At 40.6% G+C, this 72,089-nt stretch overlaps 4 protein-coding genes and 1 pseudogene across 4 annotated transcripts; all 5 read left to right on the top strand.

Annotated features, from left to right (window-relative positions):
* Nucleotides 1-27,650: 27,650 nt before the first annotated feature.
* LOC138935272 (uncharacterized) lies at nt 27,651-29,105 on the top strand. Its single transcript, XM_070299721.1, has 3 exons — nt 27,651-28,025; nt 28,263-28,620; nt 28,663-29,105. The coding sequence occupies exons 1-3, from the start codon at nt 27,651-27,653 to the stop codon at nt 29,103-29,105; spliced, it is 1,176 nt and encodes a 391-aa protein (XP_070155822.1).
* A 285-nt stretch (nt 29,106-29,390) lies between these two features.
* On the top strand, nt 29,391-31,255 carry LOC138935271 (uncharacterized). Its single transcript, XM_070299720.1, has 3 exons — nt 29,391-29,648; nt 29,789-30,553; nt 30,638-31,255. Exons 1-3 carry the CDS (start codon nt 29,391-29,393, stop codon nt 31,253-31,255), a joined length of 1,641 nt encoding a protein of 546 aa, XP_070155821.1.
* Nucleotides 31,256-31,483: 228 nt separating this feature from the next.
* Nucleotides 31,484-31,918, top strand: LOC138935270 (uncharacterized). Its single transcript, XM_070299719.1, has one exon. It carries the CDS (start codon nt 31,484-31,486, stop codon nt 31,916-31,918), a length of 435 nt encoding a protein of 144 aa, XP_070155820.1.
* Nucleotides 31,919-41,655: 9,737 nt separating this feature from the next.
* On the top strand, nt 41,656-42,384 carry LOC138935269 (uncharacterized protein PF3D7_1120000-like). Its single transcript, XM_070299718.1, has one exon. The coding sequence runs from the start codon at nt 41,656-41,658 to the stop codon at nt 42,382-42,384; it is 729 nt and encodes a 242-aa protein (XP_070155819.1).
* Nucleotides 42,385-62,587: 20,203 nt separating this feature from the next.
* On the top strand, nt 62,588-63,922 carry LOC138935355 (uncharacterized; annotated as a pseudogene).
* The last annotated feature ends 8,167 nt before the right edge of the window (nt 63,923-72,089 follow it).

Raw genomic sequence — 72,089 nt, 5'->3', positions numbered from 1 at the left:
AACGTAATAACTTCCGACACGTATATATTGTATATCAGAGATTATAATCAAAAATTAACGAAAACTAAATATATATATATATATATATAAAATAAATATATAATCTAATATATAATAAAATATATATACAGGGTGGTCCATTTTAAAAGAGTCAGTCAAATATCTCGAAAAATATGGAAGATACGGAAAAACGTTCAGACAAAAGTTGTTTGGTTCGAAGGGGGACATAAGATGGTGCCATTGATGTGACCTTGGATAGTCATTTGAAGGTCACACGAAGGTCACTTTCAATTTCTTAAATGGAATCCCCTATTTTTTATTGCATATTCTTATAGCTTATGTCGAGAGCTTTCCAAAACACTATAATAAAGTATTTTTTCATTAAGTACTTTTTGAGTTATTTTATATTTGAATCTGATATATTTTGATATAAAAAATAAAATATATCGTAAAATATTTAGTTTTCGATAATCTTACCGTAATACTTTTATATACAGAATAATGAGACAAATCAATTAGTAAAAAAATAATTGTTTTTAAGAAAAAGTATGTAATTATTTACAATGTACAATATTTTTTTAAACAATTATTTGTTCTTTTTCTTTACGCTAATTGATTTGTCTCATTATTCTGTACATAGAAGTATTACGGTAAGATTATCAAAAACTGAATATTTTACGAAATATTTTATTTTTTATATCAAAATATGTCAGATTCAAATATAAAATAACTCAAAAAGTACTTAATGAAAAATACTTTATTATAGTATTTTGAAAAGTTCTCGACATAAGCTATAAGAATATGCAATAAAAAATAGGGAATTCCATTTAAGAAATTGAAAGTGACCTTCATGTGACCTTCAAATGACTATCCAAGGTCACATCAATGGCAGCATCTTATGTTCCCCTCTGAACCAAACAACTTTTGTCTGAAACGTTTTTCCGTATCTTCCATATTCTTGGAGATATTTGACTGGCTCTTTTAAAATGGACCACCTTGTATATATAATAAAAACATATATTTAGTAATATATATAATTAATGGTTTTTTTATAATTAGATTAGGATTAGATAGTCCTGATAAAAATCATAGTCAGTGATTTCAGTCAAAAGACAGTATACTATACTGTAAGATATGTATATAAATATTATATGTATATTTTATGACCTATATTCCAAGTAAATCCCTGTCACACAGAACAGTTATGATATAAAGAAATTTTAAGTACGAAATTCTAAAAAACGAAGGAAGAAAAAGGGAGATAAAAAATCGCTGAGTCATGCGGAGACAGAAAACCGAAGGTTACTTAAATATTATGTTTTCGTTAATTTTTTATTATAATCTCTGATATATATACATACGTGTCGGAAGTTATTATCAGAGTTATTATCATATTAAATATAAATGTACTACGTTAGGCCGCCAAACCGGCGCGGCGTAGACGATACTGCTTCTCGCGGCGCTCGACCGCTAGCACGCGCTTGGAGTGAGGAAAACGGCACCGCGATCCGGTCTCTGGTTATTATATTCGTGTATCAGCCGAACATACGCATTTTTTAAATTTTAATCTTTAATAATAAATCTATTATCGTTGATACGAGTCGTTGAGATTCGAACATTATATATATTCCTGACAATCTGGAAATAATATTAAATAAAACTTTATAATACAGTGAAAGACACGTGAGAAACTTTAACTTTAGATTTAGTTTTCTGTTTACATGTTGTCAAATTCATATAAACGCGTAAAAAAATAGCGATATATGCAGAAAAAAAAATCAAAGTCGATGCTAAGTGAGTGTAATGATGAGGAGAATAATGATGAGATAAACAGAACATCAAGTGTCGAAAATGAAGATAGGATTAACTTTGAGCAACATGAGTCAAATATCAGTGACCAGTTCTCATGATTTAGAAACTCCATCGAAAATAAATTTAGATGCAAATTCAATAATCAGTGATTGTGACATAAGCAGCGATGATGATATCATCCCTACTGATTCGCCAATTGTTAATCAATCATCTGTCCTACTTGGAATGGAACAGAAGATCTGCGACTGGGCAGTACGTAATCGAACCAATATAACACTCACTGCAGTGACTGATTTATTGAATGTATTAAGAAATGAAGGCTACACGTCATTACCGAAGACTGCTGAAACCTTATTGGGGACAATGCATTGCAGGCCACTTCAAAAAATGGCAGGCATCAACAATATTGTTGGAGAAAATATACATATTTAGGCATCAAAAAAGGCCTTAAAAATATTATCTTCCCGGATGTATATACTGAAGAAACTATTTCTCTCTTAATACATGTTGACGGAATGCAAGTTTATCACAGCTCTTCAAAACAAGTTTGGCCTATTGCTATGAAAGTTTATCATCCAAATTATATTGCCAAACCTTTTGTAGCAGCAATTTATTGTGGAGATTCTAAACCTCTTTCTGTTGAAAATTATTTTTCTGATTTTGTAGTAGAAGTAAATTACTTAATTGAAAATGGAATAGAATTATATGGTAAAAAATACTCTATTGAAATCATGGCCATAGTGGCTGATTCTCCTGCCAGAGCATTTCTGAAGTGTTGTAAAGCACCTGGAACATTTTATGCTTGTGAAAGATGTACAACAAAAGGTATATCAGTAGGAATTGGAAGATCCAAGAAACGAGTATATCCTTCAATTGATGCTGAATTGCGTACGCGACAATCGTTTAAAGAAAAACTTCAACGTGAGCATCACTATGAAAATTGTTATTCGCCGATATTTTTAATGAAGAACGTTGATCCAATCAAGCAAGTTGTTTTGGAAGTTATGCATTTATTTTATTTGAATAACATGAAATGGCTGTTGAATAAGTAAACATTGAGAAATGAAGCAACACGCATGAAATTGGCTGATCTTAAACATCTTCAAACTGTAATGACATAATTGACCAGTGATTTTTCAGAGAAAGAAATTTGATATGTATCATATCTCTCGATGGAAGGCATCACAGTTGAAGTTTATGCTCAATTATTATGGAGCTGTAGTATTAAAAAACATCCTATCGAGCCATCACTATCGTCATTTTTTGCTGTTTGTGTGTGCAAGTCGCATTTTGAATAATAAAGAACTTATTGCGAATTCAACTGACTATGCCAATGACTTATTGAGAACATTTTTTGATTTGTTACCTTCTTTGTATGGAAGAAGTAGTCAAGTTTTGAGTTGGCATAATATTATTCACGTTGCTGATGATGCCAAGCATTTTAAAATACCACTAAATGATCTCTCGGGTTTTTGGGGCGAAAGTTACATAGGTTTATTCAAAAAATTCATTAAATCATCTAATAAACCACTTACACAAATTGTGAACCGACTTGATGAGATTGAGTCCGGTGAACGAATGATAATTAAGAAAAAATACTTATTAAATGATTGGACCATCTCCAAAAATCCTGAAGTGATCGTTTACCATAAAAAAAATTATATAACAGCACGCCAAATCAACATATGTAACATTATTCTAAAAACTAAGCATCCTGATGATATAGTTCAATTACACAATGGTAAAATTTTTATTATCTCAAAAATATTAATCAAAGAAGAAACGTCGAAATATACCAATAATTTTGATATCTATATTATGGGACAGGAAGAGCGTAGCAGAGGCGAAGTTTTTGATTTTCCAAATTCTTCAATAAATTTCGGAATAATTTTAGTTAAAGAATTTTCAACTACAACAAAATATGAGATTGCAACGAACATTAAATACAAATGTGCTTTGTTACACGTGAATGAAAAAAAATATTCAGTTACTCTTCTTCATGAATAAAAATCGTCAATGAAATGCAATAATAATGAAAAAAATGTAGAATTTTGTTTTTAGTTTTTAATGTAGTGATATTTTATTTTATTAATTTATTTTTTACTTTATTAATTTACATGTTCATTTTCTGTTGACTCACAATCAGACAGTCTTTTCGTAATATCCCAGTAAGCAATTTGATAACAAATTGTTGCCAAATTGGCATCAAATTCGCTCAAAACTTGGTAACAAATCCAGTGCCATCTGTGTCCGCATTAAGCTTGTGTTTTGGTGACAAAGCTTGTTGACATAACCTGACAGCAAATTGACGGCAAAAACCGAGCAAAGCTTGACATGATTTGACGTCAAATTGATGGCAAAAATCGAGCAAGATCTGCGCAAGACAATCTGATAGCAGATTGTCAGCAAAAACCGAACAAATACTACAGCTTTTGGCCATTCATATAAAAGTATATATTTAAATAGATTTAAAGCCTTAACCCTAAGTAACAAAATGATGATAAGTTTTGGTCATAAAACGACCATTAGATAATTAGACATTATATAAAATCATATATTAATATGTTAAAACATATAGGTAAATTCAAATAACTTAATTTATAAAATTAAAGATCTTTTTGGACAGAAATTGTTTGAATAAGTGGAAATCGAACAATTATCTGTCCGATTTGCAAAAAATCAATTCAATATCTGAATTTCCTGTATAAGAATTGTGTCAAAAATTGAACTGATAGAAATATATATATTATAATATTATTAGCATTTTGTAGGCTTTATATACACTCATGACAAGGATTTGAATACGGGTATAGATAATGAATAATGCGCCGCATAGCGATAAGCGATTGAACTATTTTATAATACTTTGTAATAAGCTGCAGATTTTGTTCGGTTTTTGCTGCCAATTTGCCATCAGATTGCGCACTCTAGATCCTGCTCAGTTTTTGCCGACAATCTGATGTCAGTCATGTCAGCAAGCTTTGCTCGGTTTCTGCTGCCAATTTGCTGTGTAGTTATGTTAGCAAACTTTGCTTGATTCTTGCCGGCAATCTGCCAGCTTAATCGGTAATAACAACTCTTGTACCAAATTTGTAGCCTTTTTGCTGACAATAATTTGTAGCAAGCACTTGGCAATATCTGTTAGAACAGACCTGGCTGACTGGGATATCAACAGAGTATATACTAACATTGCATAAATTCAAATATATATTTATGATATAAATAGTGAAGAGATGCAAGTATATAAAGTTAAACTATATTATGTGTATAACCATGATGCCTTGTGTGGCGCTGCTGAAGATCTTCCTCTTTTTCTCCTCGAGTTCTGATAATCACATGGAAAGATTAGCGTGCAACGTCTCTAGAGAAATGACAATATCATTCATTAATTAAAAAGTTGATAGCAAAAATTACAGTGAATGCTAATGGTTGTCGATGTTATTAGTGTATAGTTATTGGTGTATGGAATAAATAGCTTTTTCAGTGCATTCAATGCAAATGTTAACGTAACCTAACCTCAATCATAAAGTTATCAAAAATGGCAAATAATTCATCTATGGATCCACAAAGTTCCAAAGAACCGTATGCAGTAGTTCAATTCGAGGAAACAGACGAGAAAGGAAAAATGTGCATCGATTTGGTATTGAAAAAATGGTTCATAACACGTGGCAAAAAAGATATGTGCAAATATCCATCTGAAGCTCATTATCATTTGCGAGATCAGTTTCTTGAAGAGTTCAAAACGCCAGAAAAATCATGGTCATGCGTTTCCTACAAATTCATTGTCGGAGCAGGTAAATATATATATATGCTATATAACTATGCTTTTTTATTTCTTTGTCCAATAAACAGATATAAAAATCCAGTTTATTTTTTTGTTGCTAGAAAATTTAGAACAAGGTCGTAGACGATTACACAGAGCATATTTTACCAAATATTGCCAAATTACTGATAATGAAGGCAAAAAATCTGAAAAAGTACCATCACTATTATCCAAGTCTCAGATCAATGACATTCTTCAAGACAGAGTTCCAATGCGTTCTAATTCTGCACTTCTAATAACAGATACACCCACAAGTAATTTCTTCTCATGATATCCATAAACTTTTTTCATTTTGCTTGTTTTAATTACTATATAATGGTAGTCTCCAAAACTTTTCATAAAAAAAGTCATGATTCAAATATTTATTAAATTAAATTTTTTCTAGGCACACGATTAAAATCCAAGTCACGATTTAGCAGGATTGCAGCAATTTCAAGTGATAGTGACAGTGAAAATGAAGAACACGGATTCTCTTATTCCACAGATTTATCACCACCGAAAAAGTCACAGAAAACGTCAAGTTTTCATACTAAATCTTTATCAAATCATGAAAAATTTTGTGGTAAAATTCTTTTGCAGTTTCTTACTACTTCGCAAATAAATTGGAAATTTAATTAATTAATTTATGCCACAATAATGGAAAATAACAGATACATGTTATTTTTTTATTTATAGCAAGCAATCCAAAAAAACAATTATTTGAAAACGTGGAATCAATGCATAGTAAAGATGACACTGAGTTAAATTCACTAACTTCTAACGAAAAACTAAGATCAGAATATCAACAGTTATCAATAAAAGAAAAAACCAAAAAATCCGGCGATGAAAAAGTATCCAATGGTGTGAAACAAAATTAAAAATCTACTTTTGAACAATTCTCAAAACATAAAATAAAAAACTAATTTTCAAAAATTCTCGATACATAATATAAACAAAATAATTTAAACAAAAATCTAAAGCCGTCGACTGCTGATAATATTCAATTATTCCAAGATTTAAAATACTATATTGATAAAAAATTGGATAATCTACGAGACAGAATCGGATATGATTTGAGGACGAAAATAATGGAATTAAAAAATACGATCGTTAGTGCAAATTTAATTTCTGCAGTTGGACCTAACTTAACTTCAACAAAAACACGTTTGTCTGTCAAAGTTCCAATTGAAACGTTGGATGAATTTTTGAACTATGAGAATGTGTTAAAGAATGATGAAGATGAGATTGAGACACTGGTAGTATATTTAACATTTTCAATAAATATTTTCTAATAATAAAATCTTTTCTATTTTCTTATCTATCATCTTTTTAATATTTCTTTTCTTAATTTTGCTTTTTTTATACAGCGAACTTTCTTCAGAGTATTAATTAATTCACAAACTAAGGCAAATTCATACATTGCAATAATAATGACAGCTACTTTAGACAAAACAGTGGAATTGGAATATTCTAGCTTTGGTCGAAGCGTTGGTGGATATTCAAAAAGAAATTTTAGTACTACTCTAACGTGTATTACTATGAAAGAGGCTATTATGGATAAATTGGGAGAAGGATCAGAGACAGAAAATTTACAATCAAAGATTAGTAAATGGTTGTCAGGTGTTAAAGATCGTAAAGGCGGCAGAAAAGAACGTCAATCTGGAGTCAGAAGAAGATCGAGATCATCATAAGTACAAACTTTACTTTGAAGTTTACAGATATTGCTACAGATAATTTAATTGGACTTTATTAAGACTAATAGGATTACTATTTTTGTTTATGTTTAATATTTATTTTATTATTGCATTTATTAGAAAATCTATTTTTTACAAAAAGTGAACATACTTATTAAAATGTATTGTTTTTATGTTATGTTTATTAATTTTTCAATATTAGTTGTTTGATCCAGACTCATAAAAAAATGAATTGTAGTTGAGTTTAAGCATAACTATATACGATAACTATTACGAAATAATATGAATAAATTAAATTTCGCATTCAAAAATATAAAAAAAGACGAAATCAATATTAAATTTTTATTTTTTGTGTAAAATTTTAAGTTTTTGAATTTATCATTTTATGTGTTAAACATAAAATTTATTAGAAAATTGTCATGAATCTGTTCTTTAAAGACAGTAAACACACTTAGAGTGTACTCTCCATTTTTTTGTTCGTTAAAATGTTAATTGTGTGATTTAAAATAAGACATAAAAAAATAAACTGTAATTTAGTTTTATCACATAATTAATATATCATTAATTATATTCTTTGTTTTTATGAAAAATTATAGATAAGTTTTACATTAAAAAATACCCAAAGGAAGACAAAGCAAAATTTATTTTTATTTGATTTCTCGTATATTATATTATCATCAAATACTTTTATGGAAAGTGTAATGATTTTAATATTTACTGAGATTAAAAGTAACAAAACACAACACGTTTATTCGAACAAAAAATGTTTAAGTTAGTTAAGTGCTTAAGCAATGACCGTACACGATAAAATTTGTTTTTATAAATAATATGCTAATTTGTACCTATTTTCTAGTTAGATATATCTAGTATTTCTCTTATAGTTTATTACAGAAAAAACTTATTGAATGTATTATAAAAGTGCAAAAAGACTTACGCAATACATATAAAAATAATTATCTTATTAAGAAAAATAAATTTTTTTTAAATGTATTTTTTGTAATTAAGTTCTTGTATAATAAATATTTAATAATTCCAGATATTTTGTACTAATTATGATCATTATTCAAATTAATAAATTTGATGTACAAGTATAAAAAAAATAAACTCAATCAGCTCTGGCTTAATAATGGTGCGTGTAAACGCCGTTGAATGACCCGAAACTGGCAGCCATACTCGGCAGTTAGCTATGGGCCAATCATGGGACGCGTAAACGCCGTTATTAGCCCAAGATAGGTAATCAAATTTGGCCCGAGACTTGCAACCAGCGTCGGGCCGGTGTTATCATCCCGTCATACAACCAAAACTGGGCCAGTTATGGCTGGGAAACGGCGCCCAAGGCTGGCAACCGGGGTGCCAAGATTGGGCCAAACCTGTCCCGTTTTAGAATTCCTACCTGGGGTATTTGCTCAATCTTATCAAGTGATGAATGAGGAATTAGAAAATCAATGGCGTTTAGAAATGGAATCTGGAGAATTATTACCGGAATTACAATTATTATTTACTTTAAGATCAGGTATGGATCGATATAATGTTCAGAGAACTAAGTTGCTGCTGTTTTTTATACAATTGGTGATGAAAAATTCCAAGATCATACATAAGAATAAGAATGTAAGGCTCATATGACTAAAATCAAGAATGTCGATATAAAATGGCAATAACGAACCAAGCGCAGTGATATTTATTATAAAAATTACATTAATAAAATAAATTAAAATCACGGACATTTCAGCCCTTTTTGGGGGACATCTTCAGCGCACAGAATTAAAATTAAAAATTAAATACAAAATAAAAAAATAAAATAAAAATCTTAACTGGTTAAACGCATAATTACGACGATAAACTGATAATAGATCGCGTAGCTACGCGATTGTTTTTTCGAATGCATGTTGCTTTTTTTTTAAATTTGTATTTACTAAGATTTATATGGCTATGAATATAAAGTGTTAGTTATCTATTTAACATTTAGCAATATTAGCAATGCAAGCATGCAGATAATAAGGACTTAGACAATTATTTTTTGTCGTGTTGATTATTATACGAATTTATAATTTTAATGAGACTTGAATAAAATTATTTTATGGTAATTATTGTATAATATAAACTGGACTTGTTATTTATTCTATCTATTATTCTGCTTTTGTAAAGTTCAAGAACATGTCCGGACTGCAGAAGGCCGACGGTAGAAGGAGATTTGAAAAAAAATATATCTCAATTTTTATAATGATCTAATGGAAAAAATAAACAATTTTATTTTGGAATTGAATCGAAAAACCAAGATTTAGATCGTTTTGCGAGTAACAACGAACAGTTACAAAATAAAATTTGTTTTCAAGAGCATCAATTATAATGTATTATGTATGAGGAAGATACTTTGACATATGGTGCAATAGAAGCACAAAAATTTATAATGGCCAAATACAAAACGCACAGATCAAATACGACAAACTAATTATAGAAATAGAAAAATTGAAACAGAAAAACGAACAATTTGAATGGTATGTTCTCTTTCTCTTTTTTAACCTCTTTTGTTATAAATTTTACAAATAGATAATAATAATTTAATATAAGCTGTAGCTGGATCTGTTCTTTATTCTGTCTATTATTCTGTTGTCTTTTATCCTGTTTGTTATTCTGTTTATAAAATTCGCAAACATGTCCAGATTGCCAAACACCAGCAATGGAAATGGAAATGAGGAAAATATACATGAATTTTTTTGATGATTTTGAGCAGAAAGATAAGCTAAATAATCTTATTTCAAAATTGAAGCAAAGTGTTTGAGATTGAGCGTCTTCAACGGGAGCGCTCGAAAATTGGCGCGTTAGCGGCCATCTCGCGCGGCGCACGGCTCGCCGCGAATCAAGTCACGCGTTAACAGCGGCGCTCAGCAAATCGCGCCAGGCACGTGGCATTGCTCGTGCCGTGCAAAGCGGGACACGCGGCGGTCACCCGAGAGAGCCAAAATCACAAACAAGTGCGAATAACAAGTTCTAATTTTCCGAGTCATCGAAAACAATCACCGGCTCGATCTTGCGCGAAAAACACATAGAACATTCTAGAAGCAGCAAAAGAACGGTTGTATATAAGCTCTCTCGGGGAACTGCCGCGCGCACTCGATCGTGAACTCCATCCGTGACAGTGTGTTATTATATCGTCTAAACTCTCGTGAGATAAAAGTCGCTCGCTTTTCCTGTTCGTACCCGCGCTTACGAAACGCGAAGTTTTTGACAGTAATAAAAGAGGTTTTTCGTCGCTCGCGATTAATCTCGCGTAATCAAAACGCGCTGCTTATTCCGTCGCTCGCGGAATCGCGCCGCTTACACCGTCGCTCGCGGCATTCAAGATATATCCGCCGCTCGCGGAAAGCACCCTTGCGCGCTCAGTGCAAACGCGATCTCGCAGGGCTTCGCTCGCCCACGTCCATTTCTTTCTCGCACACAAAGAAATCAAAATTTGCTACAATTGAAAAATAAAATTGGCTTTCTTCAACGAACAATACAATATGTTATCTATGATAAAAATGTTTTAGAATATAGAACAACAAAAATACAGTACTTTTAGGAAGGTCAATTGCGAAAGGCTCAATTAGAACATGACGCGTGTGTGTACACACATACGCACAACACACAAACACACATACATATAAATGGTAAATTTTTATTACATATATATAAATATTTATCTATACAATAACAAAAAAATATATAAATAATATAATATATTTATATAAATAATACATTGTTCTTATAGAACCATCGATTATACTGATTGGAAAAAAGAGCTGTACTATACAGATTGTAAGTTATAGACAGTTACATGATAATATCTAAAATATATATACGTATCATACATACAGGGTGTAACAGAACGCCCATATCAGCAGTGTTTTGAGGAAACAACGCATTTTTGTGAAAAATGTTTCATGCAAAAGTTATAGGGCTCTAATTGGCGCATTATATAATAATATTATTAGTATGACCTTGAATAGCACCGTCAAGGTCATATAAAAATCACTTTGAATTTTTTAAATAGAATCTATTATTTTTCATTATATATTCTTGTAGCTTTCTCGAGAGCTTTCCAAAACACTATAATAAAGTATTTTTAGTAATTATTTACTATAACGGACCCAGCTCCAATCACCTTGACCTTGATATATGTTGTCAAGGACTTAATCCTGAATAACTTTTTCTTATAACTTAATCGGCGGTCTCTTATAATTTTTGAGATATTTAAAGTTTAAGTTAAATTCGAAAAGAAAATTTGGTTTAAGTTATACGACGTAATCCACACCAAATTTTTGTTTTAAATAAGAAATAGGTTTGGGTTAGGTTATATCTTCCGGAAGTGGAGTCTCCCCGCAGGAGGGGGCGGAACCCACTGTATCCATGCATATACTTTACAATGCAAAACGAGGTTCAACCCAGAATTGTTGTTTGAATGGGAAAGTGTATGCGTGGATTCCGTCCCCCTTGCGGGGGGACTCCACTTCCGGAAGATATAATCCAACCCAAACCTATTTCTTATTTAAAACTAAAATTTGATTTGGGTTAAGGGGGGAGGGGGAGGCGGAACGCACTGTATTCATGTATATACTTTACAATGCGAAACAAGGTTTAGTCCAGAATTGTTGTGAGAATGAGAAAGTTTATGCATGAACGTAGTGAGTCCCCCCTACCCCCTCTATTGTTGTGTTTCGTCCTGTAAACAGAGAATGTGTTGAAATCAACCTTGTTTCATGTGGAAAGTCATCTAGTTTCACGAAACTATGTTGACAATAATAAAAATATAGTTTATATTTAAACATAAATAACAATATTGTGAACGAATATGTAAATTTTTTGAAATAATGGCAACATTGTATCCCTTAGATGAAAACAGTACATTTGCAACTGTAGAATAAATAAAATTTTTGATTCCTATGTGCACTGATTTTTTCTAATATTATATTAATTATGTAAAGACCTTGTTTCATATTTAAATCAGGGTTCTGATGCAGATGGACCTCGTTTCTTGCGTGGAAATTACAAACTTTGTAAAAATTAATATTTTATTTTTCAAACTTTATTTGTTAATAACTTTTTAATAAACAATGACCGCCGATTAAGTTATAAGGAAAAGTTACTCAGGATTATGTCCTTGACAACATATATCAAGGTCAACGTGATTGGAGCTGGGTCCGTTATAGTAAATAATTACCGTATTTTTTCATTAAGTACTTTTTGAACTATTTTATATTTTAATCTTACATATTTTGATATAAAAAATTAAATATCTTGTAAAATATTTAGTTTTCGATAATCTTACCGTAATACTTTTATGTACAGAATAATGAGACAAATCAATTAGTATAAAAAGTGATTTTTATATGACCTTGATGGTACTATTCAAGGTCACACTAATATTATTATATAATACGCCACTTAGAGCTCTACAACTTTCGCATGAAACATTTTTCACGAAAATGCGTTTCCTCAAAAAACTGCTGATACCGACGCTCTGTTACACCCTGTACATAATATTATATATATATCTTTTTGATCGTATGCGTAAATGTTTATATATTTGTAATAGATTTACAATTCATTGTTTATATCGATCGCAATAGAATAATGTAGTTTTACAAAATTCTGAATATTGAAAATATAAAATAGGCTCTTCCATCACCCATTTTCGTGAGGACGCAATTAAAATATTTTATTTATTTTCATATCTGCGTTTATAATTTGCAAGCAAGATTGAGGCATTTTTTTCTGATCAATATTGTTACGAGTAACAGGATAGATTTTTTAAAATCATAATTTCTTATCATTTTAAAAAAGACAGCAGTTGCTTGCTATAATATTACAAAAACCGTTTTCTCATACTCTTTACATCCTTGGAGTACTTTTCTTCATAAGGATTGCTTCCTAATAACGAAGATGTATATATTTTTTCTCTTTTCCTACCACATTGTATATACACAGCCTGATAGACTATTATATACGCGAAATTTGGTGCCATCAAAAAAAGAAAAAATACATCGTCAGTAATCACAATAATAATTCCTCCCAATAATTTATAAGTTTTTATTACTATATATGATTGGTACGGATCATATGAAGGATAATTATTTTGTCTTTCAAAAAGTTTCTTTAAATTTCTTCTGGAATAACTGTTTTTTAATTAACCAGAATATTCATGCATAAACTGCGTATGATACGAAATAGTTTTTAAAGCAATCAGCACACAAATAAAAAGCGCCTTTGAGATCAAATATTTTTTTAATAACCAGAGCGTATATGCAAACCGCTTCCGGAATAAAATATTTTTTAAACCAACCAGTACACGAATAAAAATCGCCTCTGGAATAAAATATTTTTTCAATAACCAGAGCGCATATGCAAACCGCTTCTGGAATAAAATATTTTTTAAACCAACTAGCACACAAATAAAAATCGTCTCTGAAACAAAATGTTACTTTTTTAATAACCAGAGTACACATTAAAATCGGATCTGGTGTGAAATATTTCTTTCAACAACTAGCTCACGAATTGAACGTTTCTGAATTACATTTTTCAACCAAAGCGTACATGCAAAACGTTTTTGGTGGAAAATATTTCTTTCGACAACCAGCTCACGAATTGATCGCTTTTGGGATACATTTTTCAACCAAAGCGTACATGCAAAACGCATTTGGTAGAAAATATTTCTTTTAACAACCAGTTTATGAATTGATCGCCTCTGGCTAACTAACTACTGTGACACAACTACTATTGCAAAATAAATATAATCAATTTTCAGTGAAATAAACAAATAAGCAAAAGATTAATATTTTAATAAATTTGAAGTTACTATTACATATATACAAACATATACACACATGTAGATAATATATAACACATGTATAGTATGCTCGGATAAGAAAGAGATGGACAGAGAAGAATGGGCAAAGAGAGAAAGAAGATATAAGTGTAACTGAGCAAGTGTCTGTACAAGTGCCAAAAGTAAGAAAAAAAAGGAAATGGTTATATCTTTCTCCGTAGCAATACTTTATGCTCACTAATGTTTAGTGACTGATATGAATTATCAATCGATATATCGTTTTACAGCCATTCCCTCGCTTACTCATTTCTATTCTCTCTCTCTCTTTCTCTCTTTCTTTCTCTCTCTTCCTCTTTCTTTTCTTGTCCATATCTGTCTATTCATTTATAACAAAAATATGAGTATTAAATACTATGTGTATCATATATAATGTATATGTTTATGTGTATACAGTCATTCTAAATTCCATTTGAAGATCAATTTTATATTACAATTTTTTATACAAAAGACTTTATGTTGTTTTCTATTAAGGAATTACTTTAAAGATATAATTAAAAAAAAAGAAATTTGGAATATATTTTTATATAATATTGCATTATTTATATTTATATTTTTGTGTAGACTGTACGGAAATAAAATTAAATAATATCTAGTATCATATTAGTATATATGTTCAAAATTGAAACATTCAATGCCTAAATTTCAATCGGCGAACGTCGCCGTTAAATTAACACGATTGCCTCGAGAAATAAAAACACGAGCGAGAGTAAGCATCGTCGCGATCAGCCGATCGACGCGTGATCGCTTAATCATAACAAAGAAAAAGGTGCGTGATCGCATTCCCTTTAGAATGAAAAACTGTGACAAACAGCTAGTTCTCGAAGGTTCGAAATCGGAAAAACTTGTTATTCACATCGGCAGAGCGCGAGTTTCAGCGGTCGGTCGATTTAGTCTTACGCTGACACCGATACGAGCTGGTCGATAGCAATCGATCATAGTTTCGAATATCATCATTTCTCGTATAATATTCTTTCGCATATTCGAGCTCGTGTCGCTTACTCAGTGGGAGTACTCGTCTCAAAATCGGTCCGAAGAGTTTGCCGCTTACGACGATTCGAGCTGGTCGATAGCAATCGATCATAATTTCTCGTTTCATACTCTCTCGTATGATATTCTCTCGTGTCATATTCTCGCTCGTGTCGCTTCGCGCTACTTATTGTGAACTTCGCGCTGTTTTGTTTAATCTCGCTCGTGTCATATGCGATTTAGTCATTCTCGCTGGAAATTCTCAACCGACATTCTAGCAGATTATCGAGAATCGAACTCAGTGCGAAAGACGCCTCAGTGTCTGTATTCCTACCTGTTATGTACTTATCGAGTTTGTGAGTGTTAAGCGTGTGGAGTCCGAGAGTCGACGCGCGTTCACCGTTCCGCGAATGTCCTCTGCCTCGCGCCAAGCAACATCCAGCGGCCGCGTGCAAGATATCCGTTCTCGCGAGAGCTTCTAGCAAGAAGCTCTACAAGATTTCCGATACGCGTTGAAGGCAGTCATGAACAGGACATTTTGAAGATATCCGTCGGAGTTGCGGAATACGTGCCGTCGCTTGCTCCTATTATTCAAAATAAACGAATAATCAAAATAATCCGCTTTCAAATCGTTTCTCATTCTCCTTATCCTCCAGCGGATCTACGGATTCGCGTAACACACTGCTTCTCGCTCATCTCTGAGCGTTTCTAAAAATTCGGGCGACTTCGTCGAGGTCGACTCCCGAACAATATAGTATACATTAAAATAATTCCTTCTAAAATTATGGTATATATATATACTAACTTTTTGACCCTTATTCTTTTTAAAGAAAGTCTACGGGCAAGCGTCTCTCGAAAATTATATTTTCATCCCATTAGTAGACACACCATTAAAACCATACTACAAAAACATAACACTCGTTTTTTAAATTTAACACGTTATAACAATTGAGCGTACTTTTGCGGTAATCTCTTGTTACGCGTACGTACACGACACACGCGACTGATTATCTACCGCGCACTGATATGATCGCATGTGCCTGCCTACATGTGTGTGTGCATGGTACAGTCGACTTATTTTTCGATCCATACATATAAAAACAAATGCGCATCTTTATAAACGAATATTCTCTAACCAAATAAAAAAATTATTTTCATATTGATTAAAATTAATTCGATACATAAAACTATTATTCATAAATATTTTACGACAAAAATTAAATTTCTAAATTTTGGCTTTAGAAAAAGTTTATTTTCTATAAATATAGGCAAGCTTGTATAAATATGTAAATGTTTGGTAACATAAGAGGATAAAATATATCAAATTTTTTTTTCTCATTTATAAATTACTGAATATAACTATAAATAATAATAGATTGTCATAAAGATTATATGTATATATATATCATGCTCCTCGCACATCCGTTTACACGTTTATTCACGCTGCTCTCTCTCTCTCTCTCTCTCTCTCTCTCTCTCTCTCTCTCTCTCTCTCTCTCTCTCTCTCTCTCTTTCTCTACTCGTTCTTTATTGTATTCTTTTTTTCCCATTATTATTATATTCTCTTATTTATTCGATTTTTATTCTTTTTATTCTTGTCTTCCTACATAATAATAATTATTAATTTAATCATTAATTTATTCATCTTTATTTTATAGAATATAAATGAGATATTGTGTATCTTATAAATAGAAACAGTATTTAATTATGTGTATTTTTATATGTACATATGTTGTATTTAATTATAGTTAAATAGAAAAAGAAAATAACTTATTGTTGTGTATCATTTATGCTTTATAAAATAAAAATAAATAAATAAATTTATTTGTTTTCATGTAGGGAGACAAGAATAGAAAGAATAAAAGTTGAGCAAATAAAAGAATATAATAATGGGAATAAAAGAATACAATAATGAACAAGCTCTGAGAGAGAGAGAGAGAGAGAGAGAGAGAGAGAAGCGCGAATGAACGCGTAAGTGAATATGCGAGGAGCATGAAGCTAAGCGATACGTAGTACATAGCGAGCAAGAGATTAGAAAGAGACAGAGCGTATGATCAAGAGAGAAAAGATACTGCAGTAATGTTAGTGCGTACATGTATGTACTTTACACGCACGAAAGAGACAAAGATAGTACAATTATATCTGTCCTTGTCTTGTAAGATTGCAGCTCTGCCTATCACGACATCACGCAATTAATCTACTGCTCTGTTTTACTCTTGAGCCTCGATCTTGCACACACACATATGCACAAAAATTTTATTTTGCAAAATCTTTTTTATAAAGCTTCTAAACTCACTTCTCTAACAAGGGGACGGCACGGGTTGGGAAATTCAGTTTGGGATCAGCCTTCGTGTGGTGGTAATGTACCCTTAGGGTGTAAATATATTAAAGTCATAGGGCGCACTATCCAGCCAATTCCGAGAAAAAACGTCTTAAAGTTTTCCAAGTTGCTTATATATAAGAAAGTTTTCTCACTTGTCAAGCGGCCGTCTGGCTGAGGCGGTAGCGTGTCCGACTCGAGTTCTCGTCGAGCTCTCGACCTGAGCGGTATAAAGCGCAGAGTGATCTACCATAGATTACGATTAACTAATTGATTAAATAAATTCAATCAAACACAAATATATCAAATAGTAAACTCAAGTTAGTGAACATCGAAGAAACAAAGAAAATTACCGTACTTGGCCTAAAAGGAAATAAAATACAAGAAAAAGAACCTAACCTCAAATTGCCACTCAATGTGGCAATTAATGAAATTATTCCACAAAACCATGAGGACAAGGCACATTGCACATCGATCAAATTCAGTGAACTGTTTGAGACCGAAAATATAATAAGAAACAAAAGAAAAGCAATAGAAAATAATAAAGAAGTTAAATCAAAAATGGCAAAGCAAAATAAACCCTACTCAATAGAAACAAATAATCGTTTTAACCTATTGACAGATATTGATGATACAGAAATGGAATATGAAGACTCTAATAACGAACAAGATTGCTGCACGACAAATAACAATCCTGGGAAATCAAGGATTCCCAAAAATTCAAGTGGCAAGCAGAAGCTTCCGCCAATAATCATACATGGAGAGGTAAAATCACACAAGGACTTTATAACTAAAATAAAAGATATAACTTGCAATAAATTTCACATTAAGTATCAAGCTAATCGCACGGCTGTACATACAGACACTCAAGAAGACTATCAAAAATTAATCAGGATTTTGGATACAGATAGAGCCCAATATCACACATTCACACTAAAAGAACAGAAAACAAAGGCATTCGTCATAAAAGGCTTGCCTAAAAACTTAGATATTGAAGACATCAAGAGGGAACTGGAAGAATACGAAATCCAAGTCAACAATTGTAATGAAATGAGAGGTACGCACAACCCACTATACATGATAACAATTTATGGTAATATGAATATAAAGATATTAGCACATCAAGTTAGATATCTAAGCCACACCAAAATCAAATGGAAGAAGTACTACAATAAGAAAAGAATTACGCAATGTCACAGATGTCAGGAATGGGGACACGCAACAACAAACTGCCATGTCACACCTAAGTGTCTCAAATGTGCAGAAGAACATCTAACAAGAGAGTGCAAAAAACCTGCAACTACACCAGCTAAATGTGCAAATTGTGGCAGCGATCATCCAGCAAATGCAACAATCTGTGTAAAATACATCGAAAAACTTAACTGGATTACAAAGGCAACAGGGACAAACAAACAACTAACAAAAGGAAATAAGAACGTAGACATCATGGACGAAAATATCTTCCCCAGGCTCAGAAGAGAAACATTACCTAAGACGGAAACAATCAACTACTGGACACAGCCAAGCAGGATAAAACAAAAACAAGCAGCAACATCACAGGAAGCAGCTGATACCAACAACCAAATTCACTCGGACTTTAATTCTTTAGTAAATGAATTCAAAGACTTAAACAATCTCATTAACGTAAAAGAAATGCTAAGCGATATTAGAAGACTAAATATTAAACTATCAAAATGTACATCACATGTAGAGAAGTTTGAAGTGTTTTATAACTTTACAGTAGAACTACAACAAAAACATGGCTAAAATAGTTATATGTAGTTGGAACGCTAATGGTATTCGAGATAGAATAGCAGGTTTAATAGAATTTTTAAACAGGCGCAAAATCGGTATTATGATGATCAACGAAACTAAACTAAATGAAAAAGACAAACTAAAAATTAGAGGTTACAACTGTATTAGAAAGGATAGACAAAACAGAGCAGGAGGAGTAGCCATATTAATTAGAAAAGACATATCATTTCAAGAAATTAAATTGAACTCAAAAGTCACAATAGAATATGTATGTATCAGATTAGAAAGCAATATACATCTTATAGCTGCGTATAATAGACCGTTGAACAGAATTACAATTAGGGATTTAAATATGCTTGGTGTGGTTAATAGGGTCTTGTTGGTCGGTGACTTGAATGCTAGGAATAAAAAATGGAGATGTCACATAAATAACAGGAATGGAATAATTCTAAATAATTACATACAACACAATAATGTCACAATCATGTTCCCAAATGAACCAACGCACTTACCAAATAACGGGGGCACACCCACAACAATAGATATAGCAATAAATAAACAAATTAATAATTACACCGATATTCATGCATTGCACGAATTAGATTCAGATCACAATCCTATATGTTTTACTCTCCAAAATCAAAATCTAACAGACACAAAACATAAAACACTAGATTTTAAAAATACCGACTGGACTAAATTTAGAACAATATTAGATACTCACATAAAAATTAATAACAAAATAAGCAATCAGGTTGAACTAGACTCTGAAGTAACAAATTTAACAGCGGTGATTCAAAAAGCACAACAACAAACAGTAAAAATGATCACAAGGAAGAATCACATAACAAAATTACCGGATGAAATCATCGATCAAATAAAATGCAAAAATAAAACTAGGAAAAAATGGCAGCACACACGATTAAATATTTACAAAAAACTTCTTAATGAACAAACGCGTAAAATCAGAGTAAACATAATTAAACATAGTAACGAAATCTGGAGTAATAAACTCCAAAAACTAAATACTAAGGACAATTCTATTTGGAAGATGACCAAAGCTCTTAAGAAAACTTATGAACCTATACCTACTTTAATCAATAATAATCTTACGGCTATAACCGACAGACAAAAAGCAAATATGTTAGCAAAACACTATGAACAGGTACACACGATTAAAACAGATAACACTAAGGAACAAAATTCAATTGTTGAAAAAATAAATGCCTATTTAAATGAGAATATAGATCACCAAAATAATGAGTGGATTAAATGTATAACATCTCCAAGGGAAATTTGGGAACAGATCAAATATCTAAATTCATATAAAGCTCCTGGACCGGACAAAATTCAAAATATAATATTAAAAAACCTATCAAGAAAAGCGATAGTCCAATTAACATATATCATAAATGCAATATTTAAATTAGCTTATTTCCCACAAAAATGGAAAACCGCGTACATAATTCCAATACACAAAACAGGCAAAAATAAAACACTGCCAATTAGTTATAGACCAATAAGTCTCTTGGCCACACTAAGTAAAGTAACAGAAAAAATTATACTCATTAGGCTACAGAATCATGCAGAAACTAACAAACTCACTAAGGAACTCCAGTTTGGTTTTAGGAAAAAACGTAATACAGTCCAACAAATTGTAAGAATAGTTAACGACATACGCGCAAATTTTAACAAAGATAATGTAACAGTAATGCTGCTTTTAGACATTGAAAAAGCTTTCGATAAAGTTTGGATAGATGGTCTCTTATACAAAATGATGGAACAAAAATACCCACTTCACATGATTAAATTATTACAATCCTATATTAATAATAGAAGATTTAGGGTAACAATCAATAATAGTAAATCCAATACAAGGATAATTAGGGCAGGCGTACCGCAAGGCTCGGTCCTTGGACCAATACTATTCAACTTATATTTAAATGACATACCAGAGTTTCCTAAAACTAAATTGGCAATGTTCGCAGATGACACAGCACTATATGCGCATTCATTTAGCGCTATTGTGGCGACAAAACAAATCCAAATACACATAAATATACTTGAGCATTACTACAAACATTGGAAAATAACCCTAAATACAGATAAAACAGAAGCCATAATCTTTACCAGAAAATATAAAGAAAGTAAAATATTAACATCGATAACACTATACAAACAGCCAATTCAATTAAAAAATACTGTGAAATATCTCGGCATGTACTTGGATAGCAGACTAACTTATAAAGCACACATAAACACAACCATCAGAAAAGCATATGGAGTTATGAGACAAATATACTCATTAATGACTAAAAACTCCAAATTAAGTATAACCAATAAAAGACTTATATATATCATGATACTAAGACCAATACTATTATATGCAGCACCAGTGTGGTGCTCTGCAGCGCCTACTAACATCAAAATTCTGCAAACATATCAAAATAAATGCTTGAGATTAATTTTAAATACAGATAGATATGAAAAAATTAAAAAATTACATGAAGAAACAAGCATAAGTATGATACAAAAATATATTAATGAAATTGGACAAAGATTTTATGTTGCGCAACTGAACTATGGTATAGATTTAGTTAAAGAAACAATGTCAACTTAGACAAGTCAAGAAGACCAAAGAAATGGAAGTACAAACTAGCTTACGAAAACCTAAATGTACCTGAATTAGACTAAACTAAGTATGTTAAGAATTAAATTAAATTAAATTAAATTAAACTAAATTAAGATATATAGGTCTGACAAATAAAGTCAACAAAACATTTTTCTACAAACAGGTTTTTTACACTCAGTTTTCCTGTGAAATATGAAACGGAAAACACGCATTTTGTAATTATATAAAGAAAAACGTAGGCGTACATCTAATTGTAAGAAATAATACATAACTGAAGGTTGAGCCTTTGAGGCAGGGATTTCAATTAAATAGCACAATAAACTGTCATGTAATTTAAATAAGACCCTTATTTTGTTATATGTATATAAACAATGTAAATAAAGCTCAATTAAAAGTAAAATAAAAAGTGTCGACTCGCATGCCCGTAGTCGCAGGTTCGATCCTTATAACTTAATTTTTCTTTCTTTTTTTTCGTCCGAATAATCATTCACTAAATATTTTTTTACTTCTAATTAAAAATTTATTCATTTACAAGTTATTTTATTGAAAAAAATAGAAATTTTTAACATTTATCTTTAAACACTTTTCTTAATTTTCTTTTTATTTATCCACAAAATTTTTACAAATTTTTACATTACTTTTCTGACATATTTTTATTTGTAAATATTTATACAATTTTTCAATATAAAAGATATACCTAATACAAAAGATATACACAATTAAAAGTGCTTTCAATGCTGTTAGTTTTATTCAAATTTTGATGGTTTACAGAAACCAGAATGATAATTATCGTAGAAACATGAAAAACAGAAAATATCTCGACAACTCGCGCAACAAATAAAAGAAGATTTTTTACAAGAACAGGGTGTTTTGAGGAGATCCATTGGGAAGCATACCTCATTGACATTCATAAATATCGTTCTTTTGTTGGATAGTTTTGAAGCATACCAGGCGTATTGGATCATATTGCAGAATATCGGAGATGACAGTTGGTAATGGACTATTGATTGAATTTTTATACAATCTTCGCGGGAATTTATTTCTCGGTTTTGTTCTATTAAATCGGCGCAGTTTTGTATGTGCTTGATCAAATTTTTCACCTGCCTGTAAAAGTAAACATCGCAGGGTTGAACTAGAGGAGTGCACTTCGGAGGTATGACTTTCATAGTGCAAGTAGGCATCTTATCACACCCTGTTCGCTGTGTATATTTTTTGTATTAGGTATATCTTTTATATTGAAAAATCGTATAAATATTTACAAATAAAAATATGTCAGAAAAGTAATGTAAAAATTTTGTGGATAAATAAAAAGAAAATTAAGAAGAGTGTTTAAAGGCATGTAACGGGGTCACTTTTCGCGAGTGCGTGGATAAACTCGGTCGGGATCAGGGCTCGTGAAAAGGTGAGACACACGAAAGATTTTAGATATTGTCTTTATTTGCCTCTTTCGGCAATGGTCGATTTATAATAGTGAGCGCGCGGCGGATGGTGCAGCGCGCTAAATATAATGCGCGTAGATTATTCGGTGCGCGAGGTTCGATATATCGAACCGCTTACAATATTCGCAAAGCCGTGTTTATTTTGACGGCGCGCAAGAAATCGGGCGCGGTCGGTCGGCGCGTGTACGGCAAGGCCGTGTTTATTTTGACGGCGCGCGAGACGCGCAAGAAATTGGGCGCGGTCGGTCGGCGCGTATACGGCAAGGCCGTGTTTATTTTGACGGCGCGCGGAATAGAATGAACTATTAGGCGGTAGATATTTCGGTGCGATAATTATAATTATAGTTTTGTGATATTAGTATTAGTGTGGTCGCGGGATTAATTCGCGTGTTCCCAGTGGTCGGGGAATTCGAGCGGAGATCGAGTACCCTCGACCGGGCGGAGTCGAGAAAACTCGACGGGGCAGCGAACTCGCAAACCCACGGTCCGGCTAGCTGGAGCGGTCGAATGATAGACCGTAGTCGAGGAGAGCGGCGAACACTCCGCTCTCGTTGAGTCGGTCGGATTTGTGTCAGGAGTTCGGAGACTGCACGGAAGCCGAGAATGCTAGGCGGAGGCTGCGAACACGTCAACCTCACGTTCCGTCGTTGCTACGATTTTCAGGATCGGTTCTGGTATCTCGGAGCGTACTGCTCGAGCGGATTCAGGAATCGTTCTGGTCCCGAGATGCCGAAACGCTGTCTTCTTATACCCGAGCGTCTATCGGTAATTGCGTCGTTCGCCCCCGGGTGGGGATAACGACGCGTTGTTTTTCGGCGGGTAAATTACGGTAAACGCGTCGCTTCCCCTGGGCGAAACGACGCGGAGTTTCGGCGGGTGACGCTCGGGATCTTCCGGCAGCGCTCGGCGATGCTCGGTCTTCGGCGTAACGGCGGCCGTATAACGGCCATATGGTTGTTTATCACAACCGCGGTTTTGAGAGATTAAAAAAGGGCGCTAGGCGCCTCTGCCACTGCCCGGCTGGTGTTCGCCGGGCGGCAGACTTCCGGCTGGCTACGTGCCGGGTAACGATGGGGGGTGCATCGTTACAGACAAATGTTAAAAATTTCTATTTTTTTCAATAAAATAACTTGTAAATGAATAAATTTTTAATTAGAAGTAAAAAAATATTTATTGGATGATTATTCGGACGAAAAAAAAGAAAAAAAAATTAAGTTATAAGTATCGAACCTGCGACTACGGGCATGCGAGTCGGACACGCTACCGTCTCAACCAGACGGCCGCTTGACAAGTGAGAAAACTTTCTTATATATAAGCAACTTGGAAAACTTTAAGACGCTTTTTCTCGGAATTGGCTGGATAGTGCGCCCTATGACTTTAATATATTTACACCCTAAGGGTACACTACCACCACACGAAGGCTGATCCCAAACTGAATTTCCCAACCCGTGCCGTCCCCTTGTAAGTTTACTTATACTCTTTGATGAAATGCCGAGTGCGGAGTTTACTGATTAGGCACGTGCAGATTACAAAAATGTTATATTAAGTAAATGTTGATGGCAGAAGCCAATAACAAAACTGTAATTTTCTCATTTTTTTCACTTTTTATATGAAATCGTAAACTCCGCACTCCGTTATTATGTATACTTTAATTATGGAAAAGGATTTGTTGATCTATGATAGATAGAATATCTATTTATAATAAACAAAAAGATTTTGCATAATAACTAATATTCGCATTCTGTTGGAAAAAAGCACAGTATGACATCTTCTTAATATGATGTCGATGAATTTTTCCCTGCTGTTATAAAGTAGAGAAAATGTTACGTTTACATTTTATTACATGTATAATAAGAAAATATTTTATTAAATGTATAATAAAAAAAATATTTTGAAGAGACAATGCTTAATAAGAATGATGGAATTTGATTGGTACTATAAGCCTATATTCTCAGGCAGATATCTGAATTTTCAGTCGCGACATCCTCTTTGCCAAAAGAAAGACACGATCATTGGCCTTACAAATAAAACATTTCTGCTTTTGTATCCTAGATCTTATTTAAAAAATCTCGAGCTTGTTGTTAATATTCTATTGAATAATTATTATCCTTTATTCTATATATTTAAAATTACTAATAAAAGATTAAAATTTTTTATCTCAAAAATTAATTCTAAAAGTATTACTGGCACAAACAAAAAAGAAGTCTCATCTTTTTTTAATATATGTACCAGCCATCTCCGAATAATTCAACCAAGCGATTCGCGATTTAGATACAAAAGTAACATATATAGGCATAAACAAATTCAATCGTTTCATCAAATTACATAAAGATAAATTACCTAAAGATTTACATAAAAATGTAGTTTATAAAATTGCATGCAATAATTGCGACGCCTTCTATGCAGAGCAAACACACACGTAGATTTTTGAGTACCGGGATGAAGGAGCATCGCAATCACAAAAATACATCGCAATACTCAGTGATAACAAATCACAGACTATTAAATCATAAGTTCAATTAAGATAACGTGGAAATCTTAACTGAAGAACCGAACCTCAAAGAGAAATTATTGTCTACGATGATATACATAAAGAGACAAAAAATAGTATAATATATATTATATATTTACAATATTACTTATATATTTATAATACTACAAAAGATCAAAGCGTTGTAAAATATATTATGGACAGAGCATATCAAAGTCAATCACCTGACGACCATCAATCATTCGAAGATTGCAATTCATTTAAAAAGCTTAATGATGTTTATACATCTCAACAATATGACAAAAAGCATAGTTTTAGAGAGAATATAAGCAAAACATGGAACAACACATGTTTATTCTGCGAAAAAAATTGATTATTATGACAAATCAGTAAATAATAATTTGAGATTTATATCGAAAAATATGCAAATATATTGTGAAAAAATGACTCAATTGATCGCTTCTAACAATGAGAACAATGAACTGTTGCAACATATTAAAAATTTAGGATGTTTTTTTTTCTTATATAATTTTGCTATAGATTTTCGAAATATATGTATATGCCACTTGTATAGAATGTCCAACAAGTAAGTGACCAAACAAAAGGTGAATTGGATCAAACTAAGTCGAGAAGTCTTGTGAACCATTTTTTTATAACACTTAATAAAGGAATTATTACTGAGTAAAGTCTGATCAATCAGCGCCAACCTTTAGCCAGGCGCACATCGGTCATCCACGCGACGTGAAGTGTGCGCTACCACATATTACCAGACGCGTGGTTCATCGACAAGCGCCCGGCTAAAGATTGGCGCTGATTGGCTAGACTTTACTCAATAATAACTCCTTTATTAAGCGTTATAAAAAAAATGGTTCAAGACTTTTCGACTCAGTTTGACCAAAACTATTTCCACTAATAATTTCCAATAATAATTATTAAATTAGGAGCATGTATAATGATTGTTTGAATCGAGTATGAACGTCGCCAGTTGTATCATCGGCGGGCAATGCAATGAGGCGCTCGCCAGCGGCGCCACTGGCGCTGAGTGACGTGTTCGTATTCGCTCGACGCACTTGAGTTAGTTAGTACACACCGTTCGGCAGTAGTTTTAAGAGTTACATGTATTCCATTTATATTCATTAAATATTTACGTAGTTTATATCGAAGTTTAGTTTCATCTGTCCATCGAAATCAAACATTGGTCCTTCGAGCCGGATAAGGTGCAACAAGTCGAAGGTAGTAATACAGTCCACGAAACGAGAAGTACGAGAAAGGTTAGGTTAAACGAGACAGTACAATGGCCGAGATCACGAAATTCAGCAAGCAACGCGGATTTACCAAATCAAAGCTGACTAAACTCGAAACAAGGGTTGATCGAATACAAGAAGATCGAATAAGCCGAGAAGAAGTGGAGATATATCTCACAAGACTAGAAGAGATACAGAACGAGTTCGAGAAGATACAGCATGAGATCGCTGCCATCACGGAAACCGAGACCGACGACGCGAACGCAGCAGAAGACGCGGAATTCGATGAAAGGTATTTCAATCTGAAGGCTAGGCTAAAACAATGGCTAAATGGCATGACGGCGCAACGAACCAAGGCACGTTCGCCAGTAAATGACGAAGCGTTGACGCACGTATTGCAGCAAGGCGAGCTCATAACACGATTGAGCTTGCAAAGTAATGGTTCGCAATCGTCGAGCAGTGACGGCAACGCAGTCACGAGGTTATTAGAGCAGCAAACAGATACTGCGCAACCTCGCGGATGCGGGCGGAACTGTCAATCAGGAATCAAGGATTAAATTGCCGGTTGTAAAACTTCCGACGTTTGACGGGCAAACGGAGGAATGGAAGCGGTTTTCAGAAAGATTTCAGTCTATGATACATTCCAACGAGAATATACCAAACATTCAAAAATTTCAATATTTGGTTACCTCCTTAGATGGTTGCGCAGCAAAGATCATCGAATCAATCGAGCTGAACTATGCAAACTATGCGGTTGTATGGGAATTGTTGAAGAGGCGATTCGACGATCCAAGAGCTATAAAAAAGAAGCATATTCAATGCTTATTTACGATGCCGAAAGTGGAGAAGGAGTCAGCCATGGCGATTCGAGGATTAGTGGATTACACGTTGAAACATCTGAGAGTGCTAAAATCTCTAAATTTGCCTACAGATTCGTGGAACGAGCTTGTCATACATATGATCGAGGCTAAGCTCGATGCAGCAACTCTACGCACATGGGAACAAAGCGTAATTGCGGTTGACGTAACTCTAGTGTCTTTGACTGATTTTCTAGAGAAGAGATGCCAAATATTAGAGAGAATCGAAACTTGAGTCAAGGATAAGGAGATAACACGGAAGACCGAATCGGACAAAAAAAGGGCGAAATCTCATAGTCATGAGAAACCAATAACATTAGCTAATTCAACTGAATCTGGTAAATGCTATTTATGTCAAGGTAATCATTTTATGTATTGTTGTGATAAGTTTTTAGCGTTGGCGATTGATGATAGAATCAAGGAGGTTTGCCGGCTAAAGCTTTGCACCAATTGCTTACGCAATGATCACTTCGTGAAAGCCTGCAAGATTAGATCTTGTCGAGAGTGCTCTGGGAGACATAACACGCTATGCCATCGTCCGACAGCAGATAAGCACGTTCCAGGTGGCGCGAGTATCAGCGTGCAGAAAGTTCCGTCCTCGAGCGATGAGGCGAGCAATAACGTTGTCGTTCACCATGCAGTGAACGAGCCAACCAGAAGGCACGTATTCATGGCCACCGCAGTGGTCAACGCAATTCATTCGAATGGATTCATCGTTCCATTATGTATCCTGCTCGACAGCGCTAGTGAAGCGCATTTTATAACACACTCGGCGTGCAACTGATTAGGCGTCAGGCGCAATCGAGCTTCTGAAATTGTCACGGGATTAAGCGGGATCGAAAATATTGTGAGTCAATGTTGCAAGGTTGCTGTACAGTCGAGACATTCTAGCGTTTGCGCAACCATTCGCACTTTAATCGTACCTAAAATCACGAAAAGATTACCGGCAATCGAGTTAGATTATGACACGTTTAAAATACCGTCGAACATCAAACTCACGGACCCAGAATTTTATAAGCGAGGTTCTATCGATATTCTGATTGGAGCAGAATTCTTTTTTGACTGGCTAGAGTTGGGAAGAATCGAACGCGGAGACAATCTTCCAATATTGCAGAGTACAAAGTTTGGTTGGATAATCGCCGGATCGGTCGCGCGTATTGCTGTCTCTACTTTGCAATTGCACCACATTAGCAACATTGACATGCTCGTTAGAGCATTGCGAGACTCTTAATCAAACTTTGAGTAAATTCTAGGAAATCGAAAATTATAAAATTAATGCGATTCAACCGCGATTGAAGGAGGCAAAAGAGAGCGATGAGTTTTGCGAAAAAACAACCACGCGAAACGACAACAATAGATTTGTAGTACGACTTCCGTTTCTTGACGATCCGAAGCTATTAGGCGAATCGAGAGAGACCGCGAGGAAACAGTTAATGCAATTAGAGCGGCGCTTCAATAAAGATAAGACGCTTCATGAAAGGTAGAATTTATGCGCGATTATCTTGAATCGGGACACATGTCGCCAGTGATCGAAACCAATCAAACCGCGAAGCGACCAGTGGTATACTTATTGCACCATGGCGTAATTAAGGAAGCAAGTACGAGCACGAAGCTCCGTGCAGTCTTCGATGCATCAAGTAAAACTAGCTCAGGGAAATCGCTCAACGACATTCTCCCCGTCGGGCCTACGATTCAGAGAAATTTGATTGATATTGTTATTCGATTTCGTTGTTATAATGCGTTAACCGGAGACATTCAGAAAATCTATCGACAAGTAATCGTACATCCGGACGAGATTGCCAACGAGTGTTATGGAGATTTTCCGTTAACGAACCCATTCGAGAATTTCGCCTGAATACTGTCACATACGGTGAGGCGAGTTCGGCTTATTTAGCAATAAAATTTATTCATAAGATTGCGGAAGGATACAAATATGAGCTTCCGGTGGCGTCACGAGCATTAACCGATCAGATATACGTAGATGACATTTTAGCAGGTGCAGACAATGCTGAGGATGCGATTTTACTGCGGGAACAGCTTACGGCGATACTGAAATCCGGAGGATTTTGGGCACACAAATGGTGCTCCAACTGCACAGAAGTCTTGAAGAAAATACCTCCGCATTTGAGAGAGGATATGTCCAATCTTAGTATTGACTCAAACAATACAATTAAAACACTCGGAATTGAATGGAGGCCCAAGGACGATCAATTTCAATTCTGCGTTCACGGAATGGAAGCTGCTAAGACCAAGCGTGAGATTCTGTCAGCAATTAGCAAGCTATTTGATCCACTCGGTCTCATAGGACCTGTAATAACGACGGCGAAGATCATCATGCAGGCAATCTGGCGAACCGAATGCCGATGGGACGAATCGTTGCCAGACAATATCGTAGAAAAATGGGAACAATTCCAAAAGGATTTAAGTATAGCCGAGACGGTTCTCATCCCAAGACAAATCATTCCAAGTGAAACTGTAACTAACATATATCTACAAGGATTTTGCGATGCATCCGAGAACGCATATGGAGCGTGTCTGTACGTTCAGACCAGGAACGAGCGCGGCGTACTAGAATTCAGACTATTATGTTCTAAATCACGAGTCGCGTCGATCAAGTCGACATCTATACCCCGATTGGAGTTGTGCAGCGCGGTTCTTCTCGCTCATTTAATTACGGAAGTTAGACGAAACCTAACTGTAAAACTGTGTTGATGGCATACAAGCCTGGACAAACTCTCAGGTAGTACTGTGGTGGATTCGTAGCGACGCGGCCCGATGGAAACCCTTCGTAGCGCATCGCGTGGCCGAAATCGTCGAGATGCTGCCAGCCAAACACTGGAACCACGTAAAGGGCACAGAAAATCCCGCAGACATAATTTCACGAGGTGCAACTTTGTGCCAACCAAATACTCCAAGCTGTGGTGGTCGGGACCGCACTGGTTGCAAGAAGAAGCTCTAGCCAATTCTGGAAGCATTGAGATATTCGAGCCGCCAAACGAAATACCCAAAGAAATTCAAATAGAGAAACGAAGAAACGCACGAATCTGCACACTTATTAGTAACGAGAATTCGATACTCAAGGAGTTTATTGACAAGTTTTCATCACTAACACTAATAGAGCGTGTATTAGCATATTGTATGCGTTACATGCTTAATCTGAGGAAGGATCAGAGCGAACGAGAGTTGTCAAGATTATCGGTTTCGGAACTGCAAACGGCACATATTCGTCTCATTTTACACGTGCAAGCGATTGAATTTAAAGACGAGATTGGCAATTTGGAGAAGAGTCGGGGATTAAAATCAACCAGCAAAATTCTACAATTATATCCGTTTCTAGATGAAAGAGGTATTCTCAGGGTAGACTGTCGGCTACAACACTAAGCGTGGTCCTTCGATAGAAAACATCCGATAATTTTGCCGACGGGAACTCGATTCTCGAAATTGTTATTCGAGAGAGAACATATTCGTTTGTTACATGCCAGTCAACAACTCTTGCTATCCTTTATAAGGGAACGATACTGGCCGCTCAAGGGCCGTAACTTAGCGAGAATTGTTTGCCACGAGTGTATTTGTTGCGCAAAAAATAATCCACGAGGTCTGTCTCAAGTAATGGGATCCTTACCCAGCGATCGAGTACGTCCCAGCCGAGCATTCGCAGTTACCGGCGTCGACTTCGCCGATCCTATTACAACGCTTGTCAACAAGGGACGAGGACGTAAAACAAACAAGTCTTACATCGCGCTTTTTGTTTGCTTCTCTACTAGGGCCATTCATTTGGAGGCTACTAGTGAGCTTACATCTGCAGCATTCCTCGCGACGCTCCGTCGATTCATAGGCCGGAGAGGACGCCCGCGCAAACTCTACGTAACGAACTTCGTTGGCGCCAATCGAGAGCTTCAAGAGATTCATCAATTTGCTCAAGCTGAAGTTGAGGGAAACATCGGAAAGATGCTTACTAACGAGGGAATCGAATGGAAATTCATACCCCCCTTTTCACCACACATGGGAGGACTTTGGGAGGCGGGTGTAAAATCCTGCAAGTGAACTTGAAACGAGTGATGGGCAGCGCGCTATTCACATTTGAAGAGCTTTCGACTGCCTTGATCCAAATTGAAGCTTGTCTCAATTCGAGACCTCTCACTCCGATGTCGACGGATCCTGCTGACTTGCTACCTCTCACCCTGGCTCATTTTCTTGTGGGAGAATCGATGACAAGTTTTCCTGATACCGATGTGACCGACATTCAACTTAATCGGTTGGATCGTTGGCGTCTCATGCAGCATGTGATTCAGGATTTCTGGAAACGGTGGGCGGCCGAATACATCATCAATCTGCAAGGTCGAACGAAATGGAAGAAAAGACAGGACAATATCCAGATCGGAGATCTGGTGATTCTGCGTGACGAGAATTTGCCGCCATTAAGGTGGAAGTTGGGGCAAGTATTGGAGTTGCATTTTGGCAACAACGATTTAGTTCGCGTGGCAACCCTCAGGACTGCAAGCGGTAATTTTAAACGAGCGATTTCCAAGTTGTGTAAGTTACCTGTAACCTCAAATAATGATAACTAAATTAGCATGGCTAATTTGGTAGGCGGTATGTTTGAATCGAGTATGAATGTCGCCAATTGTATCATCGGCGGACAATGCAATGAGGGGCCCGCCTGCGGCGCCACTGGCGCTGAGTAACGTGTTCGTGTTCGCTCGACGCACTTGAGTTAGTTAGTACACACCGTTCGGCAGTAGTTTTAAGAGTTACATGTATTCCATTTATATTTATTAAATATTTACGTAGTTTATATCGAAATTATTTTCATCTGTCCATCGAAATCAAACAATGATTAAAAGGAATATGTTAATTTAGGTCTTGTGAATGGTATAATTGGTACAACTGTATCAATTATACGAACTGCCGATAACAATCGAAATAGAGAAAATAAAGATAATAGTGTCATTAGGAATATAGCATATTATAGAATGTTTGAACGTTAAATTTAAAGTAATGGATAGAGCATTTATTATTAAGGAAACAATTTCCGATATGTTTATGTAATCAATGTTTCCGCCAAATAATGGAAGAAATCTTTCGCCACATATACCGATTATGAAATTTTATTAATTTGCTAATTGATATCCAAATATTGGAAAATGGAAATACAGAGATCTCTTCCCAATCCGTATCCCTTGTCAAAGGAGGTGACCTTTCTACATATATGTATGCGCCCGCAGATATATGAGACCTACAGTTTAAAGCGGGGAGCACACACTTTTGCATAAACACATAATCTTAAGTATAAGGAAATTGATTGGTCCATTGCCTTATGCATAAGGAAAAATTTAGATTAAAAGACGGAAAATTTGTAGACGGTTTGTCCAAAACTTTTCATGGAACTGTCGTTATATCGGGTGTGAAAGTTTATTCCGTTTTTTTGTTTTTAAATCTGTTGAAACAGAAAACATTCTTTTTGGATCGATATTCGAATTTGAGAGTGATTAGTATTCAAAAAATGTTTGAGATTGGGGTATTTATCAATATTAGTGGAATACTGACTATGTAAAATTTATTTCCACATATTATCAAAGCTTAATTTTAATAGCTTTTTCTTTTCTGTTGTAACGATGCATCCCTCCACCGTTACCCGGCCGTCGATCCGCCGGAAGTCCGCCGCCCGACAAACACCGGTCGGGCATAATGCGGAGGCGCCGAGCGCCCATTTTTAAAGATTTATAAAACGTTCCGATTTGTAAACCGCCGTTAAAGACGCGTGTTTACCCGGAACCGTCGCCGCGCTCGGGTAACCGACCGTTCCCGAAACTACCCGAGTCGCGCGCGGCGGTTCGCCGTTAAATAATATGCCTTAAAACAATCAGGCATATTACGCACGCGCACCCGCCGGAAAAGCGGTATAAATAGGGCACGGTTTACATCTCAGGACCAGATCTTCCGCAACCGCCAGAGTCAGTACGACGCCTGGAATCCAGAACGATCCTAACACACGCTCGAAGAGAGAGAAAACGGGGTTGGGAGTACCCAGCCTCCGCCGAGAGTTTGCGGCATCTCTAAGGGCGATCCTTTAAACATCTCTGCGACCGAGGAACACGAGGTTGGGCGTACTCAGCCTCCGTCGGGAGTTCTCGACACCTCACACGCATCCGTCCACCTGCGTGCAACGGCAATCATCCAGTGGTAGGGAGTTCCCTGCCATTGACGGGTGTTCCCGTCGGCCGTTGCACTCCTGCATTCTACGGGAAAATCATCCCCGACGAAGCAATACCGCGATATCCGCGAACTCGCGGTAATTCTGCGACCGCCATTACCGCGATCGGACTCGCCATTAATACGGCGCGCTAAGTCCCGCTCAAGGGGGAGGATCTAACCGGCCGCGACATCGATCGACGCAATCAGATCGATACCGACGCGTTTAAGAACCGCCCACCGACCCGACCGAAATTACCGCCCGGTAGCTAGCGGCTCCTGCCGAAATCCAGATCCGCGCAAAGTAATCGATATATTTGCGAATCCGCCGAAATCGCATTCCGCACCGTGCATCCGTGAATCCGTGCATATAATTCGGACGCACAGCGACCGACGCGACCGCCGCTAGACCATTCCGACATTCACACATACGCAAGGGCGTTTGGCTGCATACACACGATCACACCCACATACTTGCGATATACCTTGTAAATCCCACGCAGATATTACACGTTCGCACACGCACTCGCTCGCTTATCACTCACTCACATACAAGCGCATATACACCGACACACACAGTAATTACACACACACACACTCACTCTGTATACACACATATATTTAAACGCAATAAATTATATTTTACCTAACGCATCTATCGTTCGTCTCTCGATACCCTTTCACGAGCCCCGGATCCCGACCGAGTTATCCACGACCGCCTCGCGAAAGCGGTTTATTACATTGGCGCCCGAACAGGGACCGTTTTTTTTTGTTACCTGACCGTATCGAGACACGAACCCTCTGTAAGCGAGACGAAAAGAGTGCCACGCGAAAATGAAAGGGTGGATATACAACCTACCCAAGGCGCAATTGATCGAGGTAGCCATCAGCCGGGGGGTGGATACATCCGGAACCCTCGACGACATCCGACGGCGGATGTCCGCGTACGTCGAGACGCACCCCGAAGAATTCGGGACGCACGGCGACGAGCCCACCACTGCGACGGGCATACCCGCGCGCATCCTCACGCCGACCGACCACACGATCCCCGCGCCCCTCGCCACCTCCGAAGTACTGTGTCAGATGCGAAAATGGGGTTGTCATTTCGATGGGCGCGACCCATTCGATTTCCTAGAAAGGCTCGAGGAACTCACGACCGGGCACCGATACCCCGAAGCCGCGATGCTACTCGGACTCCCCGAGCTACTCAAGGGAGACGCCCTCCGGTGGTACCGCAATCACCGCCACCGCTGGCAAACCTGGGGGGATTTTGACCGCGCGTTTCGAGCACAATTCTTGCCCCGCCGGTACCAGGCCGTCCTTCGCCGCGAAGCCGCCGACCGCCGCCAACAAGCCGGTGAACCGTTTAAACGGTACGTGGCCGACCTCCTCACGCTCATGCGCCGGGCCGGCGGATTTACACCAGAGGAGGAGTACGAACGGGTGTACCAGAATATGCGCCCGGAGCTCAAGCGGTTCGTTATCTACGACGAAACCGGAGAAGTCGGGGACCTGCAGGCGCGCGTCACCGAGCTTGAAGAGATTGACGCCGAATGCGCAACCGAAGCCCGCCGTCACCGCCAAGGGACAGCGACTCCGACCGTCGCCGCCACCTATAACCGCGACGAATGTTGCTGGCAATGCAAGCAGCGGGGCCACACGCGGTTCAACTGCCAACGCCCGCCGCGAAAGTTCTGCTCCCGATGTGGCAAAGACGGGATACTGACGCGTCAATGCCACCCGCCGTCGGGAAACGCCGGGCGGGCCGGGGCCACGATGGCCGGCGCCCCGAGCCCTGCATAAAATACACGCCACGGCCGCACCTACCGGTATCCATTAACCGAGACCGGTACGACGCCCTGCTCGATTCCGGGTCCGAAGTCTCGTTCATCAACGACCGGACAGCTAATCGCACACGACGATGGGGACATCAGGTCACCTTCCGCGAAGGGGAGGTACAACTCGCCGACGGCGAAATTACCAACACCGTGGGCACAGTCAGACTGCCCATCCAGATCACCGGCCAGACTTACTGGCATACATTCACGATCCTGCCAACGCTCGAAAGCCCGGTATTAATCGGCGTGGACCTTTGGTCGCGTACCGGTATCAGCATCACCCCACCACGATGCGTACCCAGCACGACCACCCCGCCGCTACACGGGACCACAGGGGGTCTAGCGCGACAGACCGAAAGCGAGGAACAGGCGCTAAAAAGTTTCCTCGAACGCGAACTTGAAAAATTCGCGAATATCCAGGGACCGACCGACCGCGTACACCACGAAATACGACTACGGGATACTACGCCAATCAAACAACGGTACCGGCCGCGAAACCCGGCGATGCAAGCCGTTATAGACCGAGAGGTGGCCGAAATGGAGGCCGCCGGCGTCATCGAGCCATCCAAGAGCGCCTGGAGCTCACCCGTGGTGCTAGTCAAAAAGAAAGACGGAAAGTACCGGTTTTGTATAGATTTCCGCAAGGTAAACGACGCCACGGAAAAGGATGCGTATCCGTTGCCACAAGTGACCGCGACACTAGACAAGCTCCGGGGCGCCCGATACTTGTCAACGCTCGACCTCAAAAACGGGTATTGGCAAGTACCACTCAAAACAGCCAGCCGACCGATCACCGCTTTTACGATACCCGGAAGAGGGCTGTATCAGTTTACGGTTATGCCGTTTGGGTTGCACTCCGCACCGGCCACGTTTCAACGACTTCTGGACACAATCATCGGCCCAGCCCTCGAGCCGAACGTATTTGTCTACTTAGACGACATAATAGTAATTAGCGAAACCTTTGAGAAACACCTGCAGTTACTCAACGAGGTGTTCCGTCGACTACGCGAGGCGAATCTGCGCCTCAACCCGGAGAAGTGTAGATTTTGCGTCGACCAATTGAAATATCTCGGGCACGTGGTTGACCGCGAGGGGATACGAACGGATCCCGAAAAAGTCAGCGCCGTTGCTAACTGGCCCGAGCCGAAAACCGTCAAGCAAGTTCGACAGTTCCTGGGGATGGCGTCCTGGTACCGCCGGTTTATCGCAAATTTCTCAACCGTTGCCGCGCCGCTCACTCAACTCACTAAGAAACGCGCCCGGTGGACATGGGGCAAGGACGAGGAGAAAGCGTTCCGCATCCTGAAGCGGACGCTCATTTCCGCACCGGTGCTCGCCTGCCCAGATTTTACGCGACGTTTCGTATTGCAGACCGACGCCAGCACCAGCGGCCTTGGGGCCGTATTGACACAGTACTTCGAGGAGGGGGAGCGCGTAATCGCATATGCGAGCCGAACATTAAATAGCGCCGAGCAAAATTATAGCGCTACCGAGCTGGAATGCCTCGCGGTCGTATGGGGTATCCGGCGCATGAAGGGCTACCTCGAAGGGTACCCCTTCACCGTACTGACCGACCATCAATCGTTGAAATGGCTGCAGCGCCTGGACGCTCCCACCGGGCGCCTCGCCCGGTGGTTATTCGAGCTCCAACAGTACGACCTCGAAGTAAAATACCGCAAGGGCACGCTCAACCGCGTAGCCGACGCCCTGTCACGACAGCCCGAACTGTGCGCCGCAACCGCCCGCCGATGCCGGTGGTACCGACGGATATTCGCGGAAGTCGAACGCGAGCCGGCCAGCCGACCAGACTACCGGATCACCGAGGGGAAGCTGTACCGCCATATCCTGCACACCTTGGACTTCAAGGAAACCGCGGCAGAAGACCAATGGAAGGAGTGCGTACCCGAGGAACACCGACGAGCGGTACTACAGAATGGACACGACGCACCAACAGCCGGACACCTGGGCATAGCCAAGACCATTGCACGCATCGCCGAACATTATTATTGGCCGGGGATGTTCCGAGCCATCGCCGGATATGTACGGACCTGCGAAACCTGCCAAAAACACAAAGTGGCCCAGCAGCAACCGGCCGGGAAGCTCCACGCGACCGACATTCAGCGACCCTGGGAGCAGGTCACCACCGATCTCGTAGGGCCGCTGCCGCGCTCACGGCAAGGCCACACATGGCTCTACGTGATGCAAGACCGATTTTCGAAGTGGGTAGAACTGACACCGCTACGCCAAGCCACGGCCAGAGCGGTCACGAGGGCCATCACCGAGCGGGTGATACTCCGACACGGCAGGCCAGAATCCATCCTGTCGGATAATGGCACACAGTTTACATCAAGAGAATTTGCCGAACGACTACGAGCATTCAACATCCAGCATAAGACCGCACCAGCCTATGCACCGCACTGCAACCCCGTGGAAAGGACCAACCGGACGATCAAGACGATGATCGGCGAATTCGTCGACAAAGATCATCGAGACTGGGACGAACACCTGCCCGCATTCCAGTTCGCCTTTAATACCGCCGTCCACGACGCCACCGGGTATACGCCGGCTTACATAAATCACGGGCGAGAGCTCGTACCGCCGTACCGCATCACACCAGCCACCGAGAGAACCTCGCCAGATACCACGCGAGAACGGCTGGACGACGCGTATAAGATCGTCCGGATCCGACTGGCGAGAGCTTTCCAACAACAGGAGAAGCATTATAATCTCCGCCGCCGAGAATGGAGACCGCACATCGGCGAATGGGTGTGGAAGAAGGACCACCCACTGTCGAAAAAAGCCGACAGTTTTAACGCGAAACTCGCGCCAAAATACATCGGGCCGCTCGAAGTTCGCCGAATCATCTCGCCAGTAATCGTCGATCTGAGGAGCAAGCGGGGGAGATGGTATAGACATATACACATACAGGATCTCAAGGTCGCAAAAACAAAAACAGACGGCGACAACAACTACTCAGAAGACGAAGACGACAATACCCCCACTACCGCCGGGGAGGAATAAACCGCCGAGATCCAGAAAGAAGGAATCAGAAGGCAAAGATGTGCGACTCCGAAAGCATCCTCGCCGCTATCAATGAGCTCCTGGGAGAACCAGGGCTCCCAGCTCCACCGCCGCCGCCGAACACCAGCCGAATCGGCGACGGAATACCGCCGACGACCGACCGGCAACCAACCGGCCCAGCCGACCGACCATCCGGCCGGCCACCGAAAGTCGGGACGCTGATTCAGCGCTCCGACCGCGTCAACCGGAAGAAGATGGACCAGCTGATGCAGGTTCCGCCACCGCTGCCTGCCCGCTCGCGGAGACCAGCGAGCACTCCGGCCCGCAAAAGACCGCGGGACTCCGAAGAGACCGAGACCGGCAAAGACCAGCCACCGCACCTCCTGATGCCGACCGGCCCGCTACCACCACCGCCAATCCGGATCCAGGTGGAACCCGGCATCACGTTCGACGTGCCCCATTTCGCCGTCCACGTGGCCCGGAAATATAAAATACGATCACCGCAGGGGCACTGGGTGATGAGGTTCACGAAGACCGGTGAACTCCGTTACCGCCGCCGCTTAGATTGAAACCAGCGAGCGAAAAACACGCTGAAAACCGCGTGACCGCTACCGTTATGCCTCTAATTTCAGGCATGCTAAACCGGAGGGGTGATGTAACGATGCATCCCTCCACCGTTACCCGGCCGTCGATCCGCCGGAAGTCCGCCGCCCGACAAACACCGGTCGGGCATAATGCGGAGGCGCCGAGCGCCCATTTTTAAAGATTTATAAAACGTTCCGATTTGTAAACCGCCGTTAAAGACGCGTGTTTACCCGGAACCGTCGCCGCGCTCGGGTAACCGACCGTTCCCGAAACTACCCGAGTCGCGCGCGGCGGTTCGCCGTTAAATAATATGCCTTAAAACAATCAGGCATATTACGCACGCGCACCCGCCGGAAAAGCGGTATAAATAGGGCACGGTTTACATCTCAGGACCAGATCTTCCGCAACCGCCAGAGTCAGTACGACGCCTGGAATCCAGAACGATCCTAACACACGCTCGAAGAGAGAGAAAACGGGGTTGGGAGTACCCAGCCTCCGCCGAGAGTTTGCGGCATCTCTAAGGGCGATCCTTTAAACATCTCTGCGACCGAGGAACACGAGGTTGGGCGTACTCAGCCTCCGTCGGGAGTTCTCGACACCTCACACGCATCCGTCCACCTGCGTGCAACGGCAATCATCCAGTGGTAGGGAGTTCCCTGCCATTGACGGGTGTTCCCGTCGGCCGTTGCACTCCTGCATTCTACGGGAAAATCATCCCCGACGAAGCAATACCGCGATATCCGCGAACTCGCGGTAATTCTGCGACCGCCATTACCGCGATCGGACTCGCCATTAATACGGCGCGCTAAGTCCCGCTCAAGGGGGAGGATCTAACCGGCCGCGACATCGATCGACGCAATCAGATCGATACCGACGCGTTTAAGAACCGCCCACCGACCCGACCGAAATTACCGCCCGGTAGCTAGCGGCTCCTGCCGAAATCCAGATCCGCGCAAAGTAATCGATATATTTGCGAATCCGCCGAAATCGCATTCCGCACCGTGCATCCGTGAATCCGTGCATATAATTCGGACGCACAGCGACCGACGCGACCGCCGCTAGACCATTCCGACATTCACACATACGCAAGGGCGTTTGGCTGCATACACACGATCACACCCACATACTTGCGATATACCTTGTAAATCCCACGCAGATATTACACGTTCGCACACGCACTCGCTCGCTTATCACTCACTCACATACAAGCGCATATACACCGACACACACAGTAATTACACACACACACTCACTCTGTATACACACATATATTTAAACGCAATAAATTATATTTTACCTAACGCATCTATCGTTCGTCTCTCGATACCCTTTCACGAGCCCCGGATCCCGACCGAGTTATCCACGACCGCCTCGCGAAAGCGGTTTATTACACTGTTATTGTAAAATCTAGATGTAAAGTAAGCCATTATTTCTTCAAACCGTTTTCGTGAAAACCGTCAAGAGTTTCAGTGGTAAAAGAAACATCATCGAATGATGTTTCTCTATCAATATCTAATAATGCTAGATTATATTAAAAAATTTTTAGGACTTCCGTTTCCGGTACGTAGAGTGTGACACGTGTGTATGTGGAAGGTGCTGTTTGACGGTGGTTGAGAGGATAATTAGAGGGGCGACGAGAGAGAAGGGTTGAGTGAGAGCGAGTGGAGGTGAAAGAGCGAGTGAGGGAGTGAAGGGAGAACTGGGAGTGAGAAGGGATGGGAATAAAAGGGCATTTACGAGCCGGCGGTTAGAGGCGAGTGGGCACGGAGTATAGGATAGGTAGAGCGGTAGACGCGACGGAGCGCTAGGGAAACAGCGCGCGATAGGGGAAAGTGGGGGTAGCGCTAATGAGCGGCAGAGCACGGAGCAAAGAGAGTAGATAGAGGGGAAACAAAGACAGTAAAATAGAGAAGAGAAGGAGAGTATAAGTAGAGAAAAGGAAACAAAACAAGAAGCTGGAAAAGGGAAACAAGGATAGATAAGCAGGGGAGAATGGAGAAAGGTGGGATAAAACAATCGAAAGAGAGAAAAGGAAGTGTAGGAGATATATCAGAGTTTTTGAAGAAGAAGAGAGAGAGAGAGGATAAGAACGGAGAGGAGTCTATTTTTAGATCAAGTAAAATCATAGTAAGATCACCAAAAGCAATGGGGGAGAGAAAGGAGGAGGATAGAGAGGGATGGGAGAGGCAATTGAGGGAGGAATTAAGAAAGGACATAATAACAGGGGTAAAATTGCTAGGAGAAGAGATAAGAGAGGATTTAAGAGAGATCAAAGATAGTTTAGTGGGACAAGGAGAAGGGATAAAAAAGGAATTGGAAAAGATAAGGGAGGAATTTAGAGAGAGGGAGAGGGAATGGGAGGAAGAGAGAAGAGAAATGAGAGGAAGGATAGAAAATCTGGAAAAGAAATTAGAAAAATGGATAAAGGAAGGGAAAGGAAGAGTAGGCGAGGAGGGCAAGGAGGGAGCAGGGGTAGTAGGAGAAGGGGAATTAGAAACAAAAATAAAGGTAATAGAAAGAAAATTAGAGCGGAAGGAACGAGAGGATAGAAAGAGAAATATAGTAATTAGGAGAGTAGAAGTGGAAAAAGGAGACGTAAGAGGAGGAGTAGAAAAGATCTTGGAGATACTAGGAGTAAATATAAAAATAGAGAGTGTGAAAAGAGTTGGAATAACGACGGAAGGAGAGAGAGGAATGGCGGTGGTGACGTTAGGGAGCATGGAACAGAAAAGACAAGTTATGGAGAATAAGAAAAAGTTGAGGGGAAGAGAGGAAAGGATAGAAGATGATTTAACATGGGAGGAAAGAAAGGTGGAGGCTCAGGGAGATAGCCAGGAAAGAGGAAGGAGAAGGAAGGAGGGTACGGATAGGTAATGGGGGATTGCAAATAGATGGCAAATGGTGGAAATGGAATGAGGAAGAGGAAGTATTGAAAAGTGAAAGAGGGGAAGTGAAGGGGGAGAGAGTATATAGGAGAGGGTATAGGAGAGAGAGACAGGGGGAATAAGGGGGAAGGTAGTTGAGAGGGGACTAGTAATAGAGACAGGGGAGAGGGAGGGGAGGACAAGTGGGAGAGTAATAAGGGGAGGGAAGGAGAGGAGAGGGGGAACAGAGAGACGTGGGGGAGGCGGTAAGGAGAAAGAGATATGGAAGATGGCTTTCTGGAATGTAGCAGGTTTAAAAAACAAAGATAAGGGATTTTGGGATAGGATTGGAGAGTGGGATGTCATAGTACTCATGGAGACATGGGTGGACGAGAAAGGATGGAGGGGAGTAAAAAACAAGTTACAGAAGGGTTTTAAATGGGGGGTGCAATACGCGAGTAGAAAGAATAAAAAAGGAAGAGCAATGGGAGGAATGATAATGGGGATAAGAAGGGAAAGGGAAATGGAGATAGGAGAAATTGAAACGACGGAGAAAGGGATGATGACGGGGACATTGAAAAGAGGAGGAGAGGAATGGAGAATAGTGGGAGTATATGTGAACGAGGACTTAGAGAGGAAGATAGAGGGTTTAAAGAAGTGGATGGAAGAGAGAGAGGAGGAAGGAGAATAATAATAGGAGGTGACTTTAATGCCAGAACTGGAGAAATGGGAGGAAGGGTAAATTTGGGGGAGGAAGAGGAAATTGGAAAGAATAGGAACTCCAAAGATAAGAAGAGTAATAGGGAAGGGAGGAGATTGGTGGAGATGCTAGAGGAAACTGGATGGAGCATAGTAAATGGGAATATAAAAGGAGATGAAAAAGGAGAATACACGTATACCGGGGGGAGGGGAAACACGGTAATAGATTATGTATTAGGAAATGAAGGGATATGGGAAAAAATAGAAAGATTAGAGATAGGAGAGGACATAGACTCGGATCACCACCCGGTGATTTGCTGGATAAAAGGGGAAGACAGTTGGAAGAAGAAAAGGAAAGGGAGGCAGAAAGGCAGGAGAGGGGTTTGGAATGAGGAGGGGAGAGAGAAATTTAGGAGGGAAATAGGAGAAATAAATATAGGAGGGGAAGAAGGAGGGACGGAAGAGGAGATAGAGAAAATGAATGAAAGGATAAAGAAGGCCTTGGAAGAGAGCGAGAAGGGGGAAGGAAAGGAAGAGAAAAGAAAGGGGGGGTGGTGGGATAAGGAGTGTATAGAAAAAAAGAAGGAAGTAAGGCGGAAGTTGAGGAAATGGAGGAGAGGAGAAGAAGAGAGAGGAAGGTATAGAGAGGAAAAGAGAGAATACAAGGAGATGTGTGAAAGGAAAAAGAAAGAGGAGGGAGAAAGATTAATAAGGGAAGCAGGAGAGGCGAGAACGGAAAGTAAAGTATGGGAGATAGTTAATAGGGAGAGGAGGAAAAGGAAAGGAGTAGAGGAAGGGATACAGATGAAGGAATGGAAGGAGTACTTTATGGGGTTATTAGGAGGGGTAGAAGAAAGAGTGCGGAGAGGAAGAGGGGGAAGGAATAGAAGAGAGAGGGAAAGGGAAATAGAGTGGGAAGAAATAAATAGGATTATGAGTAATTTAAGGGTAAACAAAGCTATGGGGTTGGATAATATACCAAATGAAGTATGGAGATACGGGGGAGAAGATATAAGGAAATGGGTATGGGAAACGTGCAACAAGGTATGGAGAGGAGAGGGATGGCCAGAGGGATGGAAGGAAGAGATAATAGCACCGATTGTGAAAAAAGGAGAAGGGGATAAAGTCACGGATTATAGAGGAGTGACGCTTATGTCAACGCTGTATAAAATATACACATCGATTCTGGCAGAAAGGTTAAGAGAGGAAGTAGAAGAGAAAGGTATAATACCAGAGAATCAGGCAGGATTTAGAAAGGGAAGAGGGGTGATGGACAATATATATGTATTGAATTATCTGGCGCAAAGACAGATTAGTAGGGAGAAAAAGAAATTAGTAAGTGTGTTTATAGACCTGAAAGCGGCTTTTGACTCAGTAGATAGGGGAGTGCTGGTAAGAGTCTTAAGGGAAAGAGGGGTTAGAGAGGGACTGATAGAAAGGATAGAAGAGGTGATAGGGGAGACAAAGAGTAGAGTGAGGATAGGAGAGGAAATAAGTGAAGAATTCTGGACGGGTAGAGGAGTGAGACAGGGTTGCCCATTAAGTCCGGTATTATTTAACATAGTAATAGCAGATATGGAGGAGGAAATTGCCAGGGGAATTTGGGGTGGAGTTAAGTTGGGAGAGGGGAAGATATTCTCCATGGCATATGCAGACGATATAGTGCTGTTAGCGGAAGAGGAAGATGAGATGAGGGCAATGTTAGCAAGGACGGAAAGATATATGGACAATAAGAGACTGGAGGTGAACGTATTGAAAACAAAGGTCATGGTATTTAGAAAGGGAGAGGGTAGGAGAAAAAGAGTAAAGTGGATGTGGAAAGGGAAGAAGATAGAGGAGGTTAAAGAAATAAAGTATTTAGGATACGTGTTTCAGGCAAATGGTAGACAGGAAGGGCATGTAAAAGACAGGGTAAGGAAGGCGGTGGGAATTATGGGGCAAGTATGGAGTATAGGAAAGAGAAAATTTGGAAAAGATATAGGGAAGAGGATCTGGCTTTTTGATGTATTAGTTTGGACGGTGTTAAGTTATGGAGCAGAGGTATGGGGCTGGAAGGAGAGGGATAGAGTAGAGAAGGTAGAAGAAAGATTCTTAAAGTGGTTACTAGGAGTAGACAGGAGAACACCAGGATACATGGTAAGGGAGGAATTAAAAAGAGATAAACTTAGAAGTAGGGCGGCAAGAAGAGCATGGAATTTCGAAAAAAGACTAGAAGAAGGGAAAGGAGGGGGTTTAGCGAAGGAGTGTCTGGAAGAAATCAAGAAAAGAACAGAAAAGGAGAGGGGAGTGTCGGAATGGGAGAAGGAAAGAGAGAGATATTTCAGTGAAAAAGGGCTAGAGAATTTGGCATGGAATAGAGAGGGAGAGGGAGGGATGATAGAGTATGAGGAAGTGGAAAGGAAAGACAAGGAGTTACAGAGGGAGGAGAGAAAAGAAAGAATAGAGGAGTCGAGGTTTAATAGATGGTACAAGAGAATAAAGAGTGAGGGAATACCAAAGTATTTAAAAAAGGGTTGGTCGGAGAGGAGGTGGGGAAGGGTGACAAGATTTAGGCTAGGTAATGAAATGAGGGAAAGTAGGTATTGGGAAAGTGAAGAGAAAAAAGTATGTAGGGTGTGTAATAGAGAGAGAGAGACATGGGAGCATGTATGGGAGGGATGCGAGAGAGGAGAAGGAGAGGGGGAGGAAAGCTGGCAAGAGGCGGTGGAAAGAATATTAGGAGAGGAAGGGGAGGGGGAAGAATGGATGAAGGAAGTATTAAGGAGAAGGGAGGATAAGGCAGAGGGGTGGGAGGGGGAGGAAGAGAGGGAGTGAAAGAATGAGAGAGAGTGATTGAGAAAGGAAGGAAAGAGGAGAGAAGGTGAAGTAAAGGACTAAAAACCGGAAGCGGAGGTCCAAAATAGGTTAAGAAGAGTTAGGAATTTAGCGTGTGTGTGTGTATAGGCAGGAAGGAAAGATAGAATAAGGATAGCATAAGTTAGTTTAAGTAGTTTAAGTAGTATAAGTTAGATTAAGGAAATGTATGTGAGACGCTAAGGGAGGTAAATATTTCTAACCCCTTTGGGGAACAATAAAGATATTCTATTCTATTCTATTCTATTCTATTAAAAAATTTTTAATTTTGATAAAAATTTATCATTAATTGGTAATCTTTTATAAATTTCCTCGGCGGCAGTTACATAAAATTGCAAACAATTCTTTCGAATATTTTCAATTATATCTGCATATCCTTCTTTCATTAATTCGTTGATTCACATTCAGATCCGAAAAAAACATCTTCTAACAATTTTTGATTCTCCTTTTCATCAAATTTAATATTATTACATAAATTATTCAAATGCTCTGACTTTAAAAAGTGTTTACAAACTATGGTTGAAAGTTCTATTGACTTTAGCTGCAATAAATGTATTCTATTTTCCACAACTTGGAAAAATACATTAAATGCATTAAATAAATTTAAAAAATTTAAAATATGCTGTAAAAATAAGAAATAGGCTTTTATATTTAGATCTTGCATCATAGATAATAAATTTGCTTCAGACTTTGTTTTTTCGCTTATGATAATTTCATTCGGAAATAACTTGATAGTATCCCAAGACTCAAGAAGTCTTTCAACATATGAATGGTGAGAAAGTCACCATGCATCAGATAACTTTAAAATTTTTAGGTTTGTTTCCTGAAAACATTCACAGAACTCTTGATAAATTGCCAAATGTTTTGGACTACTTTTAATAAAATCCGCGATTTTTTTTAAAATTCCTCGCAATAGTCCATACGGCATGCACAACTAATGCAATGAAATGACAAGGACATGAAAGTGTAATTAAATTTTTACAAATCTCTTCCAGCTTTTTTTTTTAAATGAGAGATGTTTTCCTATCATTACGGACGCATTGTCACACGACAAAGCAACAATATTTAAAAATGGAATATTTAATTTCCACATTTCAGCTTTAAAGGAATTAAACAATTTTTCTGCGCTGCAGTCTCTCGCATCAATATTAATTAATTTTACTAATTATGAACAAATGTTTAATGTTTTCGAATCAACATGCCGAACAACGTCATCCACTTTTCATTTGAAATATTGGACGTTTCATCAATAAAAATTGAAAATTTAATTTTTTGACTGCTGTTGACTATACGATCCGTCTCAATCGGATATTTGAAATTATATTTGTACATTTTGTTCGGCCCATACTTATTTTTTTCAAAACATTATAATCTTTTTCTATTTCTTAGAAAAGAGTAAGAATATCTTTTGCCATTTGATGCAAAATATTTTTATCAGCAATTAACGCGGTATAGCGAATTTCTACTGATTTCTTTCGCTCTTCAAATGACAAAAGTGATTTGTTTATATTCATATCTTCATTTGATTTGTTTGTTTCATTTTCTTTACATTTTATATGTTTCTTGGATTCTGACGATTTGAGACAAACTACCAATAATAGATATATTACAAAACGCGCAGAAAAATGAATTATGTGACATTTCGCGTAGCTATGGCTTAAACAAATCGATCTGTGACTGTTGTTGTTTAAAACGTTTTCGTGGTATTATTGTATTTGAACTTATATTGTCATTATTTGATAATAACGATGCACTTTCTTTATGACATGCAGAATCAGCATGTCTTATAACGTGCGATAAATTGCACGAAAAATTTTTATTACACGTAATACAATGGAATAGACTATCATCAAATGATATTTTACGTATCCAAGATTTAAATCGATCATCATTAAACCAAGCTTCTGAAAAGCTTCGCTTAGATTTCTTTCTTAATGTATCACATATTTCTATATAGAATTGTCAACAACAAGGACTTTAAGATGAAGAATGAAACAAATAAAAATAAATTTGAGATTTATAATTGGGATAGTTCCAACTTCCTGAACACCAAGATTTCACACAAAAGCACTGTTTAGAGAAAGTTATTAAAACGGAAGATAGCAGCGTAAAGAATTCGAGATAAATTTAAATTGATATAATCGATTTATTAATTTTGTGCTCACGTACTACTTATTTAGTCTACGTTTCGACGAGAAAAGAGACGAGAGCCTATTCTACATATTTGAAAATAACGAAAACAACGAAACTGTTCCGAGAGAGCAACAAGAAAAAAATACTTTGTCAGCTGGTTTGGGCATCGAGACGAGCGGACATGACGGGTCGTGCGTCTATTTGTAAACACAAATAGAAATCTAGTCGAGAGAAACAATGAACATATTGGACAATATTTCAGGTAAATATCATTAAAAATAATACCGGATATTGCACCTATAAAGTAGATATGTAAAATATATTATGTTTATAAAAGACTGAATAAAATATGGTACAATAGGTCTCCAGGCAAAGATCCACGTAATAAAAAAATCTAACGCGCCATTAGTGGAACCTCATGGATGGTGTGGAAGTCCACTCACTCTTTGTTCTTATATTATTGTTGTAACGATGCACCCCCATCGTTACCCGGCAAGTAGTCAGCCGGAAGTCTGCCGCCCGACGAACACCAGCCGGGCAGTGGCAGAGGCGCCTAGCGCCCTTTTTAATACTTAAATTATCGCCGTTGCGATAAAACAACCGTACGACCGTTATACGGCCGCCGTTACGCCGTTATACGACAAGCCCGAGCACAGCCGAACGCTGCCGGAAGATCCCGAGCGTCACCCGCCGAAACGCCGCGTCGTTTCGCCCAGGGGAAGCGACGCGTCTACCGTAATTACCCTCCGAAAACAACGCGTCGTTATCCCCACCCGGGGGCGAACGATGCAATTACCAATAGACGCTCGGGTATAAAAAGACAGCGTTTTGGCATCTCATTACCAGAACGATTCCTGAATCCGCTCGAGCAGTACGCTCCGAGATACAATACCAGAACCGATCCCGAAATTCGCAGCAACGACGGAACGTGAGGTTGACGTGTTCGCAGCCTCCGCCGAGCATTGTCGGTTTCCGTGCAGTCTCCGAAATCCTCACGTAAATCCGACCAGCTCGACGAAAGCGGAGTGTTCGCCGCTCTTCTAGATTACAGTCTATTATCCGACCGCTCCAGCCAGCCGGACCGTGGGTTTGCGAGTTCGCTGCCCCGTCGAGCTTTCTCGACTCCGCCGCGCTATCCTCGACTCCGCATACGGAAGCAGGGACGGAGAATTCTCCGCCCGATCGAGGGTATTCGATCTCCGATCGCATTGCCCCTACAACTGGGAATACGCGCATAATCCCGCGACGACGATCAACCACGTTTTACGATACTTGCGAGAATAATCACCGCACCGAAATACCTGTCGCATACTATTCCATTGTATTCCGCGCACCGTCAAAACAAACACGGCCTTGCCGTACACACGCCGATCGACCGCGCCCTGTTTCTTGCGCGTCTCGCGCGCCGTGAAAATAAACACGGTTTTGCCGTACACGCGCCGAACGACCGCACCCCATTTCTTGCGCGTCGCGCGCGCCGTCACAATAAACACGACTGTGCTGTACGAGTATCTTAAGCGGTTCGATATATCGAACCTCGCGCACCGAATAACGAACACGCATTACATCTAACGCGTTGCATCATCCGCCGCGTGCTAACGTCACACAACCTATTGTAAATCGACCATTGCCGAAAGAGGCAAATAAAGACGATACCTTCTAAATCTTTTCGCGTGTCTCACCTTTTCACAAGCCCTGATCCCGACCGAGTTCATCCGTGCGCTCGCGAAAAGTAATCCCGTTACATTGGCGCCCGAACAGTAGGACCGCCCGGGACACATGATTTTTTTTTCTTTTTTCTCTAACGGCGTGGTCGATAACCGAGCGTTATGAAGACCTGGCTATACACGCTCTTGAAAAAGCAACTAATGAATATAGCCACGCAACATGGCATCGAGACGTCCGGCACACTCGATGTCATCCGCAGCCGAATGTGCCAATACGAGGACTCACACCCGGACGAATTTGGGGCCCAAGGCCCGGACGCTCGGAACACGCGGACGCCCCCGCGAATAGAGATCGCGCCGCCGAGCGCACACCGCGACGAAATGCGCGAATTCGAACCATCCGCAACCACGCAAATGCTAGAGCAGCTGCAAAAATGGGGACGTCCATTCGACGGTCGCGACCCCATCGCGTTCCTGGAACGCGTAGACGACCTCCGCGCGGACTACGGGTACTCCGGCGAGCAATTAATGAAGGGGCTGTCCGAGCTTCTACGCAGAGAGGCCGTCGCATGGCGCCAAATAACCGCGAAGACTGGAGGACGTGGGGGGATTTTTGCAACGCCATCCGACGGCGGTATCTGCCCCCACGGTATAACGAAGAGCTCCAGAAACAAATCGCCGAACGAAAACAGAGAGAGAACGAAAAATTCGCGTCGTACGCGGACGAAATGATGACTCTCATACGCCGAGCCGGGGGGTTCACCCGCGACCAGAGACCGTCACGAATTTACACGAATATGCGGCCCGAATATAAGAGGTACGTCAAACGCCGAGACGTGCACGACTTAAACGAATTGTTTGATGACGCCGCGGAGTTCGAGCGGATCGAGCAGGAGCAGCCGAGCCGGAGACCACACGGTGCTACAACACTGACCGTAGCAACCACGTACAACCGGGAGGAGTGCTGCTGGCGTTGCAAACAACGGGAGCACACCCGGTTTCAATGCAGGCAAACCCCACGACGATTCTGCTCGCAGTGCGGGAAGGACGGAATCCTGACCGCCAACTGCCATCCATCGCCGGGAAACGCCAGACGCGCCGGGAGTACTATGACCAAATCCCGGACGCCTAAAACGAAGTAAGATATACACCGCGGCCACACATGACGGCAACCGTGCACGGGCACCCCGTGGAAGCCCTACTAGACTCGGGTTCAGAGGTTTCATTCGTCAATGCCGAAACCATCGAGACGATAAAGAAACTCGGCATCGCACCCAGCGAAGAAGACGGTCAAGTACAGATGGCCGACGGTACCGCCGCCCGGACCCTCGGGAAGGTTCGACTACCGATATACCTGCGAGGACGGACGTACGTCCACGATTTCTAGATCCTACCAACACTCCGCAAGGCCGCATTATTTGGGATCGATCTATGGACCCGCCTGGGGATCGCGATCACACCGCCACAACGACGATGAGCCCGGCACAGCCAGCCGACTTGCAGGAAAACCGGCGGCCTGGCTACACGGACAAAGGAAGAAGAGGACCGCCTGAGTGACTTCCTAAAACACGAACTCCAAAAATTCCAGACGGTCACGGGGCCGACCCCGCTGGTCGAACACCAGATCCGATTAACCCGGACCATACCAATTAAGCAAAGATACCGGCCACGCAATCCAGCCATGCAAACCATCATTGACACGGAAGTCGAAGAGATGGAAAAAGCGGGAGTAATCGAGCCATCTCGAAGTGCATGGAGCTCGCCCGTAGTGGTCGTCCGGAAGAAGGACGGGAAACACCGGTTTTGCATCGATTTTCGGAAGGTCAACGAGGTCACCGAAAAAGATGCCTACCCGCTGCCGCAAGTCACCGCCACCTTGGACAAGCTACGCGGCGCCCGATATCTAACGACGCTCGATTTAAAGAGCGGGTACTGGTAAGTACCCTTGGCACCCGAAAGCCGACCGATCACAGCATTCACCGTACCGGGAAAAGGCTTGATGCAGTTCCGGGTGATGTCTTTCGGGCTGCACTCCGCCCCGGCCACGTTTCAGCGCCTGCTCGACACCGTCATTGGACCCGCGCTCGAATCGAATGTCTTCGTGTATTTAGATGACATTATAATAATCAGCCGCACGTTCGACGAACATTTAGACTTGCTCGCCGAAGTATCCCGCCGCCTCCGACAGGACCGCCTCCGGTTAAACCCCGACAAATGTCGATTTTGCGTCGACAACCTAAAATACCTGGGGCACGTTGTCGATCGTACCGGAATTCACACTGACCCCGACAAGGTCAGCGCAGTCGCGAATTGGACCGAACCCCGCTCAGTGAAGCAAATCCGACAGTTCCTCGGGATGGCGTCATGGTACCGCCGATTCATCAAAAATTTTTCGACGCTAGCCCCTCACGCAATTAACTAAGAAGAACGCCCGCTGGGTATGGGGGGCGGAAGAAGCCGCAGCGTTCCGACAATTAAAACACGCGTTAACCACCGCCGCCGTAGTCGCATGCCCGGATTTTAACCGCCGGTTCTTCCTACAAACGGACGCGAGTACCAGCGGTTTCGAAGCCGTCCTCACGCAATATCATGAGGACGGCCAACGCGTCATCGCCTACGCGAGTCGCACGCTATCCGGCGCCGAAAGAAATTATAGCGCCACGGAGCTCGAATGTCTCACGGTTGTCTGAGGCATACGGAGAATGCGAAATTATCTGGAAGGGTACGTCTTCACCGTCATCACGGACCATCAGTCGTTACGCTGGCTGCAAAAACTAGAAACTCCGACTGGACGACTCGCCCGCTGGCTATTCGAGCTCCAGCAATTTGACTACAAAATCAAATACCGACGAGGAGCGCTAAACCGCGTAGCCGACGCGCTCTCGCGAAAACCGGAAGTAAACACGATCCAACTGATACGTTGCCGCTGGTACAATCGCTTGCTAAACAAAATCCGACGCAACCCTGCCGCGCACCTGGATTACCGAATCACGAACAACGAGCTTTATCGTCACCTCCTCCACAGTTTAAACTTCAAAGAAACATTCGCCGACGAACGGTGGAAGCGGTGCGTGCCCCACGAGCAACGCGGAGAGATCCTCCGGCAGTACCACGATGCCCCCACGGCCGGGCACGGGGGGGTCGCGAAAACCATCGCCCGCATTGCCGAAAATTTGTACTGGCCCGGGATGTTCCGGGAAATCGCTAACTACGTCCGACACTGCGCCAAATGCCTAGCGCATAAATCGCTACAACAAAAACCGGCAGGACATATGCACGCGACAAACGTTAACCGCCCCTGGAAACACGTCACAGTCGACCTAGTAGAACCTCTTCCCCGATCACGCCGAGGGCACGTATGGCTATTAGTTATGCAAGACCGGTTTTCAAAATGGGTAGAACTCTCGCCGCTAAGAAAAGCTACGGCACCAGTCGTAACACGCAAAATCACGGAAAGCGTAATCCTGCGACACGGCCGTCCCGATATCATTATATCAGACAACGGGACGCAATTTAAGTCCGCACCGCTAACAGCAAGACTCAAGGCCTTCAATATCGAGCATCATACCGCACCCTTCCGCAGCCCGCATTGTAACCCTGTAGAGCGCACCAACCGCACGATAAAAACAATAGTGGCGCAATACGTAGACTGCGACCACCGAGAGTGGGACGAACATCTCCCTGCGCTACAATTCGCTTATAACACCGCCAAGCACGACGCCACAGAATACACGCCGGCATATTTACGATCAACGCGGGAAATGGTATCGCCATACACATATCCAGGACCTAAAACCCACTCCCGGCGAAAACAAAAACATTGACACCGACGACAACAACAATACAGAGGATCCGGACGACAATAACATCAATATTGACGAAAACAATGACGAGGAAGGCGAAGACAAAAACGAGGAAAACAATCCCACCACGGATTAAAAGCAAAGAATCCGAGGGAAAGAAAACAATCAGAAAAGATTCCGAGCTCAGAAGCTTTCAAAATGAGTATCGAGAAAGATATTTTGGAGACAATCAACGAGATCCTGGGAGAGCCCGAGCCGCCGTATGGAACAGGCGTGCTGGAAGCACCGCCGATCTCCCGGCCGCCACCACCAAAACGACCGCCGAAAGTCGGCACCGCCATCCAGCGGTCCGACAGGACGAACCAGCGGAAGCTGGCCATGTTGGCCACACCGCCGCCGCTATCCGCCTGCCGCCGTTACCGTTACGCCTATAAACTGATGAGGACGCCAGCCAAGCGACCAAGGTCGCCACCGGGCCAGGATCCAGCACCAGAGGAACGGACGCCGGGGGAAACACCACCCGCCCCCCCATGCCCGAAATCCTGGTCCCGATGGGCCCCGCGTCGCCACCGCCGATCATGGTGGAACTCGAGCCGGGATTGATAGCGCCCATCCCGCATTTTGCGGTTCACGTGTCTCGGCGATATAAGGTCCGGATACCGCAAGGACGATGGATCTTGCGGTTCGACAGCGCCGGAAAATTGCGCTACCGCCGCAAAATAGACGAATAAGCGAGCGAGTGCCTCAAAATTCAGGCACAGTAGGCGGGGGGGGGGGGGTGATGTAACGATGCACCCCCCCATCGTTACCCGGCAAGTAGCCAGTCGGAAGTTTGCCGCCCGGCGAACATCAGCCGGGCAGTGGCAGAGGCGCCTAGCGCCCTTTTTAACACTTAAATTATCGCCGTTGCGATAAAACAACCGTACGACCGTTATACGGCCGCCGTTATGCCGTTATACGACAAGCCCGAGCACAGCCGAACGCTGCCGGAAGATCCCGAGCGTCACCCGCCGAAACGCCGCGTCGTTTCGCCCAGGGGAAGCGACGCGTTTACCGTAATTATCCGCCGAAAACAACGCGTCGTTATCCCCACCCGGGGGCGAACGACGCAATTACCGATAGACGCTCGGGTATAAAAAGACAGCATTTCGGCATCTCATTACCAGAACGATTCCTGAATCCGCTCGAGCAATACGCTCCGAGATACAATACCAGAACCGATCCCGAAATTCGCAGCAACGACGGAACGTGAAGTTGACATGTTCGCAGCCTCCGCCGAGCATTCTCGGTTTCCGTGCAGTCTCCGAAATCCTTACGTAAATCCGACCAACTCGACGAGAGCGGAGTGTTCGCCGCTCTCCTAGATTATGGTCTATTATCCGACCGCTCCAGCCAGCCGGACCGTGGGTTTGCGAGTTCGCTGCCCCGTCGAGCTTTCTCGACTCCGCCGCGCTATCCTCGGCTCCGCATACGGAAGCAGGGACGGAGAGTTCTCCGCCCGATCGAGGGTATTCGATCTCCGATCGCATTCCCCCTACAACTGGGAATACGCGCATAATCCCGTGACGACGATCAACCACGTTTTACGATACTTGCGAGAATAATCACCGCGCCGAAATATCTGTCGCATACTATTCCATTGTATTCCGTGCACCGTCAAAACAAACACGGCCTTGCCGTATACACGCCGACCGACCGCGCCCTATTTCTTGCGCGTCTCGAAGACGTCGTTTCGTACCGCGATGGTTTAATAATAACGCGCTTTGGCCGATCCATGTATCTGTAAGTATAAAAACACATAATATATTTTGTATATTAAGAATGCGCATACACACCTCTATCGTTTATATTTCTACAACATGCGTACATGCACATTAATAATATGTAACGTATATAAATAATTTGCTAGAAACTCTTACAATCGTATGGTAAAAGAATGCATCTCATACTTTTCGTCTATTTTGTGTGTATCATAGTTGCGACATTATAATATAAATTCTTATAACCATTATATAAATTCTTATTGATTTAATATTTTGCACATTCGACACTAAATTGACTAGACATGAATACTAACTGATTTATCCAACGTACATTCATTTATGTTGAAAGAGAGTTCTAATTATCTAATAACAGATACGAATGAGGCTTTTGAGTGACTTTCAATAATTTCTGTTTGAAGATTGAAGTGAATTTATTCCTTTGATATAATATTATATTAAAGGAATAAATATCATACATTATATTATGGTATATTTAGGATTTCCGTTTCCGGTGGGTGAGAAAGAGTATTGTAGAAAGTGTGCAGTGCGAAAGGTGGAGAGAGTGAGGAGATAGGGAAGTGAGTGAGAGAGTGAAAGGTGTGCAAGTGAGGAGTGAGGTGAGGGGAAAGTGGAGAAGTAAGGGTGGAGGTACGGGAGAAGGTGATAGAAGCAAGGAGGCGGAAAAGATAGAGCAGAGCAGAGTAAGGTTAGGAAGAGAGAAAGAGGGTCACGTGGTAGAGAAGTGAAGAACCGGGAGCGTGAGATAGGTAGAGCGGCGACATACGGTGGGGCAGAGAGAAAGGAGTATAGAAGTTAGGTAGAGAGGCGTGCGCAGGGATAGAGACAGAGGCAGAAGAGGAGGGGGAATAAGCACTGACAATAGAGGAGGTAGAGAGGCGACAGAAATAGAGGATTAGATCAGGAAAAATAGCAAGGAAGAAGAGATGGAGGATAAGACAAAAAAGGAATTATTGAAGACCGGGGAGGTGAGAAGGGGGAGCACGGGGAGTTTAGATGAGATGTGGAAAAGAAAAAGGGAAGTGATAGAGAGAGAGGCAGGGGAAAAAGGGGGTGAAGATGTAGGGGAGGGTAGGAAAGGGAAAAGGGTTCAAAGAACACCGGTGAGGGGTTTGGAAGGGGGGGGAGTAGGAGAGATGGAATGGTGGAGGGAAATGAAAGAGGAATGGAAAAAGGAGTTAAAGGAAGGGTTAAAGGGGGTGAAGGAGGAAATGAGGAAGGAAATGCAGGAAGATAGGGAGATGATAGGGAAGATGTTAAGGGGGTACATGAAAGACCTAAGAGAGGAAATAGATGGGATAGTGAGGAGACAGATGGAGGAAATGGATGAGAGAGGGAGGATGGAGAGAGAAGAGATGAAGGGAAGAGTGGAGGTGCTAGAGAATGAATGGCGAGAGATGAAATTTAGAGAAAGGGGGGGAGGGAAGAGGAGGAGAATTAGAGGGGAAAATTAAAGAAATTGAAATAAGGATGGAGATGAAGGAAAGAGAGGAGAGAAGGAGGAATATTGTAGTAAGAGGAGTGAAGGGAGGGGAAAGAGAGGTGAGGGCGAGGGTAGAGGAGGTATTAAAAGAGATAAAAATAGGGGCGAGGGTAGAGGGGGTGAGATGCTTGGGAAGTAAGGACGGGGGAAAAGGGACGGCGATAGTGAAAATAGACGAAGTAGAGAAGAAGAAAGAGATAATGAGAAGGAGAGGAGAAATAAAGGGCAGAGATATAAGATTGGATGATGACTTAACATGGAAGGAAAGAAGGATGAGATGGTTAATAGAGAGTGTGGCAAAGAGAGAGAGAGAAAAAGGTAAGAGAGTATGGGTAGGGTATGGAAAAGTGCAAATAAATGGTATTTGGTGGAAATGGAATGAAGGAAAGGAAGAGTTAAGGGATGGGGAGGGAAGAGGGTGGAAAGATCAGGGGGAAGAATAAGAGTAGGAAAGGACAGGGAGGGAGGAGAGATAGTGGGAGAGGAAGAGGAAGGTGAGGGGGGAAAGAGGAGCATGGGGAGAGGAGAGGAGAGGGAGGGGGAGGAAAAGAGAGGGGGGAAAGGAAGGTATAGGGTGGGTTTTTGGAATGTAGCGGGGCTGAAGAATAAGGATAGAGATTTTTGGGAGGGTCTGAAAGGGTGGGATATTATGATATTATGCGAAACGTGGATGGATAGTAAAAGCTGGGAGAGGATAAGGGGTAAGATGCCGAGGGGATATGTATGGGAAATGCAGTGGGCTGGAAGAAAGAATAAGAAAGGAAGGGCGATGGGGGGAATGATTTTGGGAGTAAGGGTGGGATTAAAGGTGGAGAAGGAATGGGGGAGGAGAAATAAAGAAGGGTTAATGACATGTAAGGTATGGTTAGGGGAATGGTGGAGGATAGTGGGGGTATATGTGAATAGAGATATAGAGAGGAAATTAGAGGAGTTAAAAGAGTGGATGGAAGAAAGAGAGGAAGGAGTGCGAGTGTTGATAGGAGGAGACTTTAATGCAAGAACGTAGGAGGAAGGGGGAGGAGTGGAAGAGGGGAGTGAGGAAGAGGGGGAAGGAAGATGCAGGAACTCGAAAGACAAAAAAGTGAATGGAGAAGGGAAGAGATTGTGTAGGTTCCTGGAAGATCAAGGGTGGTCAATTTTGAATGGGAATGTAAAGGGGGATGTAAAAGGGGAATGGACGTATACAGGGGGAAGGGGGGATTCGGTAATCGACTATGTGGTAGGGGATGAGAGAACGAGGGAAGGAGTAGAGAAAATGATGGTGGAAGCGAGAGTGGACTCGGATCATCATCCGCTCACAGTATGGATAAGGGGGGTGAGTTGGGAGAAAAGCGGAAGGGGAGCAAGAAGCGGGGGCAGAATGAGGAGAGGAGTTTAGACGATGGAGGGTAGAAAGGTGTTTGGGGAAGAGGTTGGGAAAAGGAAGGGAAGGAAGGAAGGAATAGAGGAGGAGTGGGGGGAGTTGAAGGATAGGGTGTTGAGAGCGTTAGAAAAGACGGAAGAGGAAAAGCAACGGAGGAAGGAAAAAGGATGGTGGGATGAGGAATGTAAGGAGGGGAAAGAAGTGGTGAGGAGGGAGCTAAGGAGATGGAGGAGGGAGGGGGGACAGGGGATAAATATAGAGAGGAAAAGAGGAGGTACAGGGTCATATGTGAGGAAAAGAAGAGGAAGGAAGCTGAGAGGTGGGAGAGAGAGGTGAGGGAGGTGAAAACGGAAGGGCAGATTTGGAAGATAATAAATAGAGAAAGAAGGAACAAGAGGGTGAATGAGGGAATAGAAATGGAGGAATGGGATGGTTTTTTTAGAGGGCTCTTGGGGGGAGTGGAGTGGAGGGTAATAAGGGGGATAGGAAGGGAGATGGGGGAGAATGAAGAGGAGGAAATCGGAAGGGAGGAGGTTAGAAAAGTGATAAGGAAGTTGAAGGATGGCAAGGCGGCGGGGGGGGATGGAATACCGAATGAGGTGTGGAAGTATGGAGGAGAGGAGGTGGAGGAGGGGATTTGGGGGGTGTGTAGAAGGATTTGGAAAGGGGAAGAGTGGCCAAGAGAATGGAGGGAGGGGATAATAGTGCCGATACTGAAAAAAGGGGAGGGGGATAGGGTAGAGGAATATAGAGGGGTAACGTTAACTCAGACGGGGTATAAGGTGTATGTAGCGATATTGGCGGAAAGGTTGAGGAATGAGGTGGAACGGAAGCGGTTGATACCGGCAAGTCAGACGAGGTTCAGACAGGGAGTAGGGACGATAGACAACGCATATGTGCTCAATTATTTAATTAATAGGCAGGTGGGAGAGAAAGGAGGCAGAATGATAGCTATGTTTTTGGATTTAAAGGCGGCTTTTGATTCCGTGGATAGAGGGGTGTTAATAGAGGCGATGAGGGCAAAAGGAGTAAGGGAGGGTCTAATTGAGAGGTGTGGGGAGGTTTTGAGGGAGACGGTAAGTAGGGTGAGGGTGGGGGAAAGGGAGGGGGAGAGGTTCTGGACAGTGAGAGGGGTGAGACAGGGTTGCCCGTTGAGTCCATGTTTGTTTACGTTGTTGTTGGCGGACGTGGATGATGAACTGAGGAGGGGAGGGTGGGGTGGGGTCAGGCTGGGGGGAGGGAAGGTGTATACCTTGGCGTATGCGGATGACATAGTGTTGTTGGCGGAGGATGAAGGAGGAATGAAGGGGATGATAGGAAAGTTGGAGAGTTATATGGACAGGAAGGGTTTGGAGGTGAATGTGGCGAAGACTAAAGTAATGAGATGTAGGAAGGGAGGAGGGAGATGGAAGAAAGTAAAATGGTTTTGGAAGGGAAAATTGTTGGAGGAGGTGAGGGAGTTTAAGTATTTGGGATATACGGTGAGGTTGGATGGAAAACAGGATGCGCATGTGAGGGAAAGGGTTAGGAAGGGAGCAGCATTATTAGGTCAGGTGTGGGGGATAGGAAAAAGGAGGTTTGGGGGGGATTGGGGAAAAAGGATTTGGTTGTTTGATAAGCTAGTATGGTCGGTGGTTAGTTATGGGGTGGAGGTGTGGGGTTGGAAGGAAAGGGAGAGGGTGGAAAAATTGCAGGACAGGTATTTGAAGTGGGTGTTAGGAGTGGAAAGGTATACGCCGGGATATATGGTAAGGGAGGAATTGCAGAGGGATTTGTTGAGGGGGAGGGCGGGTAAGAGAGCTTGGAATTTTGAGAAGAAATTGGAGGAGGGTAAGGGGGGAGAGCTGGCTAGGAAGTGTTGGGAGGAGATGAAGGGAAGGATTAGGAGGGGAAAGGAAGGGATAGGATGGGAGGAGGAGATTTATAGAGGAAAGGAAGTGGAAAATGGAGGAGATGGCGAAATTAAGGGGGGAGGAGATGATTGAGAAAGAAAGAAAGTTGCAGAAAGAAGAAAGATGGAAGAGGATATGGGGGTCGGAATATAATAGGTGGTATAAATGGGTAAAAGGGGAAGGAGTGCCGGGGTATTTAAAAAAAGGATGGGGGGAAAGTAGATGGCAAAGGGTAGCAAGATTTAGATTAGGGAATGGGATGAGGGCAGGGAGATACTGGGAGGGGGAGGAGGGAAGGAAATGCAGGGAGTGTGAGAGGGGGTTGGAGTCATGGGAGCACGTTTGGGAGGAATGCACGGATTGGGGGAAGGAGGGTGGGTGGCAGGAAAATGTAGGGATGGTATTAGGGGAGGAGGGGGAGGGGGAGAGATGGATGAGAGAATTGGAAGAAAGAAGGGGGGAAAGGGTGAATGAATGGAAGAGTAGGGGAGTGGATGAGGGAGAATGTGAATAAACGGAAACGGAGATCCATAGGCTAAGCTAGTGTTTAAGACAGCGTAGATGCGTAGTGTGTGTGTGTATTAGGTAGGGTAAGGAGTATAGGTTAAGATTGCGAGATAGATTAAGAGCTTAGTTTTAAGAAAAAGATGTATCGCGTTGTTTTTATTTGTATGTTGTGTATGATGGTTGTTTTGTAACCCCAAGGGGATCAATAAAGAATTATTATTATTATGGTATATTTAGAAGAATTCTAACATTTATGGATAAATTAAAGAAGAAAGCATGTTTTTTCAAGTGGCAAGACACTGTTACCGCATTAAAGTACATTAAAATATATTATTAATATACATAATTATTAATATACAAAGCAAGACGCTGAATGTTCGCAAAAAGATGGTTTTGACAAAGTAATAGTAAGTAAAAAAATGCACGACAATTATGTGAAGAAGTGGAAGAAGAACAAGATGCTTCTATATATATATACATTTACGCAATGTCTGATGTCAATATTATTCTGAAATATATATATTCAAACAACAACATCCTGCAATTGATGAAGAATTGATGAATTATTATTCGACTGCGTATATGCAACATTACATGTGTGAGAATTTTGCAAGTACAAGTTCTTTCTTATATACTGGAATCATAACCCTATACTTCGTTATCTTATGGACAATAACTTATGCAGCAATTTCCACGAGATGAATAATTGATAATGAGGTTTTATATTTACATATATCTTTCCTGTTGCAGGTGCGGGTAAAATATGGTATCTTTTGCAGCACAAATCACAAATTCGTTGAGTGTAACACGCTGTCTTACATCGGTTGAACTTGGAATGACCGGTAAAACGCTACATGTAGGGCGCGTCCCACTTAACGACCGCAATGCTCGCGAGCATCATTTGTCTTTGTTTAACTTTCCGTGAACAACAAAGATGAAATGATACCGTGAGCGTCGTAATCGTTAAATGGAACGCGCCCGTGGCATGTAGCATATCGCGGGACTTAATATCCAATTACAAGTTTCTTTAATATGGCGCCAGAAGAGAGATTGGTAGAGTCATATTATAGAAGCTCATGATTGGATATTGAGTTTCGCAATGTACTACACGTAGCACGTAACGTTTTACTGGTCATTCCGAGTTCAACTGTGAGACAGTGTGTTACACTCGACGAATTTGTGATTTGTGCTGCGAAGATACTACATTTTTCTCGTACCTGCAATAGGAAAGATATGTAAATATGACACCTCATTTAAAATTATCCACTTCGCGGAAATCGCTGCATAAGTTGTCCATAAGATATCGAAATAGGGTTATTAGTCAAGTAAGGAAGAACTTGCGCTTGCAAAATTCTCACACATGTAACGTTACACATATACAGTCGAATAATAATTCCGTATTGCAGGATATTCCTATCTCACCAGTTGCAGGATGTAGTTCTTCGAATGATATCAATATCTCAAAGGATAATATTGATATTAGATGTTGCATAAACATAGAGGATGATACGGCATCTTGCTCTTCTTCCACCTTTTCACATGGTTCTCGTGTATCTTCTTCATTTTTACTACTTCGTCAGAACCATCTTTTAGAGAGCATTTAGCATCTTGCTTTGTTGATAATAATTTAACGCATTCTCAAGGTAACAGTATTTTGTCGGTTTTGACAAAACATACCTGCTTTTCTAATTTGCCCAAAGATGTTAGAACTCTTCTAAATACACCACGACATCGTGTTGTTTTATATAATGTTGAACCAGGCGAATACGTTCACTTTAATCTTGAAACAGAAATTGTTGAAAGTCTCTCGAATGCCTCATTTGTAACTGTTGTTAGAGAATTAGAACTTGATTTTAACACAGATGGATGTACATTAGACAGATCATCTAGTATTCATATTTGGCCGATTCAATGCAGAGTGTCGAATGTGCAAAATATTAAACCAATAGTTGTAGGAATTTATAAAGGTGCACAAAAGCCACATGATCCCAACATTTTTTTTGAAAAATTTGTTGCCGATGTTAGATCAATTATGTCCAACGGAGGTATAAATTTTCATGGCAGTAAAATACCAATAAAATTAAGATGTTTTATAGCTGATGCACCAGTTCGAGCTTTTATTTTAAATCATCGTGGTCATATGTCTGTTCACCCTTGTTCTAAGTGCAAAATTTCTGGTACACAAAGCGAAGGTCGTTACGTCTTTAATGGTGTGAATCATCCTCTTCGCACCGATGAAGAATATTTATTATGCATAGATGAAGATCATCACAAAGAGGGTCCAAGCCCATTATCTGTACTGCCAATGGGAATAGTTTCGCAAGTTCCTTTCGAATATATGCATCTTGTATGCTTAGGTGTTATGAAAAAACTCTTGTCTGCATGGATACATGGCAAATATTCACGAATATCGAAGCTTTCGGGAAGATCTATTTCTAGAATTAGTGATCGTTTAAATATTTAAAAAAAATATTGTCCTACAGAATTTGCAAGACGCCCTAGATCTTTAGATGTATATTCAAAGTATAAAGCAACAGAATTTCGCCAATTTCTTCTCTATATAGGGCCAGTTGTAACGTATGGTATATTGGACGAACAATTTTACAAACACTTTCTACTCTTACATGGTGCTATAAGGGTCTTGGTCTCAACGTGTCCATCGAGAAAACATCTCAAATTTGCAGAACTGGCGTTGCAAAAATTTGTGCTTCGCTGTGTCTCTCTTTATGGTCCAAATTTCAATAACTACAACGTCCATGGTCTTCTTCATTTCACTAATGACGTTAAACGTCTTGGCAATTTAAATTCATTTTCCGCTTTTCCATACGAAAGTAATATGTCGATTTTTAGGAAGTATTGTAGAAAGCCAGATTTACCTCTTCAACAATTTTGCAACAGAATGACAGAAATAAAACATCACTGGCCACGCCAAAATCTCAATAACGAGTCATCTATTCACGTATCAATGCCACGTAATAATGATGAAAATTATCATCATTATTCTAAAATACAATTTAATGGAATATATCTAAGTACTAATATGCAAAACAATTGCTGTATTTTGCTCGATGGATCGATTTGTATCGTCTTAAATATTGTGGCAGACAACTATTCTTATCGTTTGGCTATTAAACGATTTCTAGAAGTAGATAATTTCTATAACATCGGCATGGAATCCTCAGCCTTTCAAATATATAAATGTGGCAACATTACCAGCGAAATCGTTTTTATTAACTTAAATGAGGTGAACGCGAAATGCTACAGGATGCCTTTGTACGAAAATACATCACTGGATGACAGTGACAATGATGAAGATGATATAGAATCATCGAAATACATTGTCGCAACTATGATACACACGGAATAGACGAAAAGTATGAAATGCATTCTTTTACCATACGATTGTAAGAGTTTCTGGCAAATTATTTATATATGTTGCATATTATTAATGTGCATGTATGCATGTTGTAGAAATATAAACGATAAAGGTGTGTATGTGCATTCTTAATATACAAAATATATTATGTGTTTTTATACTTACAGATACATGGATCGGCCAAAGCGCGTTATTATTAAACCATCGCGGTACGAAACGACTTCTTCGGATGAAAGTCCAACAAAGCGGAGGAGAAGCACAACAGTAGCTACCATCGGTTCAGGGACGATCGACGAAGACATCGAAGACATCAACAGAATGCTGAATGAGAATCCTACAACTTTATACAATAATACACACATGGCACACCCACATACAACACAACATACACCACACGCACGCACGCAAATATACAAGCACACACAAACATTTCTTACATAGGGTACATTCCAGAAATACAGACAAACACGACACACGCGCATACTTCACCGATCATACACCAACACCCACATAATACACCTACACAAAGTTTTACACTTACCACAAGTGCTAACAAATCATATTATTCTAATAATACTTTGCCCGAGTTTCAGGAAAGCACAAGATCTCGGCCCATGCAGGAACAGGACACATGCCGTGATAAAAATACTCATCGTGAAAATATAGGATATGGTGTCGGCTATTCACAGGAAACCACGCAAAAGATCACAGAAAAAAGGTACCCTCATATTTATTTGTATGAAAATTTATACAGAAAAATGTGCTTGTCAAAAGTATCTACTTGTAAATATTTATATATAATTACAGGAAAGAAGAGGATCGATTCGATCGCGTGGAGGTCGAGCTGAGGTAAGTATGAAATATACCGTATATTTATTAATATGAGATGTTATTTTCAATATTTAACTTTAATTTTTTTTGTTTCCAGAAGAATGAATGGACTATTACAAAAAATATTAAGATGCGTAGAAGCCAGCCGAACTTCCCATCTCGTCGTTGCAACAAATGGACGCATTTGAAAATATCGATGACAATGGATATTCCAATGTTGTAAGTAAAAACAAAACCTTATTAATTCATAAATACATATATATTATAAATTTTAATTAATCTTAATTTTTTTCAGGTAAATTATTTCCAATACATCGGCGGCTTTCACTTAAAGGAAGCCGTAAATCTATGTTTGAAAGAAGCGTTAACTGATGCACTTACGCGCTCGTTTACTTGGTGGGGTCGAGAAGAAGGACATCGACCTTTATATAACGCTCGTCTAACCTTGGCAATACATGGTATGAATTTTTCCGTTTTTTATTTTAAAAAATATTAATATATTATGTTTTCCTTTTACGTATTTCATGTTTTTTTTTTTTTTTTTTTTTTCAAAAGCTGTATGCAGAAATCGACATTTTCAAAAGCCAACGCGATCCGAATTCCAAGTGCAGATGCGGGAAGCTTTGCGCGTTGCAAAGGAAAGACATCGCAGCAGGATGCGTGGTTCACGCACACGAACAGGCGAGGCGGCAAGGATTAACCGGGATTTGTGGAGCGACGAAAGGATAGAAGGAGAAGACGAAGAAACGAATATATCCGGAACTATTAACGATTAATAGGTATATTATAATAATAACTATTTTATATATTATATATATATATATATTTGTTTGAGATAAAAGTGTCAATATCTGTACATGTACTTGGGTATTCATATTGTTCTTGCCTTAAATTTTTATATTTCAACTTTCAACATAGAATATATATATTCTATGTTGAAAGTTAAAATATTAATTAAAGATAAAAACGATCACATTGTGCAGGTACGTATTGTGACATTGATATTTTTATCTTAATAACTTTCATCTTATTTGAATAATTTATTTGTTTTGTTTTACATTGATTTCATGTACGACTTTCTCCGACGACTTAAAAGGGTCAACTATCAAATGAAGAAGCAAAAACCAAGGATCCAAGGACCATTGAGGAAAGGAAGAGAAAGGAGAAGATGGAGAAGCAAAAAGAGAAAGGAAAGGAGGAGGAGAGAGAGACCAGTGTGGTCTCTGTCTGTGTTGACAGACGAATCGGCACTTTTCAGTGCCATTTTAATCGATAATACATGGAACAACATGTATCGTGTTTGCAATAATATCGGCACTTTTTAGCGCCATTCCTACTGAATTCCCTTTAATTTAAGATTATATTATTTCAAATGTTTAATACTATGATTTTTGTGTGTTTAGGTAAATTTATACCCAAGCGACAAGGAGTGGCAAGGAACAGTTTTCGTGTAGCCAAAAACGATGTCCGGATAAGCATTCAAGATACAAGATGTTAAATATGTAAAATTAAATAATTGTAGTAAAAATCAATTAGTGAGGGATAGTTAATAAAAGATAGTTTTACTATACTATTAAATAGAACTATCCTTTATTAACTATCTCTCATTAATTGATTCCTTATACTGTCCTTTAAATTTTAAGTATGATAAGGCATACACCCACATACTCACTTATACGCGCACACACATACACATACACACACACACACACACAATAATTTTATATATATTATGTAATAATATATATATGAATAAAATATATGTAAAATAATTTATAATCAAATTTCTTTCCTCCATTTACATCCCATTGCTATCGAAAATAAAAGTAAATACATTTCAATATATAGTAATATAAATCAGGGATTATTAAAAGAGCAATGCGCGTCGCGATCATTTAAACAGCTGATTATAAACAGAGTCTACTCGGTTTCTGCTGCCAATCTGCTCTCAGATTATCTATGCAGACTCTGCTCAGTTTCTGCTATCAATCTGCTACCAGGTTATGTGCGCAGGCTCTGCGCGGTTTCTGCTACCAATCTGCTTACATTGCCTGTCAGCAAACTTTGTCGCACATCTGGTAACAATTTGACAACATCGTTTGATAGAGCAGATTCTGTATAAAATTTGTTATTTTTTTGACATCAAAAATTGACTGCAAGCTCTGCTCAGAATCTGTTTGCGCAGGTTTGACTATCTGGGTTGTGAACGAATACGTAAATTTTTTGAAATAATGGCAACATTGTATCTCTTAGATGAAAACAGTACGTTTGCAACTGTAGAATAAATAAAATTTTTGATTCCTATATGTACTGATTTTTTCTAATATTATATTAATTATGTAAAGACCTTGTTTCACATTTAAATAAAGGGTTCTGATGCAGATGGACCTCGTTTCTTGCGTGGAAATTACAAACTTATGTAAAAATTAATATTTTATTTTTCAAACTTTATTTGTTAATAACTTTTTAATAAACAATGACCGCCGATTAAGTTATAAGGAAAAGTTACTCAGGATTATGTCCTTGACAGCATATATCAAGGTCAACGTGATTGGAGCTGGGTCCGTTATGGTAAATAATTACCCTGGTCTATAAGTTGATATTATCATTTTGTATCAATATAAATTTATACACATAATACAATTAAATTTAAACACATTTTTTATATGCAGATTAAGATAAGACAAAATGATCAAGTGATGAGAAAGGTAGAATATTTATAACAAATCAGAGAGGGTATTATATAGGATAATATATGAAAACTTTTAAAGTATGTGAGAGGATTGGACCCGAGCGGAATCGAACGTGGAGTCTCTCGATTATCAGTCTGAATTCTCCAAAAAAATGACTTTGACTATTTTGTAGAGTGTTTGATAGACGGAATGCGAAAGTTATGGCGGAAGGTCTCGAAGATTGCAAATAGCAATGCTGCACATTCTCGAAAAAGTATGAGAGGAAGAAGAAGAAAGCAATGCTTAGTTTAAAATAGTTCTTGCAGAGGCAATCATTTTAAAATTATTGAATATCATACAAAAAAATTTACTTATTTGAAAGAGAACAAAATAAAGACAGAGATAAAATAAATTTATCAATGATTATATCAAATATATTAATATTGAAGAAAAATAATACAGTAAGAGTAAGTAATCTATTTGATAAATTCTTATGGAAATTAATGATATAAAAGTTGCAAAGGAAGCAAATAGCTAGTCTCAAACAAAAACTTTAGCATGTTGAAAATAAATAATTTTTCAAATCGTATTCATTGTTAGCTTTCGGTTTAATACATTCCCGCACGCTTTATATCTACTGTTTTAGCTCAGGTATTGACTTATTATTATAGTTTATGTTTTAATTTTTTAGTTTTGATATCTTTGAGCCTATACGATTTTATTTTAATTAATATTCAAAAATCAAATAAGAAGCAATGCATACAAATGTTATTTAGAAAAAATGTAAGAATGTATAAATTAGTAATGCAGTATATTAATAAAATCATTATATATATATATACAATATAATAGGTAAATATGCATATTAGGTTATACCTCACCGATAACTTTCACCTTGACATATATTGTCAAAGACATAACTCTGAGTAACTTTCCCTTATAACTTAACCGGCGGTCTTTTATAGTTTCTGAGATATTTAAAGTTATGATTTCACAATTTTAATGATTTTTCTATTATAAAATAAAGAAAAATAAAGGTTGTTTACATTGTATTTACGTAGATCAGACATGACAAAAGTGTTGACTTACATTTTTAGAGACAAAGCTCTTTGGGTTTTTTTATTTTCCACGCAAAGCGAGATTCAACGCAAACCTATATATCTAGTTTTTTATAGTAGAGCCCACTGCGTCCACACATATACTTTCTCATCTATACATGTGGGGCGGACTGTTTCTCTGTCTCTATATTATTACCCAAATGTTAACTTTAAATATCTCAGAAACTATAAGAGACCGCCGGTTAAGTTATAAGGAAAAGTTACTCAGGCTTATGTCCTTGACAGCATATGTCAAGGTCAAAGTCATCGGTAAGGTGTAACCTAATATGCATATTTACCATATAATAAGATCATTAATCATACAACAGAATGCAATAGATTATAATAGAATACAATGTGAATTAATAATAAATTCATACTCATAATTAAATAAATTATTTATATTAATAAAGCAAAAACAGCTGGTAAGTAAAAACTAAATTTTGAGAATGCTGAATTAACATGCATTTCTAAAAGATATCTTAAGGGCATCTTATTTATGATGATACCATGATACTATTTATTTATTCATTACAAAGCAGCATATGAAAACATAAATAGGAAACAACTATACCACATCTTAAGAAAAATAGAAATTGCAGGAAAGTTAGGGAGGTAGTAAAAATAACAATGACAGAGACAAAAAGCAGTAAAGGTTCGAGGGTCTCTGTCAGAGCCGCTAAACATCCAGAATGGAGTTCGACAATGAGACCCGCTGGCGTGCCTACTTTTTAATTCGCTTTGGAGAAAGTAATAAGATCCCTGATGTCCAACCATAACTTAAGGAAAAGAATTAGTTTCACTAATCCGTCTTATACCCAAGAATACTGTAACTTATTATTTTATTATGAGCAAATTATGTAGAAATAATTTTACAAATCCACTGTAGTAAAATTCAATAAATTACTATTAACATTATAAATTAATGTAATTAAAATATTTGTTTATCATCAACATTTGAAAAACAATCAAGAAAAATGCGTGTAAAGTGCTCAGTTTGCTTACAATTTTACACGTCATCTGACATAGTCTACAATATTACATATGGGTATATTTTCCACCAAGAATGTCTAAGACATTGGCTTCGATAGTAAGTTTTTTGATAAAAAATGCTATCTTTTTCTAATTCTAATTCTTCCTTCCATGTCTGTAATACAAGGTTTGAGGCTTTAAGGGTTATATATATATATATATATATATATATATATATATTGCGACGACTTTTCTACCGTCTCGCGGCTGAGCGATAAACGCGGCCGCCGACTCGTTCTCTCCGTTGCGCGGGTGTAAATTGCGTCGACGAACAGGAGCTAATTCGCCGAAGGGGAGAAGCGGAATGGTCGTTGACAAAAACGGGAAAACGGAGAAAAAGGGGTCCACGCGCCAGGTGGGAACGGGATGTTAGGAGTTCCGCGCGTACCGTGACGAGATCCGAGAGATAATCGCGAGAATCGAACTTGGGCGCCAGATACGATCTTTCACGTATCCATTCACGAAACACGCGAAATAAACGCGAGGTAAACGCAAAAGCAAGTTGTCGGAATTCGCCACGGGCTGGCTAGCTCGCCTAACGGTAGAGGGGCAGGGCGAGTGTTGATCGAACGCGATAATTTATGCAAGAGGCGACAATTACGGAAACGACAAACACAACTGAAAAGAAATTCGCCAATTAAACAAAGAGGTTAACAGATTTATTATAATAGCGGGAGCCGCAGCTCCTCGAGAATAGTAATGATAAACCACGCGGATATACGGCTGCAGTAAAAGAAACGCGGCTGCGAGACTGGGTGTTAGACGCGGGGCGCGAAACCCCGTAATGCGTACGCCGAGACCAACCCGTTAGATCAGCCGGAATGTTCGCTCGGCTTGAATTACGCCTCGCACTGCGAAGAGATTGAATATTACGTTCTTCTATAATTCGGGTGCAAAACCGCATCAATTCTCGATATTGCCTCGCCAACGGCGATATTATCGCCCGCTATTACCGCGAAATTATTACGACGCAACTTAAGATTAACGTGCACTTAATACAACGCAGACATGCTTCGATTTCGGACGGACATATTACGCAGAATCGAATGCTCGGCACACACACGCACGCAATTCATGCAAGAATCGCGAGGAAATTCTCACCAAAACGCGCTCACAATTTCGAGACGCGGTGCTTTACAGCCGACATGATACGTCGAATTTACGCGATTCACACTCTCACGTAACCCGTATAATAATCGCGAAAGACAGATGCATCGGGCGTGTACGCACAGTTCCGACGCGAAGATTCACAAACGAGAGACAAAAAGAATATAACAAATTGACGCGAAACACACTCACACTCAGACGACCGACATACAGTACGAACGAGTCTTAAACGCTAGACGTGCGAGACCCAACGCAAATATAATCTACGGAATCCGAATCTCCAGAGAGACGACACACGGTTTCTTAAAAACGCGAGGTAATGTCTCGATCCGCGGGAACCGATACTTTCGAGGCTCCGGGGCCCGAATCGCTTGACGACGTGGCCGTGACGCGAAAATCTACACTAAAGAATCGGGCTTAGCCCGTACACCAAAGTACGAATTCCCGGCGACGACGACAGAACGAAACGATTCCGGGCGCAATCGCGAGTGGCGAATATGGCGGAGGGTAACCTCACCGGTACTCTTCCTCCCGTCGGGACGGTCAGGGGTCGACGAAGTCCTCTCGCGCTCACAATTCTTCGCCGTCGATCGCCGGGATCCTCTCCGCTCGTTCACGCAGCAACGATCTCGCAATTGTTCTCGCCACAACCAGTCCTCTCGATTACGCCGTTACTCGCACGCAAGCTCACGCCAGTCTCTTCCTGGATCGTCGCGATCCAGAATCGATACCTGTGGGCCGGCCGGGGCTGCGCACACGGGGTGCGTATTATCGCGACCAATCACGCGTTATCACGCGTTGTAGCCGGCGGGCGGCGCGCTCACGGTCGTAACGGGGATGCGCGCGCCCCCGGTATTACGAATAATAATTCGCTGGGGCCCGTTCCGCGGGGCCGTCGCGAGGTCTAAGGCGAACGGCTTGGCCGGAAACATCGCTGCCACCTTTCTTTCCGTCTCTTCCGCGTCACGCCATCGGGTGCAGGATTGCAGTCCCTCCGCGGGGGCCGTATCCGCACGGGCCTGAGCCCTTGCGCGAGGATTTTCTCACTGTCCCGTGCGTCGCGCATCACGTGTGCGGGTCCTGATCCCGTCGTGACGTAGCTAGCTTGGCCGTTAGATAATTTGGATTTCCAAATTGCTGGCTCCTTGCCCCTCTAAGATCTTCCTTGATTGGCGATCGTAGTTTCCGTGACGTTTCAGCGACTCTCCGCTCCTTCGCCGATGAGGCTCCCAAATGAATTATTCATACGAAAGAAAAGCATAAACTAAATTAATATTAAGCTCGAAATCTCAATTAATGACGCCTCTCTGGAGGTAACGGTACGGTTCTCGCAATGATTCGACTGGCGCGGCCTTTTAATCCGCGCTTTTCGATCGGAGAGGGACTCGGCGGACGCGCGCGAGACGGCAACGTCACAAT

This window comes from Polyergus mexicanus, unplaced genomic scaffold (genome assembly GCF_030449975.1).
Source record: "Polyergus mexicanus isolate NDT 795.1 unplaced genomic scaffold, iyPolMexi1.0 SCAF_8, whole genome shotgun sequence".
Classification (NCBI taxonomy): domain Eukaryota; kingdom Metazoa; phylum Arthropoda; class Insecta; order Hymenoptera; family Formicidae; genus Polyergus; species Polyergus mexicanus.
The sequence above is the reverse complement of the archived record's forward strand: the minus strand, read 5'-3'. Positions and strand labels throughout refer to the sequence as shown.

Bases quoted from the DNA above. Each gene is read 5' to 3' on its own strand.
- LOC138935272 (XM_070299721.1), top strand. From the start codon at position 27,651: ATGATACATTCCAACGAGAATATACCAAACATTCAAAAATTTCAATAT. The intron at 28,026-28,262 runs GTAATTGCGGTT...TGTTGTGATAAG, and splicing joins TACGCACATGGGAACAAAGC to TTTTTAGCGTTGGCGATTGA. The intron at 28,621-28,662 runs GTGAAGCGCATT...GCAACTGATTAG, and splicing joins TATCCTGCTCGACAGCGCTA to GCGTCAGGCGCAATCGAGCT.
- LOC138935271 (XM_070299720.1), top strand. From the start codon at position 29,391: ATGTCGCCAGTGATCGAAACCAATCAAACCGCGAAGCGACCAGTGGTA. The intron at 29,649-29,788 runs GTAATCGTACAT...TTTATTCATAAG, and splicing joins TTCAGAAAATCTATCGACAA to ATTGCGGAAGGATACAAATA. The intron at 30,554-30,637 runs GTTAGACGAAAC...GTGGATTCGTAG, and splicing joins TCGCTCATTTAATTACGGAA to CGACGCGGCCCGATGGAAAC.
- LOC138935270 (XM_070299719.1), top strand. From the start codon at position 31,484: ATGGGATCCTTACCCAGCGATCGAGTACGTCCCAGCCGAGCATTCGCA.
- LOC138935269 (XM_070299718.1), top strand. From the start codon at position 41,656: ATGGGGGAGAGAAAGGAGGAGGATAGAGAGGGATGGGAGAGGCAATTG.